This window comes from Ostrea edulis, chromosome 5, assembly GCF_947568905.1.
Source record: "Ostrea edulis chromosome 5, xbOstEdul1.1, whole genome shotgun sequence".
Classification (NCBI taxonomy): Eukaryota; Metazoa; Mollusca; class Bivalvia; order Ostreida; family Ostreidae; genus Ostrea; species Ostrea edulis.
In genome coordinates, this window is record NC_079168.1 from 49,968,422 (window position 1) to 50,040,510 (window position 72,089).

At 34.4% G+C, this 72,089-nt stretch overlaps 5 protein-coding genes across 6 annotated transcripts; 3 read left to right on the forward strand and 2 right to left on the reverse strand.

The window, feature by feature from the left end:
- Nucleotides 1-10,631: 10,631 nt before the first annotated feature.
- LOC125649124 (ribosomal RNA processing protein 36 homolog) lies at nucleotides 10,632-21,542 on the reverse strand. Its single transcript, XM_048876363.2, has 9 exons — nucleotides 21,197-21,542; nucleotides 18,375-18,390; nucleotides 17,969-18,029; nucleotides 17,393-17,470; nucleotides 16,722-16,788; nucleotides 11,430-11,534; nucleotides 11,263-11,337; nucleotides 11,049-11,166; nucleotides 10,632-10,796 (listed from the first exon to the last, which is right to left on the reverse strand). Exons 1-9 carry the CDS (start codon nucleotides 21,455-21,457, stop codon nucleotides 10,657-10,659), a joined length of 921 nt encoding a protein of 306 aa, XP_048732320.1. The 5' UTR covers nucleotides 21,458-21,542; the 3' UTR covers nucleotides 10,632-10,656.
- A 230-nt stretch (nucleotides 21,543-21,772) lies between these two features.
- On the forward strand, nucleotides 21,773-30,450 carry LOC125649123 (dynein axonemal assembly factor 10-like). Its single transcript, XM_048876362.2, has 8 exons — nucleotides 21,773-22,049; nucleotides 22,173-22,273; nucleotides 22,901-23,031; nucleotides 23,828-23,929; nucleotides 26,234-26,349; nucleotides 28,082-28,216; nucleotides 29,485-29,585; nucleotides 29,713-30,450. Exons 1-8 carry the CDS (start codon nucleotides 21,876-21,878, stop codon nucleotides 29,918-29,920), a joined length of 1,068 nt encoding a protein of 355 aa, XP_048732319.1. The 5' UTR covers nucleotides 21,773-21,875; the 3' UTR covers nucleotides 29,921-30,450.
- Nucleotides 30,451-30,456: 6 nt separating this feature from the next.
- Nucleotides 30,457-39,502, reverse strand: LOC125649126 (EF-hand calcium-binding domain-containing protein 11-like). 2 transcript variants are annotated; one of them, XM_048876366.2, is made up of 6 exons: nucleotides 39,302-39,502; nucleotides 37,168-37,263; nucleotides 35,462-35,516; nucleotides 33,271-33,372; nucleotides 33,102-33,192; nucleotides 30,457-30,612 (listed from the first exon to the last, which is right to left on the reverse strand). In XM_048876366.2, exons 1-6 carry the CDS (start codon nucleotides 39,398-39,400, stop codon nucleotides 30,528-30,530), a joined length of 528 nt encoding a protein of 175 aa, XP_048732323.2. In that variant the 5' UTR covers nucleotides 39,401-39,502; the 3' UTR covers nucleotides 30,457-30,527. The 2 variants fall into 2 exon arrangements, with proteins under 2 accessions (XP_048732323.2, XP_048732324.1); XM_048876367.1 differs by lacking the exon at nucleotides 37,168-37,263 and having other exon boundaries at nucleotides 39,302-39,489.
- A 30-nt stretch (nucleotides 39,503-39,532) lies between these two features.
- LOC125649114 (F-box only protein 11-like) lies at nucleotides 39,533-57,473 on the forward strand. The gene is made up of 18 exons (XM_048876348.2): nucleotides 39,533-39,745; nucleotides 41,357-41,512; nucleotides 43,044-43,191; nucleotides 43,656-43,785; nucleotides 43,991-44,071; nucleotides 44,414-44,656; nucleotides 46,053-46,164; nucleotides 46,543-46,649; nucleotides 46,971-47,108; nucleotides 48,218-48,435; nucleotides 48,868-48,953; nucleotides 49,145-49,239; nucleotides 49,344-49,466; nucleotides 50,086-50,171; nucleotides 50,399-50,619; nucleotides 51,003-51,221; nucleotides 52,735-52,843; nucleotides 54,100-57,473. The coding sequence occupies exons 1-18, from the start codon at nucleotides 39,646-39,648 to the stop codon at nucleotides 54,326-54,328; spliced, it is 2,601 nt and encodes an 866-aa protein (XP_048732305.1). The 5' UTR covers nucleotides 39,533-39,645; the 3' UTR covers nucleotides 54,329-57,473.
- Nucleotides 57,474-68,779: 11,306 nt separating this feature from the next.
- Nucleotides 68,780-70,187, forward strand: LOC125649120 (beta-1,3-galactosyltransferase 1-like). Its single transcript, XM_048876355.2, has one exon. It carries the CDS (start codon nucleotides 68,865-68,867, stop codon nucleotides 70,116-70,118), a length of 1,254 nt encoding a protein of 417 aa, XP_048732312.2. The 5' UTR covers nucleotides 68,780-68,864; the 3' UTR covers nucleotides 70,119-70,187.
- Nucleotides 70,188-72,089: the final 1,902 nt, after the last annotated feature.

Consider the following 72,089-nt stretch of genomic DNA (forward strand, 5'->3'; position numbering starts at 1 on the left):
GATATTAAATTTATGAGACAACAACACAAGAATGCAACTTTTTCTTTCTTCCTTCGAAGTTTGTTTCCATCTGGCCGTCATGTTTTCAAATGCCGACTACTCCCGTATAAGGGAATTTGGGCGGACTTATACATATGGACCAATGAGAGTTTATGTTGCATTTCGCATTTGTATTACAAACAGATTCAATTGTGTCGTCACACAACGCAATGCTATATCGGCCAAAGCGTTCTAATTCAAAGGTGAATTGCGATAAAAACAAAAGGCGTCCCCAACTTGGCACAGTGAGTATGTATACCAAGGCTGACGGTCCTAGCCCCTAGCCCCAATAGTTCGGTTTTTATTCTGCCTACAAGGTTTTCCTATTAACTGATACTACGACCTTGACCTCTGACCTTGAAAAACAATAGGCATCTTTCTCTCATCAAGGTGATCAAATATAAGAAGATATTGTCTGCTCAATATCTTGAATTGGTTTGGTAGTACTATCAAGTAAATGATGCATGTATATAACCCCTTTCAATTTTTTGAAATGGTTTGGCACTACTATCAATTATATGATGCACGTGTATAACAACTCCCAGACTGGTTAAAAGGAACCGAATTCCAAAGAAGACTTGGTAAATATACAGTTAAATTTATCTATAGCATGTAAAACGTTGTAATATTATACAAATCTTGATTTATATGCAAAAACATTGCTTTATATTCGTTAATCTTGATATTTGTATGCGAAAATTTTGATTTATATTCGATCATCTTATTATTCATATTTACATGTATGCGAAAATCTATAATTTTAATTTATAATTATAATTTTAACATTATCTATGTGAAGCATTCTACCTTAGCTGCATTCTAGCTTTTAAATAGTAATTTTGATAGTACATGGTGATACTAAGCTGTAAGATCTTAGATCCAATAGTTCGGACTGTATTCTGCCTACAAGGTCCGGACAGACGGACAACGTTATCCTATTAATACGTCCCGTTTTCGACGAGCGTATGAAAAAATGTTTCATATTTGCACATGCTTGATGTAATCAACGGAGTTCTTAGAAAAGACAATTTTCATTGGTGTAAAAAGTGAAAGTCGAATTTGGCGTCGTTTTAAGTAGCATCGATATCGATCAACATGGTACATGGATTTAGCCATATTGATTGTAAGTGAAACGTGTAATTTTAACATTATCTATGTGAAGCATTCTACCTTAGCTGTATTCTAAAGCAAAATGAACCAGAAAATAATCGACAGTCCAGTTCGTTCTCTATACTTATCGAGATAAAGGGTTAATCCACTAGCTAGAGCTGGCTAGTTAGGAAGGCCACATAATTTACTCTGCTACATTATCCCCCGACTTTCCTGGAGTAACAAGGCATGTGGGACGAAATTCCAGGGGCAATCACTCACACCCGCCAGACATCACCTGGATCCTATTAGTAACAGTTTAGTTGTTCAACACATCAGTTACACTGTAATAAGGTTTAGACATCGAATTCATTAATTTTGAGATATGTGTATATTTGGTTGTTTTTCCCCCCATTGGTTGAGGGTATACAAAAGATCTAATACGCTATCCACCGTTCTGGTGCCTGTACTCACATGACTCATTAGTGTACGGAAACAATAGCGCCTGTGCTTCCTGGTCGACCCACATTGTATCATAGACATTTGAATAACAAATGATAAACTATCCCTCAAAAAATCATACGAGTAACACTTACAATACCCATACTCAGGAGTAGAGAGTATTTTCTACTCTAGCCCCGTGGGGATCCGGGTTAGAATAGGTCCTCAGCACCCCTTGCTTGTCGTAAGAGACGACTAAATGGGGCGGTCCTTCGGATGAGACCGCAAAAACCGAGGTCCCGTGTCACAGCAGGTGTGGCACGATAAAGATTCCTCACTGTTCAAAGGCCGTAGACGCCAAGCATACATGTAGGCCTAGCTTTTGCAGCCCTTCACCGGCAATGAGTGAAAATTTCTCGAGAAGGACGTTAAACAATATTCAATCAATCGGGGTACATATATTATATCATAAGTATTACGTGAATGGTTTATAAAGGAAATGATTTATCATTTATCATTTTTATTGAAGAAAACTTTACATAATCTTAAAATTATACATTTCACTTAAAATCAGTATGGCTGGATCCATGCGCCATGGTGATGCTAAGCCGAATAAAATGACGCCAATTTTACACCAATGAACTCCGTTTATTACATCTAGCATGTGCAAATCAACATTTTCAAATACGAATCCAAATTTTTATCGAATATAAATAACAACATTATCGAATAAATATATGATATAAATATTAAGATTATCAAATACAATTCAAACATTTTGCATATAAATATCAAGATTATCGAATATAAATTACAAGATTATCGAATATACATATAAATCAAGATTTTCGCATACATGTATATATGAATAATAAGAAGATCGAATATAAATCAAAATTTTCGCATATAAAGCAAGATTTGTTTGATAGTGCAACGTTTTACACGCTATTCTTATCAGTCGTAGCTAACTTATCGAATACTATTTGTAATTCGAATACGATTTTAAAATATTCCATTGACCTAATAACAAAGAGTGGGTTCCATGTGAGAGAATGATATGATAAATACTGGCTGAGTCGCCCAGGTAGAACAAACACATTGACCAGGACTAGAGAGAACGAGTCCGAAACCAGATACAGTTGTGTCAACTTTTTTAAAATTTTGTTTTGAAAAACGAAAAGAAATATTGTTTTGCATGCTTTTTATCTATTCAAACATTAGTATCAAATAACACGTAAAATTCCAATAATTTATATGAATATTTTACATGTAAACATCTTCATTGTAAAAGAGACAAACAGAATGTCTCTGATTATAAGGTTCTTTATATTCGTTGAATTGCACGCGAAAACGTCGCGTTTGGACACATATCCTATCCTTGAGCGTGCTTTCGTCGCAAATGCAGCATTACTACAAGTTTTCCAGAGTGGGTGGTAGCTATGAGGAAAGTCTATATGAAAGGTGAAGATAACGAACAGTGATCAATCTCACAACTCCTATAAGCAATACAAAATAGAGAGTTGGGCAAACATGGATCCCTGGATATACCAGAGGTGGGATCAGGTGCCTAGGAGAAATAAGCATCCCCTGTCGACTGGTCACACCCGCCGTGAGCCCTATAACTTGATCAAGTAAACGGAGTTATCCGTAGTCAAAATCAGTGTGCCAAGAACGGCCTAGCAATCGGTACGAAACATCTTGGCCAAAGTTTAAATCAAACAGAAAACCATTGACAGAAATCCAACATATACAATAACTTTCAGGGGGCGGAGCTTAACTATACAATAACTTCCACGGAACTGTACTGTAACGTTAATGAAGGATGAAAACATAGGAAATGCAATATATAAATGAACTAAGCATAATTGATGTATTCAGTTAACACACACAGTGGGGGATCCAGGATTTCCGGGGGGGAAAAGGAACCGTATTAGCCAAAATACTCAGCCATTTTGGGTGCCAAATCGCATTATTTCTGATTTCAATATGTTCTGTGCAGGATTTGAATGTTTTCAACCTTATCATTTATGAATATATATAAATGCCAGTAATGCCATGTGAATTTGTGGCGAAAAAGGGAGGGAATCTCACCCACCCACCCCTAAATGCAATGATTCTGCATTACAATGGTAATAATTCTCAACTGCAAAAAGCACGTGTTGTAGCTAAAGTCTGCGAAATACTTATTGTGCCCAATCCCGGGCCTCATCCGCATTTTAAAAAAAAATTATCCATTACTATGCATATATGAAATAACGTATATTAATGTCATCCAAATCATTTTGAAACTCTTAAAAGGCAATGTCACCGATCTCCATGTCGAATGTAGCGATTCTAACCTTTGACAACCCCAGAGTCATGAATATTCATGACACAAGACATTTACAGTACTTTCTTTTGTTATCGTAAAGGGGCGTGGCAGTCGAGTCGCGCGCCTCGACTGCCACGCCACTCTGTAATATAGATTCCATACAAACGAAAAAGAATATTGTAAATATAACTTAAAGAATGTGTTGCGCCATTTTAAAAAGTATTATTTAACAAGTGCTTAATATATGGACAACACCACAAGGATTGGTTGGAGTTTTACTAACATAGATGGAAGAGACGGCTAAAATATAGCATACATGTATGGCTCTCGTTGCATCTTCGGTGTCATGGGTTGGTGTAATCATTGTGCAGTCAAATGCAGTTTATTGTATAAAATTCTTTATCAAGTACGAGTATACCATTCTGAAAGGTGAATGGTGTGTACAATGCATTTGAACAGTTGATCAAGCATAGAAATAAAGAACACTAATAAAAATTCACGAGATACAAGGTATCTTATAAAGTTTATGACATATCTTATAGTTTATAAGACATCTTATATATTTCATGAGATATCTTATACACGGTAAATTATATGAGATATCTCATAAAATTCATTAGATATCTTATCAAAAATAGAAGACATCTCATGAATCACATAAGCTATCTTTATAGAGGAATAAACATAAACAGGGCGTGCCACAGACCTACCGTTGCAAAATGATCATTTTATCATGGAATTGATGTGAAGAGCATCAGATTAGGGAAATACAGCTTTTAGATTTACTGGATTCCTACAGCTTTAGATTTACTGGATTCCTACAGCTTTTAGATTTACTGGATTCCTACAGCTTTTAGATTTACTGGATTACCGCAGAATAAGATTAGGGAAATACAGCTTTTAGATTTACTGGATTCCCGCAGAATAAGATTAGGGAAATACAGCTTTTAGATTTACTGGATTCCCGCAGAATAAGATTAGGGAAATACAGCTTTAGATTTACTGGATTCCCGCAGAATAAGATTAGGGAAACACAGCTTTAGATTTACTGGATTCCTACAGCTTTAGATTTACTGGATTCCCGCAGAATAAGATTAGGGAAACACAGCTTTAGATTTACTGGATTCCTACAGCATTAGATTTACTGGATTCCCGCAGAATAAGATTAGGGAAACACAGCTTTAGATTTACTGGATTCCTACAGCTTTAGATTTACTGGATTCCCGCAGAATACGATTAGGGAAACACAGCTTTAGATTTACTGGATTCCTACAGCATTAGATTTACTGGATTCCTGCAGAATAAGATTAGGGAAATACAGCTTTAGATTTACTGGATTCCTACAGCTTTAGATTTACTGGATTCCTGCAGAACATAATTTGGTTTGTTGTTTGTTTTACGTCCCGTCGAGAATTTTTCACTTATATAGTTTTTTCTACTAACCAATCTATATGTAAACAAAAGCATGGTACGAGAGCCTTGTTTACACAACAAAGAATTATAAGCGCTGTATCTCACTTGTTACTTCACAACTGATATTCAAATTTTTGCCAACCATTAAAAATACCTTAGTTAAGCTTTCTAAACATTAAACATGGAAAAGTAAAATTTGAATTTTTTGGGCTCAAATCGTGTCCATGTCCCTTTAAAACTACCTTAATTAAACATTGTAAACTTTAAAATTGGGAAAATAAATTTTGAAAGTTTAAATCGTGTCCATACCCCTTTAAATATCTGACATATCCAATGATTTGTTCAAAAAACAGAAACTTTCCAGAGAATCAATGAATTTTGTTACACTTACAATGATTAGTCCATAAATTGTGTTCGTATTATGGGAATATACACACCAAGGAAGTATGGGGGTGGGGGTGGGGGGTTGTATCATATATATATATATATATATATATATATATATATATATATATATATATATATAGTGGGATAAATCTCCGATATAATCTTCTAGAGTGCTCGACGTGGCCTCACGTGTAATCATGCTTAGCAACTATCCAGTATGTTTCTGTGTAACATATTCTCAGCCACGCGGATGTTTTTCGTTAGATGTCATTTTTCTCCCGACGAGCGAGGGGAAACCACCCCCTTACGAAACAGCCTGTAGAGAAATAAATGTTATGTGATTGAACTCCATCTGATCGTCAATTTATATATATATATATATATATATATATATATATATAAATTAAATAAAAACAAATTGAAAAATAAATCGATATTTAGGCTCTGAATGATTTTCTATAAAAAACGAGCATGTTTGTGATGTAAGCACGGGTTCCTGAAAGAGTAATTTTCAACCCGTTATTACTTATTTGTCTGTTTCGTAAATTTCTATTAATAATTTCAGAAACAAGGTATACAACTCTTAATTTTGTATTCCTTATTCCGTGGGGATCAAGAGGCGACTAATGGGGTGGTCCTTCGGATGAGACCGCAAAATCCTTGGCCCCATGACACAGCAGATGTGGGACAGTAAAGATCCCTCCCTGCTAAAAGGCCGTAAGCGCCGAGCATAGGTCTAAATTTTGCAGTCCTTCACCGGCAATTGTGACGTCTCCATATGATTAAAAAATTCTCGAGAGAGACGTTAAACAATATACCATCAATCAATCAACATTGAGCCAACAAAGGATTACTATTGACAAAACATTCGTGAATATTCGTTGGATTTATTGGGCCAGTGACAATACTACGATTGTGATTGGGTAATAAAAAAGGAGTGAGAGACTGAAGTACGACAACGCTCACCTGAGTCATATTGGCCCTGCTGCTCTTAAAAGATCTTTAATTTCATGACAAAGTTTGACCCCAACCTAGCCCTTGGGTTGAGACTTAACTAACTTTAATCCATACAACACATGGATACCTCGATATCAATTTGCTGCAGAACTGTAGCTCACTGAAAAAAATATTGGGACAGATCAGAGAGCTACAGATCCACCCCTTATAAAACGTTCGATTAACGGCGCACAAATAGATGCGCACGATTGAGACCCCATATCGTTGTATTCTTGTATTACCGTCTCATAAATTCAATGTGAAAAAATACCTAGCATATATTCATAATACACATGTGTCCAAACATACCTTGAAATATTCCTTAAAGCCCCATACGACCCGAAAACTCACAGCTACAAATGATTTCGTTTGTTGACATAGCCAGGTATACAGTCAATGTCGAACCCTGTTGCTATCTATTCGTTACAAGTTATGTATTCGGTCTTCATTTATTATAAACATGAATACATAATAGAAATTAAAAAATATGATTTATCTAAAGGTAAAATAAGCTCTTGATTATTGAAAATGCTGCAAAAGCCGAGTTCGGTCCCCTACGCTCGTGTGGCAAAAACTGTTTTGGACCCTTTTGGATCAGTATAATACATATTTCTCCCGTAATGCTCATGTGCTAATGGTATAGTAGACGCACACATATACACGTATTTACATTTCCAATGTTTTTGCCTTCAGTATGTTTACCATCGTAATGATAGCCATTTCTTCATGAATACGATGCAGCTGTTATGAATATGCGTATGAATCTTAAGAAATATAATAACTTCTGAGAATGTAAATATAAACATCAATTTCATTCTAGAAAATACTTGAGGGCATGACAACGTTTCACGCCGTCATACTTTTCATTAGGCGCTCACGCGCTTCGTGAAGTATGTTGTCGCACAGGGACTAATCCCGGTTTGGGCCCGAACTCTGTGATACCATAAATATAATGTAACAGGGACTAAGCCCGTTTTGGGCCCGAACTCTGTGATACCATAAATATAATGTAACAGGGACTAAGCCCGTTTTGGGCCCGAACTCTGTGATACCATAAATATAATGTATTATATTTATGGTATCACAGAGTTCGGGCCCAAAACGGGCTTAGCCCCTGTGTGTTGTCTTAAAGCGTTGCAGTTCATGCCCTCAAGTATTTTCAAAAATGAAATTTATTTCTTAAATAAACAGGTTTATTTTACCATTGGTGAATTTGCCGATCACGATACCCTCCCCACACACCCCTCCCCACATTTGCATGCCAATAATGGTTGAAATACTTGAATTAATAGTTTCTTATGCTTTATTTGACCATATGCTATATTTAATATTCTTAAGAGTTACAATAAAGCTAGTATAGTTGTATTCATTGTTCAAGCATGTCAGATCCATCGATATGTACAACTGGTCAAGTAAGTGGCAACTGCTACCCTTCTACGCTAGTCATAAAATCTGGTTGCGTCTTTTGCAGCATTCAAATTATCTTGTTTTATACTCCTTATTGAATGATATGCCTAACAGGGAAAAAATCAATGAACTTTCCTTTAGAAGATGGCATTTTCTCATGCTGCTAGTAAGAAATATTCTCTTTTGAACAATGAGACCTACAATTTTATACAATCAATGATTTATGAATTATTCCGCAGATGAATGCGCCTTTCGGTATTGCATATTCTTATTAATTATTAATATCCCTTTCAAGTTTGATCGCGGCATTGTTTCGTATTCATTGCGATTTTGAGGATTGGAACGATGATCAGATTCTGTTGAAAGAACTCTGAAGTTCACTGCACTTACATCGAAACGTTACTGAATTCCAAGTGTTTTATCCATTGATTTGAGACTACGTTTTAATCCTTGTCATTGTGTGCGCTACTGCAAAACAAAGGTAGAGGCAACATAAGAGAACAATGTAAAAGAAAAACCAAGCACCATTTGTACGATGCAGTCCGTTAAAAACAATGTTTAAACGAGATAAAACTATCGGATTATTTGATAGCAATCTGTCTTGAACCGTTAGATGTCCGAGTTATCTTCGCCAGCATTAGAATATACCCACAAATTGAACTTGATATACAAGAATTTCCCGTGTGGGCATCAGTTCCTTTTGCTGTCGATCATTTTTTCAAGGACTATGTAAACGCCAAATATGCGCCCTGAAGTAGTATTTGAGTCTCGGTTAAAGTTTCTGTACACACTGAGTGACCGACGGCCGAAGTAAGAGACAATAAATGTTATGTTAAAAAACAACAACTTGGTAATCACAATAATCTACACTATGCCCAGAACTTCTATAAGAATATCAATATGGACAGCATTTCAATCGAGATGTCATGATAGATAATCACACCAATGGAACTCCCGATCAGTATCGTGTACTGATTGGTCCATATTTCCACACTTGGACTGTAAGTTGTAATCGTTCGAATGCTGTTTTGAAAACAAGTGTCCCTGTAAACCATTGCAATCACTAAATTATATTCCTCTTTGGTTTATCTAGCTACAATGTACGTCAACATGTTCAAAGTTATTGTAAAATGTTATACACATTTATCAATTTTTTTTTTTATTGGTTTGCAATATTTATCGAGGTGTAGGGGCACAAAGAAGGGGGATCCTATTTTGGATATAAGTATTACTAAAACATTATGCAATATGTATTGCATTTCTGGTGTTGTGAAAATTATTTAAATTTTGTGGTGAAGGCGTTCCTTCGCGACCAGAAGGCCCCAGGTTGTATTTTCGATTTCGGGAATATGGCATAAAAATGAGAGGTTCCGTGTCACGGTAGGTGTTAGCGAGATAAAGATCCCTCACTGCTAGAGTATCGAAGGCCGTGCAAATGTCAACATTTGTGACACCTCACCTTAAAGCTGGCTATACTTCTCTACGGGTGAACTTAATTTTCGGACACATAAATAATATTGAAATATATATATATATATATATATAGTTACGTGTACACGGCAACAAATTCACCACAGCAACGCTCGTCAAAGGAAGTTTTCTTTGCATGTTGTTCTTCATTTGTGAAGTTGCACTGAACTTTTGAAACGAAAGACGGCATTCAAACTCGTGAGCATCAATATTTTGTTGTCAGATTTATTTATATTATTGGATTCAGGTATTGTGTTGCCAGATTTATAAAATTGAATTATGGTGTGCACTCGAACGTTATTATGTAAGCCAGATTGTGTCCCTCTCTTGAATTTGAACTTAAAGGTCCAGATCAAATACAAAGGTGACTCTTAATTTTGAGGTCAAAGCTACAAATATTTCATATCCATATGCCTATATATCATTACAACAAGAAGATTTACATGTCTCAAGATTTTTTTTTATAAAAATTGTTTTTATATTAAGTTTCTGAAAGTCCACGTATGGTATTCCTTTTTAAGGACAGCAATTTGCTTTATTTTATTTATTTTTTCTTAAATAATACCTGAATAGGTACTGTACCATGTAATGAGAAGTATAAGTCTGTAAATTATTACAGTATTACACACAGAAAGTAAATACATTGTACTAACAATTTGATAAGCTTTGGTTAATTCATAATAAGAGGTAGGCAGGTAGGCACCGAACACACAGTAACTTGTAAATTGATTAGTAATGAAAATATCAAAGCACATAATGCAGAGTGTTGTTAAATTTTAAATTAATTTCAAAAACTATGTTGTGTACTTTATATTTTGGCAACTTTTGTGCAATTGTAAGTGTACTGATATGATCAACAATAAAATATCATAATAGAATGTTGCACAGCACTAATACGTCTTAACTTATATCTTACAAAGTTTGAAAACATGCTAAAATATATAAACATCATTGCTCAGTCCAGTAAACAGTATTCACTCTGCTTAACAATGAGCTCTCTGCTACTTCAAATATTGTGGAACATTTCTCAAATTATGCTGTCTTTGTCAACTCTTCAATTAAAAACTCGAACCAATGGTTAACACAAAACTCAATGAATTTTATTATGAAAGCGCTTGAGCAGGTAATTTTTTCTTCTCTTTTTGAGCTGTTTTCTTCCTTTTCTTTCCAAGATATTTATCTACTTTCCCTGATTTCTGCAATTCTTTGTACTTTTCAGCCAACTCCAATTTTCGTCTTTCAGCTAAAAGTAAAAACATACCGGTATTCTTTAAAATTCATTACTTATAATCTACAGGTATTGATGATCACACCAGGGGTGTAAATCCATGTGCTATACCAGTCAGTGCAAATTAACACATACATGCATTGCTTTTTACATAGTCTGAATTTAAGGCCCACTTATTTGATTAAATATTAGATATACACATCTCTCAGTGTTCTGGGTGCAATTTTTTTATGACACTTATGAAAACATAGCACGAGTTTGACTTACATTTTTTGAGGTAGAATGGAGTCTTGCCCTCTTTGACACGGGATTGCTCCTTCTTCTTCCAGTCTCGTTCTATCCTTTTCTGCTGCTCCTTTTTGCCAGCAGAGAGCTCTTGTTGTTTCTTACAAACAAATAACATAAAACACTGAACATTTTTATCTAAGATTTTACTAAATCTGATAATCTGTTTCCACTTGTGAGTCCTAAATCTACATACCATTCTGTTTAGTAAGTATTGAAGTTCTTTTTTCTTCTCGGGGTTTTTCTCTTTCTTAAGTGTTTTCTGAATCCTCTGTAAACAATTTGAAATATATATGAAGATAAAATTTTGTTGGTTTGATATTGTGATATTTTTCTCCATTAATTTGTATCAAGTTTTCATACCTCTATTTCCCTGTGTTTTATGTCACTGAGAAATCCGTAACTTCTGCTGAAGAGTTCATCATTAAACTGGCCAGAAAGATCATCAAATCTCGGGTCTCTAGTTACCTAAATGCATTAAGGATGAATAATACACCAGGGAAATTTGATAGGAATGGAACATGGAGGATACACATATAATAATATTTTGAAATTGAAAAAATTTCAAATCTACCTTATTTAGTTAAAAAATGCAGTTTTGATAGAAAGTAATCAAGTAAAAAATATTAAAACCCCTGCTAGACTTGAACTACAGAATAGCAATCGACATGTAAACCTACTGAGCTACCCCACTAGGTGATTAGGTTTAAAAGGATAAACATGTATTGCTGATACAATGTATTTATATTTTCATGCAAGTTTCAAAAAGGAAGTACGTCAATGTATTATGCCTCCTTTTAATACAAACCTGATGTATACATGTATGTACATTGATATAGAAGTTTTAAAATATATCTATTAAATTGGTGTAAATTAATTTTTGATACATTACAGGTAATAAATAAAAGAAGTAATGCATCTGAGAGGCAATATATACAAAATGTCTGTGTTACAGACTAGATGGCAATCAATTGATTAGACTACCCAATTGACACGTGTCCTCAACATGTTCAAAATATTTTTAATGTACATGTATAATTGACATGTTTTTTCACGTGCTGAGAATCCACTGATTTACTGGAATTTTTTGTCTGTCCTTCAAAATCAATAGGAATTATCCTTAGGGCCGTATGTTACGTTTTATTGCTTAAGCTTAAATGGACAGAATCGGCCAAGAAACTTTGTTGCTAATTGACCTTGAAATCAATATGGTCACAGGGAGGCAGCGAATAAGCATTTCTGTGAATTTACTTTTCTAATAGTGCAATCAGGAAAAGCAATTTTAAAAGCATGTCTTTCCTAATGCCAACCATGCATCAACAATTGAAGATCCTAATTTTGCAATTTGTCAATAAGTGACATGGGAATAAATGATATAACGCTTATCTGCCATAATGTTTCTAAGATAAGAATTCCTACCACTAACATGTCTGAAGCTTGAAACTTTGTAATAATGTTCATCCTAAGCCTGAATTATTGTTTTGACCTATGGTTAGTAAGATAGGAAAAATAAATATTTTTTGACAAAAATTGTAGAATACATGTAGCTACATTTAGTGACTGATCAGTTTTAATGGACAGAATGTGACTAAACATTCAAGTCATCTAGGGGCTAGTGCAAGAAAACAAGACAAAACAAGAGACCAATGGATCACAATGCCCACCTGAATCATCTCGCTCACACAGAGTTTGGCACACTAACATTTCAAAACTTGAACTGCTATATAAGCCCCAACTGGACTTCAGGGATCCCAGTGTCAACATACTGAATACACATGGATTTTACACAAGAATGCTAGACCATATTCATTTGAACAAAATGTAGTCCTTGTGGTTGAACATGAGAAAATAATTTTTGAAGAAAGAGGTATAACACATTTGCTGACAATATGGCCGACTCAGAAATCTAAATGGAAAACACCGGTTTCCTATAATAGACTGGCGTGTTATATTTAAATATAAGGCCAACGTTTTTGATGTTTCGTTAACCAAGATAAATAACTGCCGCAGTTTAGCATTACTGACATTTATATGAGTCATTCTTTACTTAATAAACCATTTCCTATTTGGAATGATGAACAGTACAATATTTTCATAGACCTGTGCATTCATATTACACAACAACCCTTTTACATATGACATTACTTAACTCACTGTTCTGACATGACTGCAGTGCCTTTAATAGATGTCATCAGTTCATTTGCCTTTGGTTGATAATTCGAGTGTTTATCTTTGCCTAAATATCATATGACAGTTGCTACATGAGTTTTTTTAATATTTTCTTTTGAGAAGTTAAACTGTATAACAGTTCTTTTCCTTCCTTGACCTATTTTTACTTATTACATGCTGTGCATTTGTGTCCTTTTTCTTGTAGTATTTGTTTAGCTTTTCGTCAGCCACATTACGGTTTGAAATTCCTGTGCACACAGGAACATGTTAGTGTAAACAAGTGGAACTACAATGATCTCGGAATAAAGTTCCTTTCTTTAAGTCGTAACTTGCAAATATTAGAAGTTATGATGAAAATGACTAATATTTGTTATAATATATGTATCATATTTAACCCCCCCCCCCTCACGAAAACGACCCAAATAAAAATCAAAAAAAAAAAAATTAGATTGGAAAAATATTGGACTTGAACTCAGAATGTATGGTTTATGTGTAAGATTACCAAGCACCTAAACCACTAGGCCACCCAGGCATGCAAGTTTAAAGATTTAATGTTTGACAGGCTGCTAAATCTCAAGGTAAATTTTGAGAACGATTTTTTCATATTTTATCCATTTTCAACAAGAGGGCCACCTTAAACCAAATTTCCTCAAACGGACTTATATACAGTCATACTCAAGTAAAACAATTTCAGTGTTTTATTTCTGGTTTAAGGTGGCCTTTTGCAACAGTTTGCAATTTTTTATGCCCATTACGTTACATCTACTATATATACTCTATATAATCACTGTGATGTTTATGCTTATCAAATAAAGATACTATCAACATATCGATATCTTTATTAAGTAATTTGGGTAAACACAAGTATAAACTGACATTGTATACCAGAATATTTGTAAAACATGATATTCAAGAAAAAGGTATTTATGTAGGTGAAATTGCATACCAAGTGCACTATACCCCTTTCCTATTTATTCCTACATGCATGTAAAAAAAAAATTGCAGCCTTTTATGGTCGTAGGGATAATAAAATAAACAAAATTTTGAACAATATCCTACACATTTCCTACATAATCCTATACAAAATCTGAAACTTGTTGTGGCCTCACCCTAGTCTCATAGGTCAAAGTTTGAACAAACCTGAAATCTAATCTAAACAATTCTTAACAAAAAAAAGTTCTTTAGAAAGAAACTCAATGTGTAAAACATACAAATACACAAAGAAAATAAATGATAACATACATAGTAAGATAACAAATTCTAATCACTGTTATATGTAGCTTTTCTCTGTGGTTGCATTTTCAAAGGGAGAAAACTCCCATTTACCAACAACAATATTGATGGGAAATCTGAAAATTTTTTGCAATTCATTATCAGAAATAATAAAAAGACCATAACTGATTCAATCAATAATGAATATTTATTATTTAAAATAACAAGAAACAGGGATGAGGTAACTGAAATCAATTTATGTAATTACTAGATGTAATGAATTACTTTTTTCCTAAGTAATGGAATGTATTTGTAATTGACTTTTATTTTCAATTAGATGTATCTCTATGTATTAGATACCGTCTAAAATATCTGTAATATTGCAATTACTTTTCAACTGCATTTCAATTACATGCACAATTTTAATATAAGGGGGGGGGGGGGGGGGGGGGTGAAAGAAAAGAATGAAAATTCTTTTTTATATGTAATATATGGTTTTACCTCTTCTTGTCAATACTCTGATTTGGATGATGATAGTAGTGTGACTGATAATCTTGGTGTTTGTCACCAAGATGTAAAGCAATCTGTGCTAATGACACAGAATTAATTAATGTTAGTAAAGACAGAGAAGAGTGATAATGTTCTTTTTGCAAATCTGCATTTACTGACCATCATTTTTGTATAAAATATGAAAGCTTTTTGCTGAAATCTATATAAGATATTGAGTCCCAATGAAAGTGATGACAGATGGACAGATGCCCATAATCTTTTGGTGTCTTTCTGTGACAAACTACCTCTCTGTAGAATATGAAAAATGTATGTTCACAGCTTTTCAAAATATTGTGTCATAATGAAAGTCAATTTAACTTGGTTTGAATGTCTGTGACCTTGGCCTTTGACCTCATGACCAAAACATCTATAGGTGTCTTCTTGTAATGATCAACCTACCCTTCTACAATGTATAAAATATGAAAGATATCTATTCACAACGAAAGTAATGACATCTGATAAGAAAGGCAGATGGACAAACACTCATGCTATCAGTGTCTTTCGTTAATAAACAACTGCCTTTCTGCAGAATATGTATGTTGTAAGTTGAAAACTTGAAAACTTTTCAAAATATTGTGTTCAAATAGAAGTGTATCAAACTTTGATTGAAGATCTACATTGACCATTACCTTTGACCTCATTACCTAAAAATCTATAAGTGTCTTTTTTTTAAAATAAGATATGAAAGATTTATGTTAAAAATTATTCAAGATATCATGTCACAATGAAAGTAATGATGGACAGACAGACATACAATGTCATTCCTATTCAAGGCTCCTGCATTTAAAATTGAATTACATGTAATGAATTTGTGTTATATATATATATATATATATACACACATTGTATATATATGTGTGTGTTTAATGTCACACATAATCATACATATTTGACAATTAAAAACACAATCAATCATTGCAGTTGGAAAGCTTTTAGTGACACAATCATCATCAGCAACAATAGGAACATTACTAGTTTTATCTATAAAAAAATTTCATATCAAAATATTATCAATTCCTGTTCATATTCTTAAGTTCTACCTAGTTCACATCCTTAAGTTTTACCTAGTTAATATCCTTACTTTTTTTTTACCTAGTTCATATCCTTAAGGTTTACCCAGTTCATATCCTTAACTTCCACTTAGTTCATATCCTTAAGTTTTACCTAGTTCATATCCTTAAGTTCTACCTACATGTAGTTCATATCCTTAAATTTTACCTAGTTCATATCCTTAAGTTCCAACTAGTTCATATCTTTAAGATTTACCTGGTTCATATCCTTAAGTTCCACCTAGTTCATATCCATAAGTTTTACCTAGATCATATCCTTAAGTTCCACCTAGTTCATATCCTTAAGTTCCACCTAGTTCATATCCTTAAGTTCTATGTAGTTCATATCCTTAAGTTTTACCTAGTTCATATCCTTAAGTTTACCTAATTCATATCCTTAAGTTCTATGTAGTTCATATCCTTAAGTTCTACATAGTTCATATCCTTAAGTTTTACCCAGTTCATATCCTTAACTTCCACCTAGTTCATATCCTTAACTTCCACCTAATCCATTTGAATTTTACCCAGTTCATATCCTTAAGTTTTACCTAGTTCATATCCTTAGGTTCCACCTCGTTCATATTTTTAAGTTCCACTTTTTAAATGTGTAAACAGAGTGAAGAATAGTAGAAAGGGAAGGTAGATTTTGCATTAACATTGTCACTAATTAACATACCTTTTTCTTCACAGGGACAGATTTCTTATATCTTGGAACCTGCTTCTTTGATGACATTTCCATTGGTCTAAATTTGTTGATGAATATTAAATCCACTTGAGTTTAATATGAAATAACTATTCTCAATTTGGTAGATTGATACCATTAATTTGAATTAACACAAAAGGAAAATGAAATATAATAATTTGAAGCCATTTTAATTTAATTTTCTGTACAATGTAATATTTTTTTCTTGAGAACATGATCTTCAACAAAAATTAAACAGATAGTAGAAAATGTCAATAGCACATAACTGCAATGCAAATGAAGTAAGATGTATCTATTGTAATGCAAATATTGAACAGAAAAAAAAAATCATTCAAAGATTGAGTATTTATGTTGCAGAAAAGTTTTGGAGTTGAAAGGCAAAGGACAAACAAAGGACACACAAGAACAAACCGAAGAGTTCTGTTCATTGTTATCTTCCATTTTTAGAATCTTATATCAAAGATACTGAGTAGGTGTTATTACTATGCTGATGCTTAACATTGCAATTACATACCGACAACCAATCAACCAAACACTTGTATCTGCAGTATATACTAGTACTTTTACTAAATCCAATTTCTCATTGAAACGAGATAACACAGAACACAACAGAATACACAAACCATGACAGATATATTTTATACCTGTTTTTGTTTGCCCTTTTAAACGCTTTCCTGTCAATTGAGCTTTCACCTCTTTCACCATGTAACACTTGGTTAAATCTGCATTAAAGACAAGTAAACATTGTGATGTAAATTTACATTCAAACCTATTAATATTCACATATAAAATATCTGTTTCATTTCATTTTATCTAACAACATTGTAAATATGTATCAGAAAAGAAAGAGGAAGAGTAGATTTCCTTTTCTTTGAAAAAGATTATTTCTGTAAAATTCTAATTGAAATTTTGACAAGAAGTGTTCCAACTTTCTATTAAAACACTAAGACTCGAAACACATACTGTGGCTAATTTGAGTTGACCCTGACCTTGGTGAATGATTTTGACCTAATCATCACTCAAAAAGGTTTAACTTGATATTTCATTTCAACAAGTATGAAATCTATTTTTCTTATTCAGTTCAAAAGTTACGACTAATAAAGTTGCAGACAGATAAAAGGGAGACAAATGAAAAACAATATACTCCCTACTAATCATTATTATTATCTTTAATATCTGGGATATCATAAGCATAATTAAAAGTAAACAAATAAACTCACACTTTGAGTCCCAGTTTTTCCTTTAATTTCTTTAGTTCTTCAAAAGACAGGTTTGACAGTTCTGGAATGAAAATGTGTATCATTGAATTAAAGAGTAATTTCTTGTACTGAATGTTGAGATTCCTTACTTTACTGTTAGGTCAGCATTTAGATAATTCCTAAATGAAGGACAACTGCTACAAGACATTATTATTTTTCACCATTTCACAGAAATACTGTCAAATGAGGTTAAACACTTTCAATTCAATATTGCAGAGCTTTTCAATTACATATTAATAAAACAATATTATGATTTTGCAAACAGTTTATGCAAGATTTGTAACATATAAACAACAAATCATGACTGAAATAATATGTCATGCAACATGCCATAAAATTTGAAGAAACTTTAATGACAAAAACTTACCTTCCTTTATTGCCGCCTGTAAAAATTAATTACATTAATTAAATCTTCAGGATAACAAGCAGACATGAATGATAAGAGCTTTGCTACTGTTAGAGTAGTGATTTTTCATTTTTATAAGTATATGTAGTATGGTTCAAACAATTGGTGTATATTCAAATATATTCATAAACTTTTGGATATATCTTAATAGACAGAGGGTCGTGAGAATAGAGCCCTCTCTAAATGTAACACATATAATATATGTTTAAAAGGAAAATATAGAAAACTGATGAAAAATTAAACCATACACATCAAACTTGAAAATTTTGGTCAATGCCATATTGAAATTTGAATACGAGCATGAGGACATGTATTTCTCCATTTTGAATCTTGTGTACCCAAGTTCACATCATTCTGAGATGATACAAAAATCCGTAAAAGCATGTAAATCTTATTTTCTTAATCATTTATGATCACTCCTCAATGAACACGATTGTACCATTTGTAAATTTTCTACACACCAACGCTGAATATGACAGCACAATGCATTGTTTACATTAATTATGTTATATTTCCAAAAAAAAAATTTATTAGCAATATTCTGCTCTCCGCAAATTTACCCACCTAACTTAATTCTCGATTCTTCTAGAAAGGAAGTTGAAATTACATAATCTTAAGTATGTCCACATGGACTTACATGATCCGGAAAGGCTGAATTGGTCCGTTTCCGAATGGACCTAATTTATCCGGAATGGATAAAAGATAGCGTCACTGCGATAAATCCACATATACGAGACCAGACTCGTATATGCGTTAATATTTCCCGCGTTCAATAAATAGATGAATCAAATATCTAAAGTCGTGTACCAAGGTGTTAGGGTGCTTTGATAAAGCTCTGTCCTCACACGTTAGGTGCTAACTTTGGAATAATTTTTGTCTACCTGTTACGGATATAGATACTAATGCTAATAGAGGGCGAAGACCTCTCACGACCCGAAGGGCCGTGAGAGCAGAGCTCTCCCTATAGGTAACCGACAGAGGTGAGGAGCTCTGTCCTTACATGTAAGGTGCTAACAAATCGGGATATTTTTTGTCCTGTTATGGATCTAGATACTAATGCCAATATTTTTTGCTTCACCCTCAACACGGTCATGCCGTAAGACATATTAGAGGGCGAAGCCCTCTCACGGCCTGAAGGGCCGTGAGAGCGGAGCTCTCCCTATAGGTAACACGTATATACATGTTTAAAAGGAAAATATAGGAAAATAATGAAAAATTAAACCATACCTATGAAACTTGAAAAGTTTGGTACCAATGGCGTCGATTCGAATATTAGCGCGTGGACATGTATTCCTCCATTTTGAATCTCGTCTACCCTAGTTCACGTCGTTCTGAGATGTTACACATAAAATCCGTAAAAGCATGTAAATCTTATTTTCTTAATCATATATAATCACTCCACGATTAACGCCATGTTTTTTGTTGTGGTTCAAATGCTTTGTTTGTAAATTTGCTAAATAACGACGCTGAATATGACGTCACAATATACTGTTTACATCAATTGCGTTATATTTCCCGCGTTCAATATATAGGTGGATCAAATGTCCAAAAATTAGGATGCTTTGATACAGCTCCGTCCGCGTGCTAACTTTGGGTTGTTTTTGTCCTGTTTTGGATATAGATACTAATGTCAAAACTTTTTTGCTTCGCCCTCAAACACGGTCACGCCGTAAAACATATTAGAGAGCAAAGCCCTCTCATGGCCTGAAGGGCCGTGAGAGCGGAGCTCTCCCTATAGGTAACACGTATATACATGTTTAAAAGGGAAATATAGTATTCCTCCATTTTGAATCTCGTCTACCCTAGTTCACGTCGTTCTGAGATGTTACATAAAATCAGTAAAGCCTGTAAATCTTATTTTCTTAATCATATATAGGGCCTAATCACTCCACGATTAACGCCATGTTTTTCGTTGTGGTTCAAACGCTATGTTTGTAAATTTGCTAAATAACGACGCTGAATATGACATCACAATGTACTGTTTACATCAATTGCGTTATATTTCCCGCGTTCAATATATAGGCGGATCAAATGTCCATAATTAGGATGCTTTGATACAGCTCCGTCTGCGTGCTAACTTTGGGTTGTTTTTGTCCTGTTTTGGATATAGATACTAATGCCAAAACTTTTTTGCTTCGCCCTCAAACACGGTCACGCCGTAAAACATATTATTTACTAGGCTGAGACTCATTTAGTTATAGAGGGCGAAGCCCTCTCACGGCCCGAAGGGCCGTGAGAGCGGAGCTCTCCCTATAGGTAACACGTATATACATGTTTAAAAGTAAAAAATAATGAAAAATTAAACCATACCTATGGAACTTGAAAATTTTGGTACTAATGGCGTCGATTCGAATATTAGCGCGTGGACATGTATTTCTCCATTTTGAATCTCGTCTACCCTAGTTCACGTCGTTCTGGGATATGTTACATAAAATTCGTAAAAGCATGTAAATCTTATTCTCTTAATCATATAGATCTATATAATCACTCCACGATTAACGCCATGTTTGTTGTTGTGGTTCAAACGCTATGTTTGTAAATTTGCTAAATAACGACGCTGAATATGACGTCACAATGTACTGTTACATCAATTGCGTTATATTTCCCGCGTTCAATATATATATAATAGGCGGATCAAATATCCAAAATTAGGATGTTTTGATACAGCTCCGTCCTCAGTTGTTTTTGTTCTGTTTTGGATATAGATACTAATGCCAAAATTTGTTTGCTTCGCCCTCAAATACGGTCACGCCGTAAAACATATTAAGTTCAAAAACACTCACATAATCCTCCTCCTCTTCTCTCTCACTTGCTTCATTATTGGATTCACTTTCTGATTCATCCTCTGGGAGTATTTTTTTAGTTTCCTTAACAACTTTATGTCCTTTTTCCTTCCAATCGGTGACGTTCAGCAATGTTCTTCTCTTATTCTTGCCACTGTTGACATCACCGTCTTTACTCCTTCTTTTTCTCTTTGTGATTTGATTCTTTTTAAGCAGTATCTTCTCATCGACTGATTCACTCACAGAATTATCACTCTCCATAACATATGTGTTAGGTTAACCACAATTAAAGCATGTAATCAGTAATGAATTGATGTGTTTTTGGTTTTGAAGTCAACACTGGATATGAAAGGGGCAAACTAATTTTAGAATAGAAACTGAAAAATCCGTATAACTTTGAATGTTAAGTTTGTGCTTTCTAAAACATTGTTTATCACGTAATTTATAAATATATCATATACCATGCTAAATGATGATAATGAATAATGATATAATAAGATAATCGAAAATAGCACGATAAAAAAATTACATCAAGATTTATCGCCCTTTATTAAGTCTCCACGAAAGAAAAGTAAAAAGAGTATATATTTCCGGTTATGTTCCAGAATCGTCCTGTTGCTTGTTTATGCACGTTGTTAAGTTGAAATTTTGTTTGGTGTTCGGTTTTTATGATTGAAATATGGACAAGCCTCAAATAATAGCCCATATAGAGAAGTCTTTGAACTATACACTTTTTGATACCAAATGGATACCTTGCAGTGCAAAGTTTGTTGTCCTGGGTAGTCATGCTAGAGGAACGGGTGCTTTACAAATTTATGAATTGGCACACGGACAACTGAATTGTGTAAAAGAAGTAAGTAGATATTTATGGGTATTTGTAGCCAATCTTTTAGACATAAAACATAGAGCAGTATAGAACTCTATGAATGACAACGATGCTTTTAACATTTAATCAAATGTTACACTTGCAATACAGATAGAAAAGGCAAAAGCATTGAAATGTGGGACATTTGGTGCATCCAGTATACAGCAACGATACCTGGCAACTGGAGATTTTGATGGTAGAATGCAGATCTGGTAATTAAATGATTAAAGTTTGTACAATGATCCAGTAGAGTTCACTTTACCAGTTCCCCATTAAACACCCTGAAATCCAGTGACGTCAAAGAAGACTTCTATATATGGGATCTTCTTTTGGCTTTTTGTATCAAAAATGAAATCTGCAATTGAACTTCATTTTCATAACAAGTGATAACTTCATTCTCATTACACATGAGAACAAGAAATGCTTTTTCTATATTGAAATAAAACACATCTAAACAGCATCTCCATCATTAGTTTAACATATGTGGAGCATGCTCTGTTGAGACTGCAAATTTCGTCTTAGTATTACAAGTTTTAGCAATATTTTGTGTCATGTAGTGTAAAATCAAAAAGTCAATACCGTTTTCTGATTCTTCTCATAGTGATACATAAAAGTAAGTACAGGTGTATAAAGTTGTTTCAATCCTCAATAATCACAAAATGATGAAGTAGACACTACCATAGTGATGAAATCGATGTCATATGCATGATTGTTTATAATAATTAATTTCTGGAGACTGGCAAAGTAAATTCTGCCTGATCCAATCCTATTTAGACCAACAGAATTGTATATGTTCATTGAATTCTCATTTACAGTATATTATTGTATTTCATTGTAAGGAATTTGGAGACCCCTGAGCTACCAGTATACTCCGTAAATGGTCATAAAGAAATCATCAACACTATTGATGGGGTTGGAGGCCTTGGAATTGGAGAGGGTGCTCCAGAAATAGTTACAGGAAGCAGAGATGGTAAATCTGTTTTAAATTTTCTTCAAAAGTTATCATAGCTGCAAATCTCTGTGAGAAAGTATTGGGACAGACTAGAGAGTCCTGTGAAGGTATTGGGACAGACTAGAGAGTCCTGTGAAGGTATTGGGACAGACTAGAGAGTCCTGTGAAGGTATTGGGACAGACTAGAGAGTCCTGTGAAGGTATTGGGACAGACTAGAGAGTCCTGTGAAGGTATTGGGACAGACTAGAGAGTCCTGTGAAGGTATTGGGACAGACTAGAGAGTCCTGTGAAGGTATTGGGACAGACTAGAGAGAGTCCTGTGATAAGAATTTAACTATAGCTAGACATCACAGTTTGTCGTATGTAAAAATTTAAATCTATTACAAAAACAACAATGCAAATTAGAGGGGGATAGGCAAGTTTAATTAGGAAAAATTGAAAGTTTTTGAGAGGGGAAGGGACTTGTATAGTATTCCAACCTAAATCAGGTGTAGAAGAATGACTGGTACATATTTCAGTATATCGTCCCAATCTAATTAAAATTAGATGATATGATCCGCTTATCTACTATCGATCGCTACATCTATGTAGATGAGCGGATCATAGGATCTAATTTAATTAGATTGTACATCGTTAATGCCAGGTCTGTCAAAATATTTTCCCACAGAGGTGCTGCAGCTGAAGTGATCACATTTATTTTTCACATTATTATGCCTGATTAAATCAATCAAAAAATGCATTAAAAGACTATTATCAGTTAAAGATAAAGGGTAAAGTAAAGAATCTTACAAACTTAAAATTATTTTTTCATAGGGGCAGTAAAAGTATGGGATCCTCGTCAGAAAAATGATCCTGTTGCCACAATGGAACCAAGTGATGGAGAGACCAAGAGGGACTGTTGGGCTGTAGCATTTGGTATGATCATGTTGCAGGACATATTTGACCTTTATTAGTACAGGTCTTGTACCCTTTCATATTTTAAGCCAAAAAGTGGTTAATCGGCAAAATAGTGCTGACACAACTAATCTGTGTAAGATTAAATGAACACAAAATCTAACTTCATTTTTCACATTTTTTTTTATGGAAACAGATCAACTTGCCGGTAAGGTAATTCATTCATGCATTAAAGCCACAAAAAGATTTGACAGTTATCATTGGAGAATTTTTCTTTTTGTAAATTCTTTTAAGGCCATGCCAATTTGTAATCTAGTTCGTCGGATTCGCCGCTTCTATTTGAAATAAATCCAAATTATAATATTATCAAAAAATAATTTCCGCCCGCATGTCCAAAAATATCCGTAAAATATTTTCGACTTTTTACAACAAGCACAAAAACGACCTTGATGTATGTGGCTGACAAATGACAGAAGCGTGGGCTCTCGAGAAATTTCCTAACAGTGTAATGCGGTGTTTTAAGTTATTCATGATATCTATCTTAATATGTACGATACTTCATAACACTGGATTGGAAGTTGATCCTTACTGGAATCCTATGGAACTTTTGAAGCGCTATTCAATGCCACTATTTAGAGAACATCGACAGCGTACAATTGATTGATTATATATTGTTTAGTCTCTCTTGAAAATATTTCACTCACATGAAGACGTTACCATTGCCGGTGAAGGGTTGAGAACATCGACAGCGTACGATTGATTGATTATATATTGTTTAAAGTCTCTCTTGAAAATATTTCACTCACATGAAGACGTTACCATTGCCGGTGAAGGGTTGCAAAAATTAGGCCTATGCTCAGCGCTTATGGCCATTGAGCAGGGAGGGATCTTTATCGTGCCACATCTGCTGTGACACGGGTCTCAGTTTTTGCGGTCTTATCCGAAGGACTGCCCCATTTATTTGCCTCTTACGACAAGCAAGGGGTACTGAGGACTATTTTAAACCCGTCCCACAGTTCACGACACATTCACAAAAGGTTTGGTGACTATTGATTAAGTGTGTCCTATTAAAATTCAAGAAAATGCTAAAAGCGATGCAATGGAGATTTCAAAACTGGACATATCCCTAATAATATGCATATCTGTGAATCGAAAGTTTGTAGAAATGAAACTTAAATAAGATTCTTCAAAAAGACCTTATCAGTTTTAGCTGCAGAACTGTAGCTCTCTGAAAAAATATTTTGTTCCGTCAAAATATTTTTTCAGAGAGCTAGTTCTGCAGCTATATCAGTTAATGTTGCAAAGTACATGTATTAGGTATAAAGAAAATAAGTCTTTGAAACCTGACATACTTCTTATTTATTGTACACTATATCAACAAAGTTGAAAAATATTAAGTTCAAGTGGTAAACAAATGATATTTGATGATTTTAGATCTTTATTTTTAAGTGCTCGCTTTTTAAAATCACACTTAATTCAATTAAAAATATTTATATTTCTTGTATTCGTTCGCCTTATAATATTTATCTCCAAAATTAAAAATAATATTTGTTAAATAATTTCGCCCTCTCGCCTCATTTTTTTTGTTTGAAAATCCGAAGAACTATTTTATAAATTGGTGTGGCCTAATGGTAAATTTTTTTTATTGGGAGTTAGTCTCTTTACAGTTTACTGGACCCACATGATATTGTAGACATTGTCCCCTATTAGGGCTGAAACGATTCACCGAAATATCAATACTGTTCAATATAAATGCTCGATTCAATATAAACGCTCGATTCAATGTTCAATTCATTGCCTCAATTTTAGGTTCAATACGTTTATTACAGACTGGTTCAGTAAAATACATCAGGTTCAGCCTGTAATGATTATTTTTACCTACATGAGGGACAAAATAGCGTCAAATAATGTTCAGACTTGGTTTGCCTTGAGTCTTACGAAAATGATAATGAACTTTATCAGTTTAAACTACAGAACCAACGGGCATCTTACCGTTTGGCAATTTGGACCATTTTGCTTTTAAAATTATGAATGTGAATCTTGGTAATTAAATTTTTCTTCAATGTTATCATTGGTTTCTTCTGTAAATTGTATCATATTGGAAGTATTGAATTGTGGCATAAGTATTGTAGTATGTATCGTATCATGAAGGGGGCATATCGTTTCAGTCCTATCCCTTATGTGGAAAATATTTCAAATTTCATTAAGAAATATTTTCTACCTACGAACTAATATGGGTAACATATTTAGATATAATTCTCAAGTTTTTTTTAATTAAATGTACATTTATAATGCCAATTAAAAAATATTCTACATTCTTTCCAGGCCATGCGTACAACAAACATGACAGATGTGTCGCAGCAGGATATGATAATGGTGATATCAAATTGTTTGATCTGCGAAACATGTCTCTTCGATGGGAAACCAACATCAAGAATGGAGTGAGTCGTCTTTTGAGATTTTACAAAAATGTTTATTTTAATATGATATTTTAATACAGTAATACATGGTTACAGCGAACACGTTTATAATAAATTCATGTTTACAGCGAAGTGATTCTTATTCCCTATAGTTTTAAAGTGTAACATTAGCTCTAAATCTGAAAAAATATTTTGTCATAAAGTGTGCTATATTCTATTAATTGTATGTAACTTTAGCCATCATTAATGAAAATAAAACTAAGTTTAAGATTTTATCACAATATAGATTTCGGTTCTATTAAATATATGGCATTATATACAAATCAGTTTTGTACAGGAAGACAATAATGTACTTTTATGTCATTCAGAGCCCTGAATAGGTTTTCTAACTCAAATATTGTTAAAAAAAATGTTTATAAACCTTAATAATTCCTTTCTGTTATTGAAATTTTACAATAAAAATTTCCTGCACCATGTTTAGGTTACTCAAGTGACCTATTGCTACCAATTTTTGTCCATTGTCGTGCATTGTTAATCATCCATTGTGCTTAAGTAGTAAATCATCTTCTCTAATCCTGGTCGTCATGCAGTCAAACTATTGGCATGATTATAATAAGCAATGAGTCTTTAAACAAAATCATGAAATTCATGATCCCTGATTTCAGGGTTCATGCTACAGGGTGGGGCTAAGTTGGTAATGTACATGTATTGAAAATGCTTTATATCTTAGAAAATCTTCTTTACTTTGGGATATCAAACTATTGGCATGATTATAATGAGCATTGAAAGGGGTTGTTCGATCTGCCTAATGGAGTATAATAATGTATAAAATTTATGAAATTATCCTCAAAGAAACTAAGTTATCATGTGCCACAGAAAGTCTCATCACTTTGATTTATCCCGGGGCCCTTTCTGACTTGTCTGTTTTCTAGTGCATGATTATAATGGACATTGAGCCCTCTATCAAACGTTGTGAAATTCATGACCCCAGGGTTCAGGTACCAGGGTGGGGCTAGATTGGTCACGTACATTATGTATTGAAATTGCAATAGAAAATTTTCTTTACTGCTGGAAATCAAGCAAGCAAACTGTCTGCATGATTATAATGAGCAATGAGTCTTCTTTTGAGAACTGTAAAAAATTCAGGTGGGGCTAAGTTGATCATATACGGTATATTGAAGATGCATTATGTTTTTAAAAAATGTTTGTGTTTTTTTTTACATTTAGCAGTCAAACTGTTTATATGATTATAATATTGAGCATGTATTGAGCCCTCTCCGTTCTACCAAACTTCTGAAATCCATGGAACCTGGATTGATGTCCAAGTTGAGTAAATCAGATCATATATTGAAAATGCATTATATTTCATTGTAAATATTCTGTATTTCCTGTCTTTCTACCAAAATTGTGAAATTCATGCCCCATGGTTAAGGATGAAGTTCTGGTCCCAGGACAGGGCTGTATTATCATACAATGAATAATGCATCAACTTCTTTTTAAAATGTCCTCTTCATTCCTGTATACCAATTACACAAACTAAGTGCATCTTTTTGAATACTGGGTTTTCTATTAAATGTACTGAATATTCTGGAGTTAAAAAAACCAATTAACACAATGATTTCGATAGACCAAAAAATGTGAATGCATACCTAGGTGATTTTAAGGCCCATGGGCCTCTTGGCAAGTGCATTTTAAAGGTTGACGTGACACTCAAATAGTTGCTTTTTAAAAGCTTTCTCATTTCATTGATTAGGTGTGTGGACTCGAGTTTGACAGAAAAGACATCAGTATGAATAAGTTAGTTGCTACATCTCTGGAAGCGAAGTTTCAGTGTTATGACATGAGAACACAACATCCAACTAAAGGATTTGCTTCAGTTTCTGAAAAGGTTTGTGCATATTTTTGAAAATATCTGTGATTCAGCGACTCCCTGTCATAGACGACCTTTTTTTTATCGGTACCCCAGTGATATCCCAGCTGCAGAGCTTTAGCTCTCTGCAAACACATTGGGGCAAATCAGAGAGCTACAGTTCCACCCTTTATAAAAACTTTCGATTTACGGCACACAAAAAATGTTCACAGTTGAGGCCTCATATGGTTGTATTCTTGTATTGCCGGCTCATGAATTTGATATAAAAAAATTCCTTGCATATTTTCCTAATATTTTTGTGTCCATTTTGTTTAAATTTAAAGTAATTACACCCTCATGTGATGTCAAAAGTATTTGCAAAATCTTTATTTCATTAAAATTTGTGCATGATAGAAATATATGTTTAGGAGGAATTTTATTCACTGGGTATTATAAAAAATCTGGTAAACAATTTGATATTGAAAAGGTTTATATTACAAAAATGTTGTCAAGGGCAATAACTCCTATGCTGGTAAGAAAGTGAATTAAAATTTTGTCATTTTAATCAGTTTTTATGTATTTTTATTATGCTTGTGCGATTTTCTGATGTAGATATAAACCTTTGTTTTTGTATGTCTGACATCTTTAAAAATCTGGCAACATATATATTTTCTTTGGGTATTGATTAGATTAACCAATATTAAGTGGAAATCAATACAAATTTTCTACTTTGAATCATTGATTTTGTTAAGTCCCATGAGGGTGGAGCTACCTTAAAGAAAGAGTGCATGCAACAAATATTCCTTAATCTACCTATAAAATGCAAAAATAAATAAATGAATACATGAAAAAGAAATGATAACCCATTTCAGAATTTAATAAACTTGAACAGAAAATATATTTTATATAAATATTTCAGACCCCATATCAATCAAAAATTTCCCTTAAAAATACTGTACTGTATGTATATGATATTTAAGTACATGTATATTATGATAAATAAAATATTATATGCTACAATCCATCATATGTCATATCAGCCTTCTGTCCCCATATTGGCCCTGGCCTTCAATCATATGGGGCCACTCAGGCTGATATGACACGATACAGATTTTAGCATGTAATATATACATGTAATATACATAACAGTGTAGACAAATTGCGATTTACACATACTTGGTTTTTCTATCTCTCATGCTCAAGACATTTTTTTTTATTTGTATGTGTGCATGTGTGTGCTTTCACCAGTCTTCTAGAAAAGTTGGTTAAATATTAAATCAGTCTTTAGCATTTTTTTTAAACTACAGGCCCACAAATCAACCACTATTTGGGGAGCCCGCCATTTACCTCAGAACAGAGATGTTTTCATGACACTGGGAGGAAATGGCTCAATGTATCTCTGGAAATAGTAAGTTGGCATTGTAATAGCAGCTTTCAGTACATAGTCTCTTTATTACAACTGTACATTGCCATGACAATTTAAAGGGAGGTAATCATATTTGTGGATTACATTATATGATTTTTTCCCCACTTAGTAACTACCCCTCACAGAGAGTGAAGCAGGATGAGAATAAACAGGACATGGGTGTGGCAGGAACTCTTAGTCTGTTGCAGAATGTGACTTTATCTACCCAGCCAATCAATGCCTTTGACTGGAGCCCTGACAAGGAGGGACTATGTGTGTGCTCAGCATTTGACCAAACTATTAGAGTTCTCATTGTGACAAAGTTAAACAGGATCTGATCTGTGATTTTTAAGCATGGAATCTCTTGTGTCATTGTTCAAGATGTGTTCCCGTGTGATGCAACTCCAACTGTTTTCAAAAGAGGAAAAGTGGTCCTTCAATTTCAAAATGAAGAATTTAAAACTACTCTCATCAAAATTCCTGTAGGATTTTAGCAATGATTCAAAGATATGCAGGAGTACTTATCCTCTAGTTGTTCATCATTGGGAGATTTCTGAAAGACCTGTTAGTATACAGTGTAAACTGTCATGCAGATCCAAATCAGCAACTTTATCATATACTCAACACCGACACTTTACATTGCAAAACGTCACCCAATTACATTGAATATCACGTATCTACACTAAACACTAAATCGTCTTTAGTAGGTATGTGATTTGTAAGATGTGTAATATCGTTTTGCATTGTCAATTGCCTTTGGCCCAATCTTTTCCCATTTTCATTGAAAAGATAGATAAAAAATACATTATGAATATTTAATCTATTGACCAGTTCTGCATTGCATAAATAAATTATTGAATAATATGAAGCAGCGTTTCTATTGTGAATTTGTTTATTCTCACTTATGATCATTTGTTGACAGTTTTAGTTTGAATTCACATTCTTTTATATATGAGATTTTGTATCATATTTCATCATAAAGTCAAAGTCCTTGTAACTTATACGTCCATCTCCATCACGATCTAGTTCTCTGGAAAAGAAATATAAAATTCATGAAATACAATAACAAGAAAAATGTAATTCTTCATGTTTGAAACAAAGAGAAAAATTGTGTGTTTTAATCAATTAGTTGGACCACAAGCACTCCGAACATCTGGGTACCCTTGATATGTTGAGCACCAAGATGTTTGGAGGGTCTGTGAGTCAGATGATAAATTGGTGTTTGCGTTGTACAAAATTGACCTAAAAATCAATAGATGTCCTCTATGACTGACTTGTCTATGAAGTATGACGACTGTCAGTTTTCAATAATTACATTCAAGATTTTTAGATCACCTGAGCAAACCCAGATAATTTATTGCAATTGGTCAGCATCCATCATCGTGTGGTGTGTGCCGTCCGTCATGCGATAACAATTGAACGTTTTTAACTTCTTAATTTGATAACTACAGTTCCAAGTCTTATCAAATTTTCAAATTTGGTATGAAGCATCTTTGGAACAAGGGGGACATAAATTGTAAATTTCAGGACTTCTTTATTAGTGATATACAGTAACTTCCCATACTTACTGTATTTATCACTAATAAAGAAAAATAGAATATAGGAACTCTTCAATATCAGGAGATAAACAAATCCTTCTTGGGAGTCCTCATTTGAATGGAGAAGAACTCGTAAGTAAGGAGAAGAACTCATAAGTTGTATGAACTTGGTTCTGATCCTTTTGTATATATCATATACAATAAAATACGTTCAAATCATTTGAATAGAAAATTTAGTGACTTTTCATTTTAGGATTTCCAAACCTATATCATATGGTAAACAATGCAAAATTTATAGTGATGGGGAGTTAGTTTAACAGTTAAATCACTTATTTGAGCCAAATGGTGCAGTTTCACGTAAGTGCATATTAATTGCTAGAACCAACTGAAGCTGAATGTAAATTTCAGACATGAATTATGAATGACTGGTCAGAGATTCATTAAAGGTGTTGGTCCAAATATCCAGCTGAGCTGGATCTCAGCGAAGATTAGGTATGAAGCATCTTTCGAATAAGGGGGACATAAATTATAAATTTCAGGACTTCTTCACCTCTAGGGCCTTAGGGGTAAGATAAAAACTGCTATACATTGACCAATTTTCAAAAATCTTCTTCTCCACAACTGCATGTTGATGTAGAGCAGGAATGCCTCTACCAAATTTGTAAATTTCATGATCCCTGGGGTAGAGGTTCTGAGTCCAGGGCAAGGCCAAATATGATATATATAGTGCATATGTGTAAAACCTTTAAATAACATCTTCTTTAATGCTATTGATACTAAATTGAAACTAAATAGATATTTAGGAGTGTGTAGTCCTTTACAAAAATTGTGAATTTCATAATCCTAGGGGGTAAGATTTCTGGTTCCAGGGTGGGGCCAGAATTACTAAAGTGATTATTGTCTTAATCATTTGAAAGATATTTTTTTAATTTGCTGATACGGTATCAAAACTAAATGTATATTTAGGAAAAGCAAAAAAAGGATGTACCAAAATTGTGAATTTTGCAACCCCAGGTTTTGACTCTAGGACAGGTCCAATTATTGTTAATATTTGTGTTATTGTGACATATATACATGTACGATGTAAAGTCTTTCATCAGTATAAGCATTTTCGGGGGCATTTAAGTTTTAGGAACACATCTTTTTTTTATTAATTTGCTTAATATCATACATATATTGCAGGTTAGTGAGGGAGATATGAAGATCTATTCATCCAAGAAAAATAATATTCCCCAAGGGCAACGCCTGAGGGTAATATCATTTTTCTTGGCAGAATAGATCTTCATATCTTCCAAACATTTATGCAATAAATTGTTTATTATATCTAAACGAAGCAAGACTACAGAAATGCATTTGAAATTGGAGTTCGCTCATTTATACATTGTAAATGTATGTATAGCTGAAATCACCCTTATGGAAATTTAAACCGCGCCGTCAACGTATTAGAAGGTACAAACAACGAAATGAAATGAAGTAATAACCATTTCTTGTATTTCCCTTCTCCTTGAATGCTGATCATTTACATGGTTTTTGTATCAACCAAAATTGGGTGATTTAATAACTGTATCAGAAACCCAAGTATAAACAAATATTCCTTTTGTGCCTTACGAACTATGAAAGTGATGACTCGGACATATTGTGATGTCACAATAAACTATGTTTACCTAGACATAAAATTTATGAAAAATGCATGAGGCTGCCGAAGGGGTGAAATATGATGTTTGAGGGAGATATGAACCACCTGTCTCAACCAATTAAATAATGTGTTGTATAGAATTATCAAATTGGGGTATTGTATAATAATAGAATTTAGCTTAAATAATCGGAACAGGATTTTTTCCCCTAGGTTTCATAGACCTTGGGACCAGTGATACTTTTAACTAATACTCAGCTATGAACCGATAAGGCCTATGGACCTCTTGTTTTTAAATCTATCTCTGGCATTCTGCTACTGCCTGAAAAGATACTTTAGTACTCCTACCTGAAACAGGATTGTACAGTATGATTTGGAATATGGGGTGCCACTCGACTGAAAGCCTTCTGCAAATCATCAACTGCTAGAAATCCTCTACCTAAAGAAAAATATGCAGATACTGATATGAAAATACACCTGAAGAAAATTCAGCTAATCAATGTACCTTATTTCTTACATTGTGAATCGAAGGCCATAAAAGTGTGTCGTATGTTTTCATCTTCATCTGCTGAAACCACTTTCTCGGACATTACAGTCATGTAGTTTTCCAGAGGAAGTCCTGTGATGACATTCAAAGTGATTATGGATTAGAAATGATTTACATTTAGTGTTCCAATCATGCCTACATGCATGTACCACTATATTTTTTACTCTGCATTATAAAGATAAAAAAAAATTTAAGTAAAAAATTTCCGATTTTACAAGCATACTGGAAGTATTGCATAGCAATACATGTCCCTTACCGATCCCACGTCGTCTGCATAGTATTCTGCATAAATAATCAATACATCTACAGTTTATGCACAAGAATAACCATAAATGACAGATTCACATTCCATATTCCATTTTGTCACAAGTTGTAACAAGAGTACCACGAACGGTACAATATATGCCCGTCGGACAGTGAAATTCAACAAACGGTACAATATACGACCGTTGGACAGTGAAATTCAACAAACGGTACAATATACGCCCGTTGGACAGTGAAATTCAACCTGGAAGCATATTGTGCACTCTGAATTGATACAACACATTCTGAATAGAAAAGCCTTAAAATGGGTCATGGTGCACCAATCCATCTGACATGTGAACAGATTATGTATTTCTCTGAGAGTAAGGTTGAAACAAAATGTCAGTGCAATATCTATCTATGATGATAAAAAGTCCAGGAAACCATTTGATCTACTTTTAGCCCTAAAGTAGGTCATGGTGCACCAATTAAGTTGAAATGTGAACTGATTATGTATTTCTCTGAAAGGGAGGTTGTGACTAAATTTCAGAGCAATACCTGTGACCATATCAAAAAAAAATCTGGAAAACTTTTTGACCTATTTCTACCCGTAAAGTACTGTAGGTCATAGTGCGCCAATCCAGCTGAAATGTTAACTGCGCTTGTCTTCCTCCGCGAGAAAACCTTTGACTAAATATCGGGGCAATATTTGTATCTGTAATGAAAAAAAGCCTGGAAAACTATCTGTCCTATTTTTAGTCCAAAAGTAGTTCAAGGATGGACCAATCCATCTGAAATGCAAACTGAACTTGTATTCCTCTGAGAGGAAACCTTTGACTAGATATCTGGGCAATAGCTGTATCCATAATGAAAAAAGGCCCAGAAAACTATTTGACCTATACTTTTAGTCCTAATGTAGGTCATGTACATACGGACCAATCCAGCTAAAACGCAAACTGAACTTGTATTTCTCTGAAAGGAAGCTTATGTGTAAATTTCAGGGCAATATCTGTAACGAAAAAAAAGTCCGGAAAACTGTTTGACCTACTTATAGCCCTAGAGTAGGTCAAGGATGGACCAATCCAGCTGAAATGCAAACTCACTCTTACAATTCTTGAGGGAGATATTGTGATCAAATTTCAAAGTTGTAAATGTATCCGTTACGGAAAAAAGTCCGGAAAACATGACCCAGATGGACAGCCTGCCAGCCAGCCGGACAGACAGCACCATAACATAATACGTCCCGTCTAATGACAGGCGTATAAAAAAAGATAGTGACAAATCAAGGAATAGAAAATAAAACAACTCCACCCACCATTGAAGGCATTAATACAAATTAATTACCTAGTATTCTTCAAATTTAACAAGTTAATCATGAAAAAACAAACTTTGAACTTGATCTGTAACTTGATATGGTAAAGCAATGTATTACAAAAAAATGTGGAAAACAGCATTTTCAGTCTAAGGGCCATAACCAGCAAAAAAATCAATAGACCGAAGCAAAATTCGAACTTGAACTGTGACTTGTCATGTACCAAATATCAAATGAATATCTGCAAGCATGACAAAAATAGTGCAGAAATGAGTATTTGTGCAAATTTTGTAAGTCCAAAGATAACAATTCGGTAAAAAAAAAAAATGCAGAAAACTGAGTATTTGCATTAATTTTCTAAGGGTCATGACTCGGCAAAAAATCAGTGGGTGACCTGAACAAATTTAGAACTTGATCTGTAACTTGTCATGGCAAAGCAATATACCAAATATCAAATATATACATATGTATCTGCAAGTACATGTATGACGAAAAATGCAGAAAACTGATTTGCTGGTTTGACAGATAAACAGATGGATGAACTGCAAACCCTAAGTTCCCTTCAGCTCTGCTGGTATGGGGACAAATAAAGATTATCAAACTTACCAATACAATTATCGTATGTGATGCCGTAGTTATTCATGATTTGGTCAACTTCATACTTCAAAAAAGAAAAATAGTTCCCGCATAATGATGATATGATCATTTTATAGTAATATCAGAGGAAATTGTCAAAAACAAACAATAGTTAATTAATTACATATCTGTCAAATGCCATTTCTTTGTCAAGTAACATACTGCACAATTCAATAGAATTTTTTTTTTATAAAATACAATTATTGATTCTAACACTTTATCATTTAGGGTTTTTAGTTTTGTTAAGTTTTGCAAACATCGATATACATTCATGAAATTTTAGTACCAACCAGATGATCTCCACTTGATCAGGATGACCAATAATAGGCGATATACAGATCAGTGGTAATCATTAACTGTAATCAGCAGCAGCTGTTTAAATCTACATAAAGTTTATGACTTGTCACAGGTCATTAAGTAAGAGGATGATTGCATATTAATGAGGGAAGGGAGACAGTTCATTCTGAAGATGATGTTCGTTCTGTGTGCCTAGTGAACGTTTGTACGGAAAGGAATGTGTCTCAGATTGAACAGTTAGCACTAAAAGATCGACGAGTCACTCTTAGAGAAATAGCTGATGATCTTAATATGTTTTATGGAACTGTTCAGGAGATTTTGACCTTGCAGTAAGCTTGGAAAGCAGTTAGTTTGTGCAAGGTGGGTTCTTCGCCACCTTCTGACAGAGCAAATGAACATGCAGGTAAATGTTTGCCAGTCTTATGTTATTAGATACACAAAGGAAGGAAATTTGTTCACAGAATAGAATTATAATGCGACAAAATATGGGTACTTTTCTATGAACCAGAAAGTAAACAGAGTTCAATTTGGAAGCATCCATCCTCTCCATTGCCACTGAAAGCACGTGTAACGAAGTCTGCAGGGAAGCTTAAGCTGGTTATGCTCATTGTTTTCTGCCACATCAACGGAATTATTCTATAATCACATGGGTATCCCCATTACTTCAGATACTGGATACTTCTATGAGTGTGTTATCAAATCAGATATGATCAGAGTCATAAAGAGAAAGCACCCAGATTTGATCCGAAATGGACTCACTCTGCACCAGGACAACACACCTTAAGCCATAAGAGTCAGGTTGTGATTAGTGTTAAATCTAAAGCAAACTAGCATGGCGCCGCACCATGCCCTTTTTGGCTGGCGCCATGCCATTTTTAATTGCACCATGCCCTTTTTTCTCTACAATTTTTAAAAAAAATATTTCTTAATATAAACAATTGTTCTTTATTTCACAAAGTTGATTGAAAAGTTTAAAAGCAAGGCAGCAGGTATTTAAAACTTTTAAATAGGCTAAATGATTATTCTATTACTATCATATTATGATACAATGAAAGTGCCCTGAAATTGTCTTGACGCGATGAAAGGTGCCCTTTTGAACATATGATATGTGTGCCCTCTTTAGATCCTAGATTTAACAATATGTGATGGACACCATGGAAACACTGGGTATAGGAATCCAAATCCACCCTCACAATCCAGATCTGACAATTTGTGACTTCTGGCTATTTCCAGTTTATAGGAGCCATGCAGGAGGAGGGGGTATTAGTGTCATCAGGACATTATAGGAGCCATGCAGGAGGAGGGGGTATTAGTGTCATCAGGATCAGTCTATAATACAGTTATACTTATTACTTATGCATATGAAGCTATATTTTTACCTTAGAAGGTTTATACCCAAACAGCTCAACTATTGCCACCTTTACATCCTCTCTAGTTAAAAAACCTTTGTTTCTCTCATCTGCTTCATGGAAAACCTGCAAATTGTTTAAATGAAACACGATTAATTCACTAAAACCCGATTTGCATATGTGTGTACCTTTTTTCTAACAATCACTAGTTTGAAGACCATCTATTGGTCATCTATAAGTTTATAAAATTTATTTTCAATTATTTTGCATATGCGGATATTCACGGATGTAATATGCATGAACTTGTGATGTAGTAACCTAACAGAAAAGAAGAAATTGTATGGCTGGACCAGGGATCCCTGTATTACACTAGTCTGGTACTCTTTAACAAAGTTCTGAGCTATCCAGGCCAATACCTATGGTCCGTACAGCTCACTCGGACACGTGGGTTTCCTCCTACAAAATGACCCCCTCGTGCCAAAATCCGAGCAAGTCAGTAAAATAGTATATGGTATAGCTATGAATTACAAGACCATTTGAAATTTTCAATTGTGAAAGTAGCACACTCTAAATTAACAAAGCTAAGAATATCTGCCCACCCTTTAGAAATTGAAACTGGCAGATATTCAAAACCTTGTATTTTAGAAGAATATCGTTTTTGTCAATTTTGTAACACTACTGTTGAAGATGAGGTTACAATTTTTTATTATGACTGCTTCATGAATCTATATAAGAAAGAAATATTACCCTTTGAACATCTACAATTCAGATGATGATATATCAAAGGAAAACCATGTGCGGTATGTAGAAAAGGGGTTAGAAGCAATGCAATACAGTGCAGCCATTGCACTCTATGGGTGCACAAACAATGCAGCGTAGTGCATGGTAGACTTACACCAGATCCAGACTCCAGATGTAAAAGATGTCTAGGATTAGCACGCCCAATTGAGGGCTGCCCTTACACTGAAGTAGACTCCTTTTGCTACCTAGGAGATATGCTGAGTGCTGGAGGTGGCTGCCAACTAAGTTCGACCATCAGAGTCAAGACAGCTTGGGGAAAGTTCAGAGAACTCCCAATCCTAACATCTCAAGCCATCCCAATTATCACCAGGGGTAAGGTCTATGATAGCTGCGTAAGAAGCGTGATGTTGTATGGCAGTGAGTGTTGGGCCCTCACTCAGTCCTCACTCACCCGACTCCAGAGAAATGACAGGGCTAATGATTAGGTGGATATGCAACGTAAAGCCAGACCAGATCCAGAACATTAGGTCAGACACCCTTCTTGAGAAATTGGCCATCCCAAAACTTGATGTACTAATAAGGGCAAACCGTCTTCACTGGTTTGGGCATGTTGAAAGAAGCAAGGAGTCTATCAGCACTTACAGAGACCTAAGACTGGAAAGCAAAATGAAAGCCGGGCGCTCTAAGAAGACATGGAAAGAAACCATCAGGCAAGACCATAAGCAGTGGCAAATGGACACAGTCAATCCCCACGATCGTGATCACTGGAGACTTAGCATGATAAGGTGAGCCAGACAACGTCGAACCCCTGACGAAGGGAACACAGACGATTAACTCGGATAGTGAGTGAGTGAAAACCATTGTAAAGTACTATGCAACCCTGTCAATGTTCATGCTAGAAGGTTATGTGAATTTTTACATGAATGTTTTGAATTTTGCACTAAAAGTAAAGTGCTATAATTAAATTTAATTAACATTACATGCAATACTAAATTGCATACATACAGTTTGATATCACAGCTGGTGCATGTCAAAATTATATACTCATATTTACATATATTCATATGAACTGTTAGTATTTAGTTTATTATCATTATATATCTCATATTGCATAACATGATGTTTTAAGCCAACATGCTTGGTGAATCAATGAATAAATTAAATTGATGTATATGATATAGATAATGTTCAATTTGTTGATTGTATAATACGTCCTTTAAACATAAAGATTATTATATTGTTATTATTAGTTATTCAAAATTATAAATGAATTAGTTGATTTTGGTTAATCATTCATAAATGCATGATTCATTTGTTCACATGCATAAGTATATTTTACTTATGCCAAAATAAAAAAAAAAAATATTATTATGACCACAATCGGAGCTACCGTATAATAATATTTACAACCACACGATCTTACAACTGAAAGTAGATGTTTTTCTTCCTTCGTTATAGTCCTTTTTAATTTGTTATATCCGTATGAACCAAGCTGGAATCCCGTGGACACACTCATTTTCATATACCACTTTTTACTGGTTGTCGCGGCATTTTCAAAGCAGAAAATGTATTCAAGTCCTGTCTAGTCACATTGGCTTGTTTTGGATCCCGTTATCGCGGAAGTAAAGTCTTATTGGTCAATATCATCACGTGATAAATGTAATTAACAGCCATTCAGACTGGAATAAAATTCAATATGGCTGCGTAAATTATGAATCTATCCGAGAGCTAGTATTTCGGGGACAAGGTTTTTATTTTAATCACCCCATGATGCCTAGTTTTACCAGTCGATCAACAAGAAGTAGTACCAGAAAGCTACGTAGGCGATTAAATGTAAAACGTACCGATTTGAGGCGACACAATAGTGGTAAGTGGTGGGGTCATTGTGTGGAATGTGCACAGTGAAGACACCGTTACAATAGTAGGTAATGAAATAGTGCAGAATATAAGTTTGTGTATTGAAGCTAACTGTTCTTTAGTGGTAGTGAAAGTATGTGCATAGCAACATCTTTAGCGCAGACACGTTTGAAGGCGGAATATATTGACCTGTTATGTCTGGTATGCAAAACCATTGAATCAAAATTTATGGGATATGTAAACAAGAAATGTTAAAGACTTCAGTTGTATTATAGTATGCCTAAATATTTTAGATTATTGATTATGCCTTCTCACCTGGTTGTGGAAGGGGACTTAAAGCTGTATGTATGCCTTGCGGATATGTAGGACAAGATTTAAAGAAAAGTTAAAACTGTAGCACTTGGGGGTCATCAACCTACATGTGTTTGTTCCACATGTTAATTTGTCAAACCCAAATGATTCAAGTGAAGGCCATTTTAGAATATTTCTTTAAATTTTTAGTGGAATTCTGATGAAACCTTAAAACTGGGGGTGGAGAGGGTGTTGTGTACTTGTAGTGTTCTTGAAATTTACCAATCTGAAGGAATTTCCGAGCCCTGGACCAGGGAAGGTCACAGTACAATTAATTATTTAAACTGATAAAAATTTTGAATTGAAATAGATCTCAAGAAGTCTGCTTGTTATGTTGCAAACTTTATTGATTGTCAAAGGTCAAGGCCACTGGATGGATATTCGTATATTTTGTGGGTCATAATATCATCTATGATATGTTAATTCTATGTTAAATAGTGCACATATACATTATTAGTAAGGGAATCCTCCACTTGGTAGTGATCTTGTTGAGCTAAAAATTGCTTATTTATGTCTCCCTCTTCCAGGTGGAGACATTGTTTTTGTATTTTCTAACTGTCTGTAACAAAATCTACCGTACGCTTAAAACTCCTATATCATAGCTTAGCTGATAGACTTGAAACAATGCTTCATTGCCATTAGCAGGTGTGCATATTATTTGGACATGGGGATTCAAATTTTTCCTAAGTGTTATAGTGGATCTTAGAGAGGTGGAGGATATAAAAAAGCTTGTGAACTCTCCTCCTCCTACATGACTTATCAGATAGCCTTGAAATTTTATGCCATACTTTATTATCATTTAATAATGTTTGCATTGTTCTGACCCAGGGATCAAATATTATCCTACAATTTACAGTGGATTATAGAGATGTGATTTATAACTTTTTTTTCATGTGCAAGGGTATGTTCACTATCCTAAGGGTACTTAGCATAACAATCATTATTTTTGTATCATATGGAACAATGACATAAAAATTTGTCACATTGATGTTCAATCTTTTTTCCATCTTTTTCCTCAATGCGAAAAGTGCAGTTCCTAATGTCTTATGTTTTTGCTCATGCTTATCTCCTCCACACCATGCAGTACATTAAGGGGAGGGGGTGCAATTTGGAGCACTTTCGATATGGGGAGCTGGGAAGATATTTGTAGTTAGCAAAAACAAAATATATTTATATTATGCAGTAAAAAGGTTAAATTATATAAATAGTATTCTCTAGTTAGACGAATTCAAACCTGCTTACTAATTTTAATGCACTTATCTGGCTATAGAAAGCACCAGTTCAAGAAGTAGCGATGAGGAGCAAGGAGAGAGCAGCTACAGTACCCGATATTACTTACGGAAACGCCAAACAGATTATGGATTATCACAGGAAGAAAGTCAATCCAAAAGAAGAAGGAAGTCACCTTCTAAGTCATTATGCAGAGGTACCGTAAATATCTTAACTCTGATGACACTTAAAATTATGGTTTGCATCAAAGAATTGAAAAAGGCTATTTCTGTAATGGAATACAGGTATTGAAATGCAACAAAAGTTATTTTAAGCTGTCATTCAGTTCCCTTTGTTAAAATGTTTGGCTACCAAAAATGAGTAGTGCATTAATTGTCATATACTTCAACCTGTGGTGTAAAAGGAATCAAGCAAATTTCAGCAGGAGAGAATTTTTTTTCCTAATATTAAGAAAAAATATGAAGGAAATTAATAACAAAGTAATAACAATTGTTAACAATGGACTAAAGTTAAGCATATGGGGAATGTAAAATGTATTCATGACTGAAACAAACTATAGTTCTAATGAAATTTATCACTGTTCTGATTGTTTGATGTTTTCTAATTCAGTGAGTGAATTCACTGTCACAGTGGAAAACCTTTTTTTTTTGCACATTTCATACAAAGCATATTATGAGCTTCAAATTATGATGTCATAGCAGTTTAATAACATTTCTTTTTAGTATCAAAATTGGGGAAAATTGAGAGTATTTGGCTTGGGAGATGTTATATTGTATCGGTACCAGTTATATATTGAGGAGGAAATGCCGTAGAGTCCTTGTGATGTGCTAACATACGTTTACTTTAAGGAAGACATGATCTTGATACTGATCAGACCCCCAAAAGTGTGTTTCCGGTAAAAAAAAAAAAAACCAACCCCCCCCCCCCAATACACAAATGAAATTAACAGATTTGTATCAGTGATCATTGCTTATATAGCATCACATTATTGTAATGATAAAAAGGTAATGATGTACAATCTGCTCTGCATTCCTGTGTGTAGATCAACGTCAGAAATTAATGTGCGAAGCAATATTGTTTTAATAGAATGTCATTTGGATGTCAGAATAACTTTTAGAAATGGTTGTATTTTAGTTGTATTGATGGGAAGTGCCTGCATAAATATGAAAACTTTCATATGATGCTATATCCTGTAGAGGAAAACTCAAAATGACAACATCAATAGTTACATGTTATTGATTCTAATTCCGTAATATCTCTCTTTCCATTCATTGCAAAAAAGATTTATGAAGGTAAACTGTTCTGTGACTTTAGTTCCCTGAGGAGATTTATTTTATCAATGGTTTGAAATTGGGTTATGTCCGCCATATTGTCACATGGCTGCTCATGAAATCTTTTAAATGCTTCGATAGACATGTTTTGTGTTTAGTACAAGCATCTTTTTGACTACGCTTTTAAAAACTGTTCTAGTGAAACCAATTACGATTTGTGATCCGGATTTGAAACAAGAGGTATGAGGGTTGGGGTAAAATTAGAGTCATTCAGGTTATCAGAAACACACATATTTTTTTCTGGCCTCGCATTAAGGTGAAATTGATGCCCCAAAATTTGTGAGTCACAAACATATTAAGTTGGTCTTATTTTTGGTTACAAAATCTAATTTTTGATGCAGCTATTTTACTTACAAATTGGAGCTATATATTTTCATATTTTTATATTTTTCTTAGGTAGTCCAATCGGTGCCCAGTACCTACAGGAGGAAATGCCAGATGAAGTTTTAATCAAGATATTTAGCTACCTGTATGAATATGATTTATGCAGAGCAGCATGTGTATGTAAAAGGTTTAAGGCCATTGCAGATGATCCAGGGCTTTGGTATGTGAAGATTTATTTTCATTCAATTCTCCTGTTTCCTTTGTGTAATAAGATCATCAAGATTTTCATTTGAAATAATGTTGTGAATATAAGAGAAGGGAAATAAAGTTCCTTTCAAGAACATCACAGACAATGTGAGGGGATGATAAGGGAGAGGGTGAATTCAAGTGTAAATTTAATTGAATTAGAGTGCTTACCTTATCTTTGTTTAGATATATGTACTGATTTTCATGTCGATGTCAGGTCTATTCTGCTCTGCAGTGAATATAGATTATTTGCATCCTACATGTATACTAGTTTCATTCAACCACTTCTGGTTGCAACTTATTAACTCTTTCCTGGCAAGAGTTCATTAAATCATGGCTAGAAGAATCTGGTTGAATGAGACTACCTGCATGTATACACGTTATCATTTTGTGATTTTTTTAGTATTTCTGTCAACTTAGTATGTTAATGATTTATAGGAAGAGGATTTACCAGGATGTGTTCGAATATGATTACCCATTGATGAATCCCGAGTCTAGAGTTTTTCAATTCATTCAACCTGATGAAAATGAGTATGAAAACCAGTGGAAGGAGAGCTTCAAGCAACTGGTATGCTGACAATAGCCAAATGCAAAAAAGGCCCTTTCATCCATGGAAATCTTTCCCATTTTTCAAAAAAGACAAAGAAAAAATAATGACAATAAATGAAGCCCATTTACAGATTCCTATCATAATCTACCTTCTTAGAGCTTTTGAATATCCACTCATTATGATTCATATTGTCATGTTGAATGATTTTTTATTTACCATGTAGCACAAAGGAATCCATGTTAGACCAGGCTATCAAGATACATACAATCCAAAATACAGAAGACTCAGAGGACGGGATATTATTGTAAGTTTGTTGTACATGTACTTTCAGTGACAAATGTTTATATTTTGAAGATCATAAGCTTATTTAGGAAAGTGAAATTATAATCATTTTACCATGTAGCACAGATGAATCCATGTTAGACCGGGTGATCAAGATACATACAATCATAAAGTATAGTATATTGAAGAACATGTACAATGTATAAGAAGGATTTATTCTGCGTGGTATAAACAAAACTGTGACAGAAAATTCGAAAGTTCTTGTGAAATAATGAATTTGATAAGCAGGTAGTATAATCAGTAAATTGCTTTGATTGACACTATATCATGTAATATGACTAGATTATGTTTTTCTGCTTTGTAGTATTTTGATTCCATTGAGAGAGCCTACAGTTTTGTGGATTCCGAGGACATGGAGACTGCCATTATATTTATTCACTCTGGAATGTACTTAACAGAGTATTTGTTTGTGGACACTAATGTGACCATGATAGGTGCTGCCCCGGGCAATGTGATAGACAATGTGATTATAGAGCGGGGAACAGAGTCCACTATTACATTCGTAGAGGGAGCCAAGGAGGCTTATCTAGGATATGTTACTCTTAAGGTAAGATTTGGAAAGGTTTTATAAATAATCTGAATATTGTACTATGGTGTCGTGATTGAAGTATTAAAAAGTAGTTCTTTGCTCAATTTGAGTTTAATTTACATGTGTTTATTATGTCTCCCCTTTTCCAGGGCATGACGCAGTGTTTACTCGAGAAATGAGGGGGCAATTCCCCCTTCCCCCCCCCCCCCTTGATATCAGATTTAAGGGGAGGGGGGATTTGTAAAATTAAGAGAGGGGGGATATGTAAAATTAAGAGAGGGGGGGGTGCTAAATAACAATTCCAATATCCACTATGTTTTATCGTCGCAAGCCACGCCTATTGTCTCCGTTTACACTAAGTTAAATGCCATGGCTGTAGGATTGAAAAAATCCTCAACTTCATGAATATATATGTTCATTAGTCAACCAATCAGTGAGCTTCTATGATTTTTTTTTTTGATTTTTTTTTTTTGGTAAAAAGAAAGTTATTCAGAAATCATTGCATGCTTGTAGTGGAATAATCTGAGGATTGCAGATTGAGAACAAATTGGACACTATTTAGCTGTTGTAACTAATGGATGCTTCTTCGTTGACCTCACCGGTCTAATAAATTTACAATATAATATGCGTAACCATGCCTTTCTCTTTAGATAATTGTCCTATCAACTCTAGTCTTTCTGATATCAACACATCCACTTTACCCCAAATTTCCTCATCAAGTTTGAAAATACGATTGCCTTTATTAACACAAAATTTACAAACATAACCACTACTGTTAATGGGAATTCTATTTATTAAGTACTTATAAACTTTACTTGCTTCTGTAAACAGGGATCTGACGCATTTTTTGTCCGTTGTTACTTGTAAACAAATACTGCACGTTTTAGTTGTCATTAAGATATCGGAAATCTGTTCTTGTGACTGATTGGTCAAAAAAAAATTATTGTGTCATTTCATAAATATTCATGAAAATTGAGGATTTCACTGATCATGCAGCCACGGTTTGAAATAGGGTACATGTGGGTACTACCGGACTCCGTAACCATGGCTAGCGACGATGCTATGTTTTAAGCATTCATGATTCTTAAAGCTATTATCATTACAATTAATCAAACGTTAGGGCCATAATGCAAACACGTTATTAGAAAAAAATAACGTATGCAAGTTATCGTTTTGACACAATGAGTTACCTCTCTTTGCTCCTGTTCTTCATCAAATACCGCGTGGTACTCTTAATAACTCAAACAGGTTATTTTAAGTTAACTTGTTTATGTTATTTTCAGTTATTTTTAGTTGTGTTGGTTGCAGAATGTGTTGTAAAATTTATGTACAAAAAGTATGATTTGCACCATTATATGTATGTATATGAATCGAACAAATTATATTTTCATTTTCTGGGTTGGTTTTTTTTCAGTTCACACCTGACTTAACAATGGCTATGACGCACCATAAACATTATGCCTTGGAGGTGACAGAGAATTGTTCTCCCACAATAGATCATTGTAGAATCAAAAGTACTTCTGTTGGTAGGTGACAATCATATTTTTAAAATTGTATGTAACCATGTCAAAAGTCTGTGAAAGGGTGAAAAATGAGTTTTTAAAAAGCAGAAATGAAACAAATAAGTCAAAGTTTTTTATGATAACTTAATTCAGTTATAAAAGATATTGTGAACAAAACCCGAAAGTGGGTTGTGTTAATGGAAATTTTTTGCCCCTTTCCAGGCTTTGCCAGTTAGGGATTCTTTTCTAGTAAACTTCTAGAGATTCTTTGGTGCATCATGTTTTTAGTTATCAGTACATTAAAAACTCAAACTTGTAGAGAACTTGAATCAGTTTAATACTTTTAAAATAAATTGATTGCATTATGCACCTGACTGGTAATTATGACTTTCTGCTTATTAGTGGGTTCTGCAGTCTGTGTATCAGGAGTTGGAGCAGATCCTGTCATCAAACACTGCAAGATCAAAGACTGTGAAAATGTTGGACTCTTTGTTACAGATTATGCACAGGTTTGTAGAATGTGTTCTTAGGTCACCTGAGTCACTCAGTACATGTAATAAAATGTTTAAGTACCAAGCTTAATGAATTTAAATATTACCATTCACATGAATGATTTAAAATGTCGTGCAAAATATATTTTGTGGTCCACATCTGGAAAGGGTAATTCTGGATGAATGAGGTAAAATAACGTGAAGAAAATACATACCCGAGAAAAATCTTTCAGAAGATGAAGCATCTGGATATTGGTGTCCAGATATCTGAAGGTCCACTATAAATAATCTATAGTAATTTGGGGGAAAAGATTGCTTGAATTTTTGTTTTCATTTCAGGGACAGTATGAAGATAATGAAATTAGTGGAAATGCACTGGCTGGAATCTGGGTAAAAAATCACTCCAACCCCATAATGAGGCGGAACCACATTCACCATGGTAGAGATGTAGGAATCTTCACCTTTGACAATGGTCTTGTAAGTGCATGTAATTTCCCAATCTTCAGAGCTTGCATAGAGGGTAATTGTACATTCTGTTTTGAAAGATGTCAAATAGAATATCTCTTGACTTTTCATATAGAATGCTGATAACAAAACCTCAATTTCATTACAAAAGAAGACATATGAATGTGTTTAGGTGATGATGTTCTTAAAGGGACTGGTTCACATTTTTTGAATAAAATATTTTTCATTTTTGATGCTAAACATGAAAAATATTATTACTCATTTAATGTTGACAACCAAAATTTGGACCTTCTGAATGCAAGGATAAGAGTAATATTTTAGCATTTAGCTCTGTTATATATAAACAAAGACTCGAGTCTTTATATGTTAACAAACAAACCAGTGACCAGTGAAATGTTAATTTTGTGATTTAAAGTATCTTAATTTTGCACAGTCACAAATTTTCAACTTTTAAATGACACATTTAACCTAAAGAATACATGAAATGTGATGGATATAATTAACTTCGATCGATATCCATTTATTTTGAAAGCTTCGTAAACAATAACATATCTCAATCTTTGTTTAAAAAACTAATAATAAAACTTCAGTCATAATGTATAACCTTAATTAATTTTGTTTGTGAAACCCTTTTAACACACCAGACGGGAGATTTTTATGCCTCCAAGATCGAAGAGCGGGGGGCTTATTGTGTCTGTCATTCTGTCTGAAACTTTAACCTTGCTCATAACTTTTGAACAGTAAGTGCTAGAGCTTTGATATTTCACATGAGTATTTCTTGTGACAAGACCTTTCCGTGGGTACTAAAACTTTTGACCTTGGCATTTGATCTACTTTTTAAAAATTTGACATTGGTCATAGCTTCTAAATGGTAAATATTACAGCTTTCATATTGCACATGAACATTTCTTGTGACAAGATCTTTCTACTTGTACCAAGATATTTGTCCTTGTGACCTTGGCCATCTTTGGAATTTGCCATTATCAGGGGGCATTTGTGTTTCACAAACACATCTTGTAATCATTAAAAATGAAAAACAAACTTTGGGTGAAAATCATGAATCAGTCCCTTTAAAAGTATAGGAAATATGAACTACATGTACTGGTGCTTTTGTACTACAGGGTTATTTTGAGGAAAATGACATTCATAACAACAGAATAGCAGGCTTTGAAGTGAAAGCTGGAGCAAACCCTACAGTTGTGAGATGTGAAATTCACCACGGCCAGACAGGAGGTGTTTATGTCCATGAAAATGGGCGTGGTCAGTTTATAGAGAATAAAATCCACTCAAACAATTTTGCTGGGGTATGGATAACATCAAACAGTGATCCCACCATTAGGTAAACGAGATATTGATAATGATTATCTGTCATATTTGCAATACCTGTACATTGTATTTGTTAGACAGGGTCCTTGTGAAATGTAAACATTCAATGGAATGTGTTTATATTTACCTATTTCTCTGATGTGTATTTGTGCACTTCACTTATAGATAATTTGCAGTACTGGTGGTAATACTGTATAATAGGTATTTTCTGTGGGTGAAAGTTTTTGCGATCCGATCCATGAAAGGTACCAAATTGTATTCTGCGTTTCCAATTTCTGCGGTTATCCATATATACACCTACATGTATCAATATGTGATTTTTGCGAATTTTTTATATTCACAAAATTTTGCCAAAAAAAAAAAAATAGACAACCACAGAAAATAGTTACACAGTATTTCTACATTCATACACAGATTGAAGTTTCAAAATCTTATTACTTTTCAGGAAAAATGAAATATTCAATGGTCATCAAGGAGGGGTATATATCTTTGGTGAAGGAAGAGGCTTAATTGAACATAATAATATATATGGTAATTATGAATGAGAATGCACCGGGTTTTCTTTAATGTGTGAAGCTATAAAATTTTAGGTGAAGCATACATGTATATGAGTAGAAGCATGTTCTATATTGATAATGTGATTCATTTGATACTTTTCTTTGTGAAAATGAAGATGGACAATATGTTTATGTAACTAATAACTGGTGTTTAAATTCTTGAAGGGAATGCTTTAGCAGGGATCCAGATTCGTACAAACAGTAATCCAATTGTACGACATAATAAAATTCACCATGGTCAACATGGAGGAATCTATGTGGTAAGCTAGTATAGATATGCTGCATCTTTAATTACCCACAATGCATCTGTAGCGGTTCTCAGTTAATATAAAATGATATAAAAACAATTTTACTTTATTTATAGCATGAAAAAGGCCAGGGTTTAATAGAAGAGAATGAGGTGTACTCCAACACACTAGCTGGTGTATGGATCACAACAGGTAGTACGCCAGTGCTACGCAAAAATCGCATTCACAGTGGAAAACAGGTGCGTGTGTGAAAAATACTACAGTGCATCTGCAAGTACGCGAAGTATTAGAGTTTGATTAGAAAATCTGTTGTGTCTCACTTCAAGTAAAAATATCTCGCTATGACAGCTCTTCATTCAGGTGCTTTTATGATCTCAGTAATACTTGGGTACAGTGAATTCCTGGAGTCCCATGGAATTTACTTTCTTTATACAGGGATTTTTTAGGGTCTGTAAGGGGCAGAAATAAGGCCCCATTCCCAATGCTAAAACGTAGGTATTTTTCCCAATTTTTGCTTTAATGCATGGACTCTGAATTGGTTCTTTCTATATCTCTTTGTATGAAACATTTTTTTCAATTTCAAGCAAATGTTGCCATTTTTCCCAGTTGGAAAGGTCCAGACTCTAGAAATCAAGACCTTAAAAAAAACCTGTTATATCCATAATTTGCTACATCTATGTAAGGAATTGTATATACAATTGATAACAAATTTTACTGTATCTGAGTTCATACTGAATGAGTTTTACTGTAAATTAAATATACCTTCTTGATAGTGAAGCAATTATTTAGAGAGAAAATTATTGCAAAAGCATGGCATTCTTGTTGACTGTAGAGTATGATCTCCATTGTGTATTTCAGGTTGGGGTGTATTTTTATGACAATGGACATGGAGTTTTAGAAGACAATGATATTTTTAATCATTTGTATTCTGGAGTTCAGATTAGGTAAGGGGTATACATAATGCTGTTTTCCTTTACAATCAATTTTTGGCAGAACAAATGAAGAAACCGATCTAGATCTATATTTCTATTTTGTAAAACAGAACTTTCTTGAATGATATTTGAATTCCATCATTCTGACATGATAATGTTGTTGAAAGAAATTGATTTATATTTTGAATTTGACTTTAAATATCTGATGCATTGTTTAAATTTTCATGTTCCTATCCTAGGACCGGCAGTAATCCCTTAATAAGGAGGAACAAGATATGGGGAGGACAAAATGGAGGCATCCTGGTTTACAACAGTGGGCTAGGGATGATTGAACGAAATGAAATCTTTGACAATGCAATGGCGGGTGTCTGGATCAAGACAGACAGCAACCCACTGCTGCGTGGCAACAAGATTCATGATGGTCGTGATGGTGGTGTCTGTATTTTTAGTGGAGGAAAAGGTCAGTTTCTGTCCAGCATCATACTATCACAGCCATGCACATACATGTACTTTCTAGAGCAACTTTCTAAATTTTAATTTGCATTTGCAATTTATGGATGATACATGTGTATTGTGAACATTCTTATTTTTAACATTTAGTTTCTTGTGTGTTTTCCTATGTTGAATATCAGTAAATTTCTTGTACATGCGAGTGTAAATATTTAATATCATAGTTTTCTGAGACATACACTGTACTTTTACCACCTTGTAATGGAGAATTCGATAAATTTGTAGAACAGTAGAAACGTCCAAGCTATTTGTATTTTAGGAATGTTGGACCTTGAACACAGAAGCATAAATGTTATGAATTTTTTTGTGAATGACTGTTCATTTTTTTTACAGGAATCTTAGAAGAAAATGATATATTTAGGAATGCCCAAGCAGGCGTACTTATAAGCACTAGTAGTCACCCAATGTTACGACGCAATCGCATATTTGATGGAAACGCAGCAGGTGTAGAAATCACCAACAATGCTACAGCAACACTTGAAGGCAACAAGATCTTCAATAATAAATTTGGAGGATTGTGTCTAGCAAGTGGGGTCCATCCCAAACAAAAAGGTACAAAGTCAGTAGTACATTTTTAATAAGCTACTGCTTGACACATTCATTGTGAAAGATACGAATGTGTGTGTGGGAAAAAATGTGTGCTGTACAATATCAATGCTACATATTTATTTATAATCTTGAGCATTGTAACAATATAGTAAGGAATCGTGTTACTTGATAATCTTTTTACTATATGATTGAATTATTCCAAGCTTTCTGATTGGTTGAGATCCTAGAAAAAATTAAAACATTACATTATATTCACCTGCAAGTGCCTTCAAGGTATATTCACCTGCAAGTGCCTTCAAGGTGAATATAACATTTGATTTCTCCAATATCGGACAAAAAATGAAATTGGGGATTTCCAAATTGGTTCGACTGATTATTTTTTGGTATTTTGATGAAAATTCACATCTCTACTCACTTTCGACTAGGTGTTGCAGTATTAATGTAAAGAAAGGGTGACTTCTATTACAAACTGGAATAACAATTGTTGAATTATAGTAACATGAACCTGGTCTAAGATGAGTGATCAGGTACTGTTTGGTAAGTTCTAATAGCTGGTTTTAATGTTTTGAATTATTTAATCATATAATAAACGAAATCTGATGTCTGTAATCACTTTTGACAAGGTTTTGCAATGTATCTTTATACAAATATGGTCAACCAGGTATCGTTTCATAGACTGTAGTAGCCACTTTTGATGTTTTGAATTATTCAATCATATAATAAAACAATTATTGACATTTTCTCAATCAGTACAATGCTTTAGCTGCCATTGGAAGTACAATACTCATGTCACCCTCCGGGCCTGGTAGATATTGTACTTCTGAGGTTGCTAAATCATCGTATTGACCTAAAATATGTCGGTAATTGTATAGCATTAAGTTATATGTAATTTACTGTTTATTTTAATATCTGTGTCATTCTAATTAAAATTAGATCTTTTGATCCACTTGCCTGCTATAACTACACAAAGGATCTAACAACTTCATATTTAATTAAAGGATACCTCAGCATGACCTAAAATGTTATTCAATTGGAGCATTGCCTTTAAATTTTCATTGCAGTCTAATTTTATCAGAATTACATGTACATATCTTTTCTTAAAGCAAACTTCATAAATTATTCTTGTAACGGTCATAGATAAAGGAATGAAAAGATGTAATTTTATTTAGATCTAATGATATCTGTGCTTACCTGAATCATCTGTTTGCAATTTCCCTTAGTTACCTGCTATTAAAGACAACCATCACCCGATAAACCGTAGTGAAATCAGAAACATAATTTCCCTTGGTTACCTGTCATTAAAGACAACCCATCACGCATTAAATTGTAGTGAAATCAGAAACATAATTTCCCTTGGTTACCTGCGATGAAAGACAATCCATCACCCGATAAATTGTAGTGAAATCAGAAACATAATTTCCCTTGGTTACCTGCGATTGAAGACAACCCATCGCCCGATAAATTGTAGTGAAATCAGAAACATAATTTTCCTGCATATTGGTTATTTTGTTTGTAGATAACGTCATAACTGGAAATCACAACATGGTGCAGAGGGCTGTGTCCACAGGCCAGTGTCTCTACAAAATCTCCAGCTACACAAGTTTTCCCATGCATGATTTCTACAGGTAAGTTCTCATTCTGCTTTTTCATATGGAACTTCAGAAAATATGTTATCTCAAAAGGGTTTACATAGATTTTCACCGTTAATTCAAATAATAGGATGGTTTGTGGATCTGCTGACCGAATTTTTGAAAATAGATGATGAATTTCCACAAAATCAATAAAAAGTGTTGCATCTCCTACCCTTTTGTTTCATTATACTGAATGTCTACCACCTAACATGGCTACATCAACAAATGAAATCACTAGAAGCTGCAATTCGGGTCACATGGGGCTTTAATGAATTTTTGAAAATATGTTTAGACACAAGTGTAGTGGGAAAATATTTAGGAATTTTTTGATATTAAATTTTTGAGACTGTTATGCAAGAATACAATGATAAAAGGCCTCAAGCGTGCACATTTTTTCTGTGCTGTAAATTGAAGGTTTTTATGGGGGGTGATCTGTAGCTCTCTGGTCTGTCCCAATGTTTTCCCAGAGAGTTACAGATCTGCAGCTACATGTATGTACTACCCTATTCCTTCCAACTCTGGGATGATTAAGGTATCTTGTACATTTCTTGATTTTTTTTATAATATACAGTACATGTATATATGAAGATCTGAAAATTAAAAAAATTGTGTCTTTATTTGATGTAACGCATTTGATATTTCATTATGTGTGAGTGCATAAAAGTTTAGAAATTACAAGCATTTTTATTTTTCGACCACCCAGTGATCGGATCGTTTTGAAGAAAAGATCTGTAAACCATAAAATATGTTTGTATGTTTTTTTTAAAGTCCCATTTCAGAAATTTTCACTTCTACAGAGACCAGCAGCTTTAGGTGACATATCACAAATTTAGACCTACGCGTTGTACTTAGGTTCTTTGTCATGTGAATGCCTGTGGAACCTTCCTTTTTAAGGTCATTTAGCGCACGACTTTCACTTTTAATGCTGGATTCTTGGCAAAGGAATAGTCAATATGTACATGTATATTATGTGTGATGCAGCTCTGGGATCCAGCAACTCCTGGTTGCAAAGTGAGCACCCTAACCGCTTTGCCTGGTCCATAGAATATATAAAATGTGGCCTTACTGCAGATTTCACAGCAGAAAGTACATGTATTTTTACTCCTCATTGAAAACATGTTTAATTAATTCTCTTTCTTGCTTACTCCAGCATGTAAAGAAAAGATTGAGTAAAATACAGGTACATGTATATTTACTGTTACACAGTACTGAAATACAGACATGTAATTTATTGAAAATTTTCATTTTAGGTGTCAAACCTGCAACACGACAGAGAGAAATGCCATTTGTGTGAACTGTATCAAAAACTGCCATGCAGGACATGTTGTGGAATTTATTCGACATGATCGATTCTTCTGTGACTGTGGAGCTGGGACTCTAAACAACTGTTGTCAATTACAGGGGGAACCCACACAGGATACGGACACACTTTATGATTCTGCTGCTCCTATGGAAACGCACACCTTGCGGGTCAACTGAATTGTGTCAAATTTGTGCTGATCTTTTTATTCACCAAAATGAGGCCAAAGTTCACTCTGTGAAATGTGTCGCTGTGTTGTTCCTTGCATAGTGTGCTATATTTATGTCACACCTGGGAAATTATTTGTTATTTATTTATGACTTGACTGTGACCAAAGACAACATAAGTGTTATTTTGAAAAAAACTGTTTGATTTGTTTTAAATGTTTCTTAGGTCAGTGAATTTTTTGCTTCTTTGTTAAGTCAGTTGGTTTTTCAATGTATTGGGCTAGAAATGTTTGGGTTATTATTCTTGAAAGGCTAAAGTAATAATGGCCAATATTGTATTGGTTATAGCTAAAGTAATAATGGCCAATATTGTATTGGTTATAGCTAAAGTAATAATGGCCAATATTGTATTGGTTATCTACGCTGGTTGTGAATCTCCACAGAATAATCTCTAGTATCATTCAACATTTTATACCAAAATATTTTTAATTGTTATTTTTACTGCAGGTGATATTAACTTCATTCCTGCAGTTGAATTTGTCATTCCCATTTTAAAAAAAAAAAAAGTTCTCTACTAAAATAACTTTTCACACCATTTATATACATGTATGTACGTTACATACTGACAGGATTTAGATTCAATTGATTTGGACAAAATTTGAACTTGATTTTCAAGTGTTTAGCATATTTAGATGAAGCAGTGAATGTTATGGTAACTGGGAATATGGTGTTTTTTAAATGAATGATTTATTTTAATCTTGTTACTAATGAAAACATAAATTCAGTACAGTTTTGGCCTGTTCTGTATTCAGTATTATATCTAGTCTGAGAAAGATGAAAAAATTTCCAATATATTATTGAAAGAATTAGTAACCTTTAACAGGTGTGACAGGGTGCTGCTGCTTTGTGCTAAAATTTCCATCCCTGGCAAGTCAAGTTGTCTGTGCTTCCCTATTAACATGTTTAACAGCATTCCCTGACAGTTAAATTTTGCATACTTCGCTCAATAGAATTTAGAATACAATAAAAAAGTTTACTTTTGTTGTGAGATAATAGATATAGAATTTTTTTTTTTTTATTATTATTATTTTTTTTTTTTTTTCTTTTTCTTGGATTTATCCAAAGAAAATATAAGATCTTACTAAATTCCCACCAGACCCATTCATGCCCAGTTCTGCAAATTTTAAGTTCAGTTGCTAAATATTTTAAGTAAAAAATAGGAAATATGTTATTTTGAATTTATTTTAAAGCTCTTTGTAACTTTTAAAGATCAATTTTAGACTGTGAAAATGTCATAATTTTACTCTATCTGTGCCATAACTGGATATAAACTTTACATTTTTTTTTAAATTTTTTGTGCTTATTAAGCATGTTAAGTAAATCTTTATGTTCACTTTTTTAAAAATTTGATTTGAACTTGTGCAATAGATTGTATCAATATGACCAATTGTGTCATTTGCTCAGTGATATTTAAAACTCTATTATCTGACTGAGGAATTGCATTTTTATGTTTCTATAGCATGATTTTATTTTTCATTTTGTGAAGAAGACAATATAAATGGTGGATTTTTTTGTTTTGGAATTAGATGTTGATCATCAGAAAAGAAACATGTGATTACAACTTCAGAAGTTGCCCCTTTTTTTTAAGGAGTTTCTATCACAGGTGAACATATAGTGTGAAAAGAAAAAAAGTTTTAAAGATACAGACACGTACCGTACTTGATAAACCTTTCATATTGAAAAGGGGGAGATTATACACTTTTAAAGATAGAGACTTAATAATTTACCTGATTATTAATCAGGGTGTGAAGGCATTATTTTACAATTGATTTTGAGCTACAAGTTTGTAGCCATTTGGAAATGTTTGCTTAATTGTATATAATTTATTGAATACCTCATACCATTTTTTTAAAAACCTTGCTTGCCTTTTAATATTAACATTTAACACAAATTAATATTGAGTGATCCCCATTTTTTATGTGACAATGTTATTGTAGATAGTGGTTTGTATGAAGTTAATTAACACCAATCTGTCAATTAACACCAATTTCTTATTAAGTTCTTGACTTTCTCTAACCAGCATGTTTAGATGAAAAGTTTTGCACTCTCTTTTAATTTATGCAAATTAGAATGTGAAAACATCCATTATTAAGTATTAGGATAAAAGACAATTTTTATGAATATGATTTTATTTTTATTTCCAGAAAGCTTTTAAGATAATTTTTCATTTCAGAGTCTTTTAGATACCAATGTTCTCTATAAAGCACAGCTGTCCTATTTTTTCCAAAAAAAGTGAAAATGAGCAGGAGGAATTTCATTTTGTTTGTGTGTACACTACAGTATCCATTTGATATACCCATCCTTTGACCCATTTTTTCTCTATCTCTCTCTCCCTCTCTCTCTCTCTGTATCCTAAGTTTGAGTTATAACAAGGAAGTTGAGGAGTTCTAATTGTTGAATGTATGTGATATGTTTCATGTTTATTGTTATATACACGTTTGTTTGATGTGAATGTCTGTCAGTTTCAATCACATAAAAGTGCATCAGAGATAACAATTGTAGTTGACACATACATTAAATTGTGCTGTACATTTATGTAACATTGTTTTGTTATAGAGAGATCTTTACCAAGTTGAATACAGAATGATCTGTAGCTTGTTGCATATCTATTTTGATTAGAGATTTTATATTATTCATGATGCTGCTGCATCAGATTTTTAATCATTTTACAAATCGTTCTAAAGTTTTGAATTTATATGTTACTTAACACCCTGTGTCACTTCCCTTAAATCACCAGGTTCACTAATCTGTTTTGTGGCAATATTTTGACACAGATGGCAACCTCTTCTGTGTTTCTGAAAAAAGGAAAAAAAGTATATATAAGAAATAAATAAATAGAAAGCAATAGCACGTGTCATTTTGATTCTTCATGCACAGAATACTTTAAGAAGTCTGCTGTACTTTTTCATATTTTTTGTAGAATATCTGTGTGGCATAGGATGAACACATAGGCTCTGTGAATGTTGTTTACTTGTTTATTGCAAAGTGTAAATGAGACACCACATTTATATCATCCATGGCAAAAATTGTGATTGTTTTCTTTTTATATAACATCCACTTATAGATATAAAATGTCAAATAAAAAATTCTAATGGAACACATTTCAATTACTTCAGATTGGCCGGTTTTTATGTTGTATTTTCATTCTTTTTTTGTTGTGTTTTTATAATATATCGATGGAAACCTGTCTGTTATAGATATAGCTGTCGTTTTAAAGGAATTCAGATCAGAAACTATGTGCAGTAAACAATTCTGTGTACTTGAATGTATATCCGAGATCGGGGTCATGTAACTTTGGTTTAATTAATGTGCCCTACAGTTTTGCAGTTACAGGCATCAACACCGGAAGTAGGGGGCGTGCTTTCTGATGCAGTCCTAAGCTTCAGATGAAATAGTTTTAACAAATAGGTATAGTAAAGCTCACTGTACCAAAATCTTTAGTATGCTGAGTTTTAACAGGTTGTATCGTATATCTGATAATAAGGTTTACTTTCTTGTAAGGTTCAATTTTATGGAAAATGCTTTTTAGAATGTACATTTCGTCAAATTGAAGGGATGGGAAGGGGGTATTAACCATATTTTATGTTTAATTCTGTCCAAGTTATGATACTATCAATACCTAAAAAATCTGGAGTAATTTGTTAAAAAAAAAAAAAAAAAAAAAAAAAGGTTAACAGATACCTGGAAATTAAATCACGATGAAAGCATGTGATAATATGAATATAATCAGGTATGTAACATCGTTTTTAAGGGGGGGGGGGGGGGGGGGGAGGAGGCAGCTGGAGAAGTTGACTTCACAGTTGTCAGAAAATTCTTGACAAGCAAGAAACAAACAAGTAATATAACAATTCAATTCATCAGTTCTTTAAATTTTACTTTGTTCGTGAAAATAACCAACTTTGAATGGAATGATAACAGAAAAAATACGATGTCGGGGAGGGGCATAACTGGGTGAATAAACAGATTTCAATAGAAAGATTACATTAGAGGCACAGATTCGATATAACATAATTAACATGTTCCATTCATTGACACCTATAATGCACATGTTTTTGTCTGCAGTGTGAAATGATTACAAGTTAATAATTACATGTGTTGGCTGTACATGTAATATCTGCATATTTGTTGTATTTTGGTCGTCGAAAATTCTGATAAAAAAAGGAACTGATGACAAAAGCATTATGCTAATCTAAAGATGCCGATGACCGTGAAAAATCGCACAAGGGACACGTACATAAATATAATCAGTGACTAAAGTTATTGTACAGTCAGGTCATTTGTCAGTAAGTACACTTAATTTTTTATATAAAAAAAGAAAAGATTCCATTAACCGGCACTAGGCCTAATAGTAAATTATCTAATAACCACAAGTTGTGCGTTCCCTGTATTCAGGGGGAAATAACTCGCGCTGCACTGTGAAAAATGCATGTATATCCCATTTTGGGGAGGGGGGTGTATACTGGAATTACCCAATTCCCTTGGCGTAATGTAAAACGTGACTTCTGCATGGCATTGTGTTTGCTGTAAGCACTATTTTGTCATATTCTGTGTCTCGTAAACACGTTTTTTAGTCGTTTACTTATGAAAGGGTAAACATGCATAATTTCATGAACATTTTAAATCGTGAGAATTTATTTATTTAAATGTATCCTTGTTTTAGATGACGAGCACCTTTACATATATGTTTTACAAACATTTCTTGTTCCATTTGGAGGAGGTGTTGTTTGTCATTGCCCAGGGTATATATTAAAAATTAATGAACAGATTTGTATATAATGAAGTTGTACACTTGTCATTGTTATCGAGATTCTAACATTCAAGGAAGTTATATGAATATTTTCATTTTTAATGCATGTGATTTTTCACCTTTATGGACTCGGTCATTTTCTTATGATTTTTTAACAATGTTATCTCACGGAGATTACTGCATTAGCGTAGGAGAGGTTATAATGGATTCATCAGTCTATTTGTCTGTCTGTCTGTAGAAATAAGTTTGTCCAAACCTTTAAAGAACTAATGCATGTATTTCCCAGAAAAACTGTATAATCTTTATTGCACCATAATTACACCTAGTTATAAATATTGAGGCCAAAGGAATGTAGTGTATCGTGACACTATTATTCAGATGAAACATTAATTATGTTGAAAAATCTTCTTCTTTTTTCTGGTCTGCAGCTATATAATATTTCAAATATGAGACCCACCGGGGTGTTAGTCCCATTAGGACAGTTCTAGTTAATATCATGTAGATGGAGCTGCCACTAGAGCAAGCGCAGCCATATCTATATGAGCGGATCCAGAAATGTTCCCCAGGCAAGTGGGTTCCACCCTATGCATTTTAGGGCCCAATTGAAACCATGGACTAACGTTTAGTATTGATTGTAGTTTGGTTGGTTCAGAGACGTTACCATTCCCGGTGAAGGGCTGTGCAATTTAGACCTATATACATTGTATGTTCAGCGCTTACGGCTTTGAGCAGAGAGGGATATTTCTCGTTCCACACCTGCTGTGACAGGGGGACTCGGTTTTTGCGGTTTCATCCGAAGGACCGCTCAATTTAGTCGCCTCTTACGACAAGCAAAAGGTACTGATGACCTATTCTAACCCGTATCCCCACGGGATTAAAGAATTGTAGCAATAGTAGGGTATTAGGTGCACCTAACCGGAAGCAGCGTGTGACACATGATTTGTGGGATATAGCAGGATACACAGATGTTCCTTGAGGTAGATTGAATGTCGGTAATCACAACGATGGCGCTGTGAGCTGCTTCTAAGCCAATATTAAATGCTTGTTATGTTTGCGGTAATGAACTAATAAGGTAGGGAATCTTTTTTGGCTAGTTTTGTCGGTAGGACAGTCTTTAAAATTGAGGTATTCTACCTCATGGGAATTTTTGGCGCCAAAAGTGACAACCATCTTGATAGTTTTGTATTTAGATGTATCTTAACTTCTTTGTCAGTACAGTAAGGGGTTAAGTTAGTGGTTAGGAAGTTTGGTACATAGATTTTACCCCCTCAATCCCTGTGATTTACCCCCCCCCCCCCCCCCATTATCATGACCGAAGCTAAACCGAAAATAAATTCATGTAGTTACGAAGAGCTTTGTACTTTTCCCAGGGGTTGGAAAGAAAATATATCCGATCTACTTTGGGCAACCAGGCAATTAGGTCACATATATAGAAACACTTTTATGAGCATGCCCTACATCAGAGCTAAAGATATTTTAGTAGAACAGATATATTTTCCCCTACATCCATAGATTCTAATAATAACATGTCTGCAGATATTTGCGATTTTGAGCAGACACAAAGTACACTTTAGGCTTTTTGGAAGAATAACAGAAACAGCCCTAACTTGTCCCTCCCCATGTTAGTATGTATCATGTTAGTCCTGTGAATGATAAACAGTAGACACTACATCTAGTGCAGACAAAGAACAGGTGGACTCTGTTGATAAAAATGTGAAATTGGAGCGTGTGTCTGTGCAAAAATCACCGTCTTACCCATCTATTTTAGTTTATAAATAATATTGAACAAAGCATTAACCACTTCGATCTGTCACCCACCCCAGCTGTGCCGCAGAATTAATTGGGAGATCGCACTGCACTGTCATTTGGCAGTGTCTATCCACAGCAAGTTAATGACTGTATATTCACTGAAAGTGACTTTATTAGCCTGAAACCTAAACCATTCTTACACTTTATTTCGTAGTGGTGTTGGTAAGGAGATTAATGGTTCTATACAGGCAATAGTTTTCAGGTTCTATATAATTTTTAAGTGGGGGATAGCATTTCCTTATTTTTTATTATTATTTTTTTTACATATATATTTTCGTGGTTAACTGATTACATGTACTATATTCATATTTTGTTGATGAATATGGTAAACCTTTTCCTTTCAAACGGGAGGGGTAGTAATAGTAGGGTATTAGGTCACCTAACTGGAAGCAGCATGTGACACAAGACTTGTGGGATATAGCAGGATACACAGAGATTCCCGGAGGTAGAGTGAACGTCGGTAATCACAACAGAATCCTCACTGCTACGGCAGTAAGCGCTAAGCACAGGCCTAAATTTGTGGTACTTCACCTACAACAGGTGACGTCACAATATGAGTGAAAATATTCTCGACGAGACATAAAACAAACGAATACACTTTCCTAAATAATAATACATGTAACGTGGGGATCAGGGTTAGAATAGGTCCTCAGTAGTGCTGTGACGGTTAACCGAAAAGTTGGTTAACATCGGTTCGGTTCGTATTTTCCGGATTTCGTTTCGGGTTTTTTTTTTTTAACATTTACAATATCCCATTTTGTTTTTGGAAGAGAGCTAAAGTAGGCTATGCCTGCTGCCCAATCCCTTTCACAATTTGTGAATAAAATTATCATAAATTGATACCCCATTTTGTTTGATACATGCACTATGATTGCATGGTTCGTTATTTTTATCAATGATATTCTAACCAATGAAAGTCCAAGTAACATCGGTAATATTAAAACAAAACAAAACATGGTGGCATGTGAAAAGAAATTTTAAGGGTGGAATACTTTATTTTTTTAAGAAAGAGGGTGACAACCTTTTAACAAAGCACTCACAGTCTGCAAAATGTCAAGTGCGAGTTGAAGTATGCAATAGGATCGCGGTAGCTCAGTGGTAGAGCATTCGCTCGGTGACCGGGAGGTCGTGCGTTCGAGCGACACTCAAACCTGAGATATAAGCATAGATGGCGATTGCTCCTTCGCTAAACGCTCGGCATTTAGAAGTGAGAGTTGCGGGTCTGTAGGATATGACCTTAAAAACGGAGGCTCTATGTCGCGGCAAGCGTTGGCATTTCTTAGTATTTTATTGCACCCGGGTGTAAAAGAATAGGTCCTCGGCAACCCCCTTTGCCTGTCGTAAGAGGCGACAAAATAGGGGCCACCAGTTTGCCGTGGGTTGCAGGGACGAAGAAAGGGATCCTGGTGGTTGAGGTTTGCAGACACTGGGGTTTATAGTGTCTGTTAATTAACACTCCACTTTGGACCCGACTTCTGCTAAACGGGTGGTCAAGTTTAGCTCGACTTGATCAATCGGCTGGTCATGCCAAGCTGATAACATCTTCATATTTTAGTACATGTATTGATGTCTTTGAAATGCCTTTATAAGTACATGTATATACATGTATCCTGTTTTTGCATTTTTCCAATACGCCAACAGTTCCATGTCGATATGTGTATATTAAGCGATGGCTTAGGGTCAATCAGATAAATTTTGTCTGTGTATAGATTCTTTGTATCCCCTTGATCTCAGTGGAAGTCGGTTTGAACTGACATCGACCTTGTTGGCGGGCGGGGAGCAAGGAATCCGAAATATTATTCATTCTACTATGGCTAATTTCAAAAACCCCGTTGTTCCTCAACAGCTTTAGAGACCACTCTAAATGATGATTAGATTATTCCTGTTACCGAGCACTGGCCCCGTTTCCTAACACTTGAAGCAGAGATATCAGACAAGCAAAGAAAGTCTTACACAAGTCTCGCCTTTTGTTATACAAAAAGGTCTACAAGGAATAACTGGAACTCCAAAATCCATCAAAAAGTTTAAATCTGGAGCTCTTCTTATAGAAGTTTTTAAAAACCCACAACATTCTACTTCCTTGCTGAACTTAAAAGATCTAGCTGGTATACGTGTCATTGGTAAACCCCACTATGGGCTAAACCATAGTAAAGGCATCCTTTTTGACAAATATCACGACCTGGATGACATTCCTGAACAGGAAATCCATAAAGAACTGGAACCCCAGGGAGTGGTCAATGTTAAAAGGTTTAACCCCCACCCTCCCACCCTCGAAATGACAGCATTGAACCAACAAATACGTACCTATTAACATTTGGAATGCCAATACTTCCAGCAAATATTAAAGTGGGTTTTTACCGAATGAAAATAGAAATGGTTGAGCCAAATCCGCTGCGTTTAATGCTTTAAATGTCAGCGATTTGGCCATGGCCAAACAAATTTTAAAGGTTCCGAAGCCTGCTTCAGGTGTGGTGAAGAGGGGCACGATGGAAAAGGTTGTCCGAAAGAACACAAATGCAAATTGCATAGGTGACCACATGAATTCCTCTATGCAATCTCCGATCTGAATAAAAGAACAGGAAATGCGAAAGGTTAAAGCTAGAAAAACGAATAACTTACCACGATGCCAAAAAACTTGTCAACATGTACAGTGTTCCTTAACCAAATCTGCCATCGTATGCAACATTTTTAAAATTATCCTCAATGAAGGATATGTCGACATAAGTCTGGGAGAATGATATATTCCCACAGACTTCTGTATCGTCAACAACAGTCTTTGTCACATAAGGACAAACGTAAAATAGATTCGACACCTGCTTCTTCAGGGTCCGCAGTTGAGGTTGTAGCGGTGACTTCTGCAACTGTTGTAGCTGCGACGTCTGCAAAGCCTGCGGCTGCAGACACTACCAAATCGTCAGGGAGACGCGACGCTGTATATAACAAATTTGAAGTCTTGGAAGAAATGGAGTTTACTTCATCACACTCCTCATCACGAGCTCAGAGTCTTTCTCCAAAAAAGAACAAAGAAAGATTATCCTCTGTAAAACATAAAATATCATTAATCATCCAACATTTATTCAATGGAATTGTCGAGGTTTTAAAGTATATTTCAGAGAACTATGGTTACTCATTCAGAATCATAACCTGGTAGCCATGTTTACATGAAACACATGTAAAAGATACAGATACATGTAAGATAAATATAGAAAACTATACTATGTATTAAGATAAATATAGAAAACCATACTCTGTATTAAGATAAATATAGAAAACCATATTATGTATTAAGATAAATATAGAAAACCATACTATGTATTAAGATAAATATAGAAAACCATACTCTGTATTAAGATAAATATAGAAAACCATACTCTGTATTAAGATAAATATAGAAAACCATACTATGTATTAAGATAAATATAGAAAACCATACTATGTATTAAGATAAATATAGAAAACCATACTATGCATTAAGATAAATATAGAAAACCATACTATGTATGACCATTGTGCTCAAACAGACAGAGCCTCTGGTGGTTCTTCAATGACAGTCCATAACAACTACATTCATAGCCATACGAATTTGAAAACAAATCTTCCGGCAAAAGCAATACGTGTCTCCCTTGTTAAAACAATTACCCTTTGTTCTGTATATATTCCACTAAACTATCAACTACAGTCTCGGGAACTTATTGACTTAATACAACAATTTCCAGCTCCTTTCCTACTTATGGGATATTTCAATGCTCATAACCTGTTATGGGGTAGTGATAAAACGTCAGATAAAGGTAAAAAAAAAACACACAAAAAAAAAAAAAAAAAAAACCTGGAAGCTGCAATATCTCACCACAATCTTTGTATTTTAAACGATGGCTCTAACACCTATCTTCATCAAGGCAATGATTCATATTCAACAATCGATATTAGTATAGTGGATCCCTCTTTACTTTTGGATTTAAACCGGTCTGTACATGATGATTTGTGCAGAAGCGATCATTTCCCTATTATTGTTAAAAAGCAAATAATCTTCCAGAAAACAATCCTGTTAAAAACTTGAAACTCGACAAAGCTGATTGGCCATGTTTCGAAGCTCTGTGTTTGTACGATATCACAGCTGAAAACTTTGAAAACTATCCAGACCCCATTCAACAAATTCCCGAAACTCTATTACAAATAGCAAATAAATGCATACCTAAAACTTCGACAAATTCTTCTAAAATAAAGAAAACCTATATTTTACAGAAGAATACAATGAAGAAATTAACGCTCGCAAAAAACCCCCAGAAAGACTATTCAATAGATCACCTACTTCTTTAAGTCTGAATAAATTTTGCATATACCGAGCAAAGGCTCGTAGAACCATAAATGTAAATAAACGATATCGAGGCTAAATTCCCATACTCCTATAAATAAAGTTTTGAATGCAATAAAGAAAATAAAAGGAAAAGGTTCCGGTAAAAATATTAACATCCGAAGGTAGGAAATCAAATATATTCACCTTGCAGATAAGAAATATATATCTAATAGAATAGCTAATACTATTTCTAAAACTTATCAAAAGATAACATGAGCCCAAATTCAATTAAGAAGAACAGAAAACTCTGGATTTTACATCTGAAACCAATGAGTGTTATAACGAACCATTTACTTATGATGAGTTGTTGAAATCTCTAGAAAAGTCTCATGGTACAGCTCTTAACATGATCTGGGAAAGTGGTGATTTTCCATCTTCCTGGTCACGGGCTACAATTATCCCTCTTCCAAAATATGAAAATGATCATTCAGATCCTAATAATTATCGACCAATAGCCTTAACAAGCTGTGTATGTAAAACCATGGAACGGATGATCAATAAACGCTTGGTATGGTTTCTCGAAACTAATCACATTGTAACTGATATACAATGTGGTTTCAGGAAAATTCGAAGCACAATCGACCAGTTAGTAAGACTGAAAACCTCTATATTTTTTGTTTAAAAAAAGCATACAATACCATATGGAAATACAGTATCTTAAAAGATCTTCATAATAGAGGCCTTAAAAGGTATTTACCAAACTTCATCAAGAATATTTTATGTGATAGACATTTCAATGTTTGCTTAGGATCTTCACTTTCAGACAATTTCGAACAAGAAATGGGCGTGCCACAAGGAAGTATTTTATCGGTTACATTATTTAGTATAAAAATAAAGTCTAGCTGATGTTCGTAAAAACGACTTTCATGGAAGTCTGTATGTCATTGACTTTGTTCTCTGTTGTAAATCAAAAACATATATTCCATTGAGCGAAAACTACAGTTACGTCTCAACAAAATCCAAAATTGGGCTGAACTAAAACCGCATGCATGCATTTCTGTTCTAAACGAAACACCACGACGATCCTCAGTTGCAATTAGATGGTACTCCAATTAAAGTTGTAAAGGAACTTAGATTCTTGGGTGTCATTTTTTATAATAAACTCTTGTATTCCTCATATAGCAATACTCGAAGAGAAATGTACAAAAGCTCTTGACATAATCAAAGTTGTTGCAAACACAAGATGGGGGCAGACAAAAATACTGTTTTACACCTGTATCGCTGTCTAATCCGGTCTAAACTAGATTATGGCTGTATAGTACATGTATATGGAGCGGCAAGAACATCCTATATCAAAGCCCTCGATGCAATCCACCATCAAGGACTACGACTGTGCACAATAGCTTTTCAAACCTCTCCTCTAGATAGTTTGTATGTTGAGGTAAACGAGCGAGTCACCTCTCGATCTGTGGGTGAAATATAATCAAAACGGCGTAAAACCGCAACCAATCAATAGTATCTTGTTGAATAAAATGCATTAGAAAGTGATGTTTGCATAGAAAAAGAATTACTTCAGGTTCCTATTTATTTTTGGATTCATTAAGTTATTTAATTTCATCACACAAAGTAAAGCCGAACCGAAACAAACGAAAAGCGGCGAGGTTTTGTTTCTTGAACCGAACCGAAAAATGTCTGAACCGTGACAGCTCTAGTCTTCATTACCCCTTGCTTGTTGTAAGAAGCGACTAAATGGGACTGTCCTTTGGATGAGACCACAAAAACCGAGGTCCCGTGTCATAGTAGGTGAGACACAATAAAGATCTCTCCCTGTTCAAAAGCCGTAAGCGCTGAGCATAGGGCTAAATTTTGCAGCCCTTCACCGGCAATGGTGACGTCTCCATATGAGTGGAAAATTGTGGAGAGAGACATCAAACAATATACAATCAATCAATTCTTTGAAATAGGCATGGATACATTGTGACGTCATCAATGTCAGAGATTCCGGTGATCCGGAAAGTCGGATCACATTTGGTGAAATCAACTGACAGGAAAACAATGTTTATATATTAAATTCTAATTTATCACCATGTGACTCACCAACTACATACATGAATATCGCCGATTTAAATTCTCGTGAATCGACGACCGTGTTTCGACGAGAATGAGATCGTAAGCTTCATCGAGTGTGCTCTAAACCCAGATTCTGGATGTTTTTGAATATCGCTCCAAAGTTTACGAGTACCCAAAGTTTGTGCACATGAATGTCTTCATTCTAGAGTTCAAAGACTCGTACTGATACATGTACATAGTCGGAAACCCACGGTTGATCGCACTTCTTTTACCTCCCGTCGGACACAATGCCGATATATTTTCACTGGAAGGTGTGTTTCAGCTTTATGCGATTGGTCGCTTTACCATTTCTTATTGCGATATTCAACCAATGAAAAACGTCCCCTATTTTCAGTGTTCAAGAGCATAGAAAAACATGGCTTCGAAGCAAAGATTTAAATGTTACAAAGCTTTCAGCGATATGCTTTACAATTTCTTTGTCAGTTTGTTTTGAAATTAATTTTAATTAAAATATAAACATACATAACAACTTATCTCTTTCCTCCTTCATCTGGTCCACTTTCGTGGCCATTGAATCATTGAATTTCAATACCCGATTTATTTTATTCGTACAAAGGCTGCACGCAAATGATGCGTCTGTTGGGTGAAAGTTGAGGCACTCTAGAGCATAGCTGTATTGTTCAAGTGTAGTTTTTGAGGACAGAGACCCAAACCCCGATCTTTGATATTGACAGAACAAAACACACACACACTTTCATGGGCGCCACCATTACTGCTGACGCTTAGAGTCTTACGGCGATTCCCATCGGTCCTCGATAGGTCACAAAAGATCATGCATTTTAATGAGTTATGTGAAAATATCGGCGTTGTGTCCCACAGGAGGTATAGGAAGTGCGACCGACCGTGGGTTTAGGTTAGTTCTAGTTTTAATTTATCTTAATTGTATATTATTTATTTTGTAAATTATTTACTTAACTAATTCTTTAAATAGTTTGACATTCTGCGATCGACCGTGGGTTTCCGACAATGATACTGATTAATAAGATATTACAGCCTTGGAATGTTCCCCACGTTAGGTTAGAGTTCGGTTTAAAATAATGAAGTATACAGAGAAGAATTTCGCGTGTTGGAACCCATTCCCTACAAATTGATAATTAAAATGTTGAGGCAGAGTGATCGTGAGTCGGACATGATCGTAAGTCGGACAACTTTGATGTTGATTTTAATTTTTTAACAAAATTCATGCAATAAATTCATCTTTCTCTGTGATTAAACTTTGAAGAGTTGTATCCCTGCCTTCGATTACGGTATCATAGTTAATTTTACATATGACCATCAAAAGTACTGTATCTTTAATCAAAACTATATTAGATCTAGTCTTTTTAAAATTTTAGATCCGCCATTTTCTATGCAGCCGCTATCATTTTAAACTTTTGTCAGGAAACAGTCGGGACCTATCGCCGGGTGGAGAGATAACGCCATGGTATTGATAAATGTAAAGGGAGAGCTTCAAAATTTACCGTGTGGAATACGTACCTCGGTGACTTTGCAACATCGTGTACGTCAGAATGATCTTTTTAAAAAATATCATGTCAAGGAGAATAAAGATGCGCGTTTGGTTCTTTATCGTATGTGCCGTAGTGGTTTGGAATTTTGTGCTTGTGTCCTGGATTATGGATGTACAATTACCAAAGGAAATACATGTTTATTTCGCTAAGACGGACCGACATATTATTCTAGTTCACCGTGAACGTTTAGCACAGAGGGTGGATAAGTTATCAAATTCCGAGGAGTATGTCACAAGACCTAAAGTATGTAATGACTGTTTTCATACGGATTTTGGATACATATTAGAGAGTGACGTATGCAACAGAAACCGTACGCGGTCAAACACCACCATTCTGTTACTTGTTTTCTCAAAGCATGAAAATGTTGTTCAACGAAAGGCTTTACGTAAAACTTGGTTATCACGTGCGAAAGGGAATGTCACATATATGTTTGTGTTTGGAAAAAGCGAGATAGAGGAACTGAATTACAATGTTGCAGACGAACACCAGCTTTATGATGATATTCTTTTAATTAATTTTACCGAGAATTACAGAAATCTTACATTGAAGACAGTATCTGCCTTTAAATGGGCGGTATCTAACTGCAAACACGTAAATTATGTAATGAAAGTTGATGATGACATGTGGGTGAATTTGGAAGCATTACAGGAGACTGTGACGTCACCATTGGGTTTATCAAGTAATACATTGTATGGCAGCTGCTCGAAGAATGCTAGACCTTTTAGAAAACCTACCCACAAATACTACGTGCCGTTCTCGATTTACAATGAATCTACTTATCCACCGTATTGTTCCGGGACGGGGTATCTAACCCACATGAACCTCATCAAAGATATAGTTCAACTGTCCCGTAATATTCCCTTTTTCCCTCTGGAGGACATTTACATAGCCCTGTGTTTACAACACCTAGGATACAACGTTTCCAACATGATGCAATTTCACGCATATAAAGTTTATCCACACCCTTGTATATATAGGTCAAAAAATGTCATCACCAGCCATGGTCTCACTGCAAACGAACTGAAACTGATATGGAAAGCGAACTGTAAAGCCCAATTAAGACTGTGGGAAGAACAGGGATTTAGGAATGGGGCAGTCGTTCCGTTAAATAGTCATTATGAGAAAGTCGAAGTTATTATGAAAGATTCACCGAGAAAGCGAGTTGTAAGAGGTAGAAAGTCTATAAATAGCTTTAAAAATCCGCCATTATTGAAACTGAACAAATATGGACGGCACATTGCTGTTGACGGTTGAAGATCCCGAAGATCCTGCTCATCTTTAATATGAAATGTTTGCTCTGAAAAGAAAATTTATGTATTTCTCTGTCATTGTTAAGTTTTATTCATCACAATGTCTGAAATGTTTGCTACGGTCGCGGAATGAATTCGTAATTTTTAGCTCTTCTGAGCCGAAGGCTCAAAGAGCTAATGCTATGGCCATTTGTGCGATGTGCGGTGTGCGTAAACTTTTTAGAAAAAGGGCTATAACTCAAGAACCCCTTGGCCAATTTTTCTCAAATTTGTTACAGGGTATCATTGGCCCAAGGGCTTTCATACATACTAAATAGAGGGATGTGACCCTTTAACAAGGGGAGATAATCAGGAAAATACAAACAAAAGTAGTGGTTGCTAAAAAATCTTCTTCTCAAGAACCACTGGGCAGATTATCACCAAACTTACACATAAGGATGAGGATATGTTGTAGATTAAAAATTGTTCAAGGCATTACCCTGGGGCAAAGGGCGTGGTATCAAGGTCACTTCAAAGTTGACCTAAATTTATATTTCCTTAAATCTTTGATATTTTAGTCATTATAAGGACTAGGATCATCAAATTTTGACAGTTGATGCATCTTAGGACCTTGTGTCAAGTTGTCTCAAAAGTAGGTCACGGTGACCTACTTTTTGAATTTTGCAGGTATTTATTTTAAAATTAATTTTGATGCATATCTTGGACACTTTGAAGCCTATGATCATCAAAACTTGTCAGTTGGTGGATCATGGGACCTTGAAATGCGTCAACTGAAAAATAGGTCACCGTGACCTACTTTCTGAATTTTATGGCTTATCATTTATAGATATATTTTAAGTTGTTATTTCAAATACCGAAAGGTTTAGAATCATCAAATCTTGTAAGTCTTGAGGCCTTGAAACATATTTATAAAAAAAAAGTAGGTCACAGTGACCTACTTTTTGAATTTTGCAGATATTCAAATTTCACATTTTCAATTTTAGATGCATATTTTGGCCACTGTAAAACCTAGGATCATCAAACTTTGTCAGTTGATGCGTCTTCAGTCTTCGGTTTGTGTCGACCAAAAAGTAGGTCACCGTGACCTACATTTGGTATTTGACAGCTAAATTACTATATTTCAGACACTATTTGACCTACAATCATCAAACTTTGTCAGTTGATGCATCTTGAGTCTTCGGAGTGTATCGACCAAAATGTAGGTCACTGTGACCTTTTTTTGACATTTGACAGTTATATTTATATATTTCAGTCACTAATTGACCTACAATCATCAAACTTTGACAGTTGATGCATCTTGAGTCTACGGAGTGTGTCGACCAAAAAGTAGGTCACCTTGACCTACTTTTGGAATTTGACGGCTATATTTATATATTTCAGACTATTTGACCTACAGTCATCAAACTTTGTCAGTTGATGGGTCTTGCATGTTGAAGGGTTTCGACCAAAAAGTAGGTCACCTTGACCTACTTTTGGAATTGGACGGCTATATTTATATATTTCAGATACTATTTGACCTACAGTCATCAAACTTTGTCAGTTGTTGGGTCTTGCATGTTCGAAGGATTTCGACCAAAAAGTAGGTCAACTTGACCTACTTTTGGAATTGGACGGCTATATTTATATATTTTCAGATACTATTTGACCTACAGTCATCAAACTTTGTCAGTTGATGCGTCTTGCATGTTCAAAGGGTGTCGACCAAAAAGTAGGTCACCTTGACCTACTTTTGGAATTGGACGGCTATATTTATATAATTCAGATACTATTTGACCTGCAGTCATCAAACTTTGTCAGTTGTTGGGTCTTGCATGTTTGAAGGGTGCTGACGGAAAAGTAGGTCACCTTGACCTACTTTTGGAATTTGACGGCTATATTTATATATTTCAGATACTATTTGACCTACAGTCATCAAACTTTGTCAGTTGATGGGTCTTGCATGTTCGGAGTTCACTGACCAAAAAGTAGGTCAGCA

Bases quoted from the DNA above. Each gene is read 5' to 3' on its own strand.
- LOC125649126 (XM_048876366.2), bottom strand. From the start codon at position 39,400: ATGAAAATGAGTGTGTCCACGGGATTCCAGCTTGGTTCATACGGATAT. The intron at 35,517-37,167 runs GTAAAAATATAG...TCTTTTTTGAAG, and splicing joins TTGGGTATAAACCTTCTAAG to TATGAAGTTGACCAAATCAT. The intron at 33,373-35,461 runs GTAAGTTTGATA...ATGTCATCACAG, and splicing joins CACATACGATAATTGTATTG to GACTTCCTCTGGAAAACTAC.
- LOC125649114 (XM_048876348.2), top strand. From the start codon at position 39,646: ATGATGCCTAGTTTTACCAGTCGATCAACAAGAAGTAGTACCAGAAAG. The intron at 46,650-46,970 runs GTTTGTAGAATG...TTTTCATTTCAG, and splicing joins TTGTTACAGATTATGCACAG to GGACAGTATGAAGATAATGA. The intron at 48,954-49,144 runs GTAATTATGAAT...AAATTCTTGAAG, and splicing joins TGAACATAATAATATATATG to GGAATGCTTTAGCAGGGATC.
- LOC125649120 (XM_048876355.2), top strand. From the start codon at position 68,865: ATGATCTTTTTAAAAAATATCATGTCAAGGAGAATAAAGATGCGCGTT.
- LOC125649123 (XM_048876362.2), top strand. From the start codon at position 21,876: ATGGACAAGCCTCAAATAATAGCCCATATAGAGAAGTCTTTGAACTAT. The intron at 22,274-22,900 runs GTAATTAAATGA...TTTCATTGTAAG, and splicing joins GATGGTAGAATGCAGATCTG to GAATTTGGAGACCCCTGAGC. The intron at 28,217-29,484 runs GTTTGTGCATAT...TTTAAACTACAG, and splicing joins TTGCTTCAGTTTCTGAAAAG to GCCCACAAATCAACCACTAT.
- LOC125649124 (XM_048876363.2), bottom strand. From the start codon at position 21,457: ATGGAGAGTGATAATTCTGTGAGTGAATCAGTCGATGAGAAGATACTG. The intron at 11,535-16,721 runs GTATGTTAATTA...TAATGCATTTAG, and splicing joins CTGTCCCTGTGAAGAAAAAG to GTAACTAGAGACCCGAGATT. The intron at 11,338-11,429 runs GTATGAAAACTT...AATTGTTTACAG, and splicing joins TAAAACACAGGGAAATAGAG to AGGATTCAGAAAACACTTAA.